A 72,089-nucleotide genomic window follows, 5' to 3' on the forward strand; every position below is an offset into this window, starting at 1 on the left:
GAAGCAGGCAGGTGAATAGCTGAATTCACCTTCCCAAAGGATAGGAATTTGGGTGCATATATACATAGACCTACAATGAAAGCAGGTATTCTTCCAATATCCTTATATCTTTAGACATGATACTTCTTTTCAACATTTTGCCTTAGACTATTTTCTTTTAGCTTTTACAACAGTATTTCCTCTGTGATATTGCAGAGATTTTACATGAAATGGGGTTCACAACCTTGTCTGGACATCAGCAGTATCCACTGTCTACATCAAATTGTGAGGGAGATAGTTATCCATTAGCAGTAGACAGTAGGAAGGTCATTCAGGGTGGGCCACTTTCTCGTACTAAGAAGCTTATAAAAACTATGAGTTTAAGTACTGATTACACGTGAAAAGAATGGGGCCTGAGTGATGCCTCTGACCCTGCATGGAGACATGACATTTTGAACTGCCCTAAAAATAATGATAGCTATATAGCTGCAGGCTTTCTGATAAAAAAAAAAAGGACACATTTTCCCTTCATTAAAATATAATTCAAATGAGTTTCACAGCAGTATTTGCTGAAGATGTTGCCCTTTCTCCATCGTATATTTTTATGCCTTTGTCAAAAATCAGATAGCTCAAGTTTTGTAGAATTATATCTGATTCCACTATTCTATTGTATTAATGTATGTGTCTGTCTTTCTGCTAGACCATGTTATTTTTATAACTATATCTCTGTAGAACAACTAGAAATCAGATGTGATATTCCCCACCATATTCTTTTTGTTCATATCTGTTTGGGTGAACTTTATCTTTTATACCAGACTTTTATATAATTTTTAATATTTTAAAAATATCTGTACAAAGCAGCTCTAAAATAATTAAATTAATTACATAAGTAATTGACATTAATAGGAAGGTCCATTTTACAATACTAGCTCTTTTGATTCATGCTTATGGGAGGGCTTTTTATCTTCTAATGGCTTCATCAACATTTTCTTCAACATCTTAAAGGTTTCATTGCAAAGATATTCTCTAAGCCCCCCTTGTTTCTAAATATATTAGCACAACCAGAAGCCCTTTGTATGCCCTGGCCACTGAGCTAGACTTGGGCTGGCCTTCTCTGGACATGATAATTTGTCCTCTATCATTAGGCACACGGGCAAGTGACTGGCTGATATAAAATGGCCTCAGCTAGGGAAATTTGGTGTTTCCAATGGCTTTTCGTTTGTTTGTTTGTTTGTTTGTTTGTTTGTTTTATCTCTAGTAGGCTAGCTTGAAGCAAGGTGCCCGATTTATGTGTGCAAGTGGTTTTCATAGACTCTACTTAAACTAATTTACTTTGTCTTCTTGCTTAAAGCAAACAGGCTGAAAAGATAGCTCCAGGTGCTTGCATCCAAGCCTAGGATCCTGAGGTCAATCCCTAGTACTAAGGTGCTGGAAGAAGAGATCTGACTTTTGAAACTTGTTCTTTGACTTTCACATATTTACCTTGACAGTTGAGTACACAGACATACACACACACACACACACACACACACACACACACATACATAATAGTTTTGTGTGTCTTCATCTGGTTTTAAAATCAGAACATTATTGTCTTCATAGTAATTTTTTTGCCATTGTTATATGACTTAAATATTTATTTTATTTCTTTTTTTAAAATTTTTTTATTAATTTATTCTTGTTACATCTCAATGGTTATCCCATCCCTTGTATCCTCCCATTCTTCCCTCCCTCCCATTTTCCCATTATTCCCCTCCCCTATGACTGTTCCTGAGGGGGACTTCCTCCCCCTGTATATGCTCATAGGGTTTCAAGTCTCTTCTTGGTAACCTGCTGTCCTTCTTCTGAGTGCCACCAGGTCTCCCCCTCCAGGGGACATGGTCAAATGTGAGGCACCAGAGTACGTGTGAAAGTCATACCCCACTCTCCACTCAACTGTAGAGAATGTTCTGTCCATTGACTAGATCTGGGTAGGGGTTTAAAGTTTACCGTCTGTATTGTCCTTGGCTGGTGCCTTAGTTTGAACGGGACCCCTGGGCCCAAATCTGCCATCATAATGTTCTACTTGTAGGTTTCTAGGACCCTCTGGATCCTTCTACTTTGCTATTCTCCCATGTTTCATAGTAATTTTAATCTTTTAATCTTATGGCAAAACAATGCTCCTCTAAGAAAACTACCTGTCCAGTAAAACTTATAGTGAAGAAAACATTCTCAAAAACCTAGGTCACCAATTTAATCCTATTCTTCGATACATACATAAAAACAACAAAAAACATGAGAATTCCAAAGTTTCTGCCCAGAATTGGGTCATGGAGACTCTTGAAGGAAACTGTCTATATCAGAAAAGCAAAGTTTAAATAATATGACACACATATAGATAACTTCAGAGAGCCAAGAATATCTATCAGTGGACTATGAGTCAGCTAATGATGGCTGACCTCAGATATGCTGGGAATCCAGAGTAAGAGGAAATGCAAACATCTGTAAAACTATGTCTTGCAGACTGCAACTATAGTGCACATTTTACATGACTATAGCCTTGAGGTCATACTTGAGAGCCATTGTCTTAGTCCCGATCAGCCGGCCTGTATCTTCCTACCTGTATGCCTACTTCCATTCAGCCGCTGAGTAAATCTGTGTGCCTGTGTGTTTACTGAAGCTATTGTTAGTCTGCATGATGTTAAATACATATGTCCCATATGCCTGTTATTCCTCACAATATCTTTGACCTCCCACTTTCCTGTGACCCTCCTTTTTCCCTCAATTTTTGGCTGTGTCTCTCACATTACTGTGTCAATAAAATTCACTGGCCCACTAGATCTTCACCTGGGGTTAAAAGATATCCCAGTCTGAGGAACATATCAAACCAGGGTTCACCTAAAAAAGGGGGTACAAATTGGAAGAGACAGAGACACTTGGGGTATGAGGTCTAAAAGGATTCCTATTAAGGCCAACTTTATTAAAAGTGAGTAAGGTTTATATAGCAAAGATGAGCCACAAGCTCTATTAAAATCTCACTTCGCCCTAGGCCCCAGACAAGAGTATAATCCTCTGAGTAATTCCCTGTAAGAACTTTCTTATTTCTTTCAAATGTAAACAATCCAAAGATAGCCTAAACACAAAAACTCCTTCAGCAAAGGTCAACTGGAAGGTCACAGCCTGCAGCTTAAGGATAGGATTTCTAGAATGGCTGATTTTCTAGCATGGCTTCCCAAAAACAGAGGTGGAACTTCTGAGTGCAGCTAATGGATCCTAGATATCATTGTCAGAGAAACCTTCCAGGACTGCTAGCTACCCACATTCACTGTTATATTGTCTTAACAAATATATAAATATATTTTTCTTGAGATATGCCATCCACATAAATTTCACTACTGTTATAATTAATAATACTAGGATTTAATTGAGTTACTAAGAAATCTAGTGTTCTCTTTCATATATTATTTCTTGATTTCTTATACTGTAAATAGGCTGATAATTTTTCAGATCCTTAACATCTAAATTCATTTTAATTGTAAATTAGTGTAACAGTTCTTTAGGTAGGTACTAATAGATCGACCTCAAGATCCAGATATATCATTCCTGGGCATATATCCATAGGACAAATCATCCTACCCTAGAGACATTTGGTCACCCATGTTCAGTGGGCTGTATTGATAATATCCAGAAAATGAAAGCAACCTAGATGTCTCTCTAGAGATAACTGGTAAGGAATATGGAAGCAATGTAATATTACCCAGCCAGTAAAAAATAATCGGCTCATGAAATACACAGGTAAATGGATTGAACTAGAAAAAAATCATCCCAAGTAGGGTAAACATGACAGAGAAATACAAATGTGGAACAAATTCTCTTATATGTGGATATTGGTCATTTAGTCAATGATGATCAAGCTACAATCAATAGAATCAATACAATCAATAGAATCACAGGGGTAGAGAGTAATGTACAGGGATGGGAGGGGGATAGATCTCCACAGGAGAGAGAAACAGAATAAATATTTATGGATGTATGGGAGTGAGAGACTGGGATGTGTATACTGAGTAGAAACTGTGAAGAAAGAGGAGACAAGGGAGCATAAGTTAAGGACCATTTGATAAGTATTATGAAAACCTAATACAGTAGGAGTATTCTGAAATATATACATATATGAAGGTGGTCTAAATGAGATCACCAAATAATGGGGGAGAAAAAGCCAGAAATGGACATGTCTTGTTAACAAAATAAGCTTTTAGTACCCACACTGAGTTACATAAAATTGAGACATTGACGAGAAAAAAAAAAAAAAAAAAAAAAAAAAAAAAAAAAAAAAAACATGGGGTTCCCTAACCAACCCAGACTCTTACAAAGGTTAAAGGATGCTCTTGACAAATTTATGCCAAAGCCCTATTGCTGTAGACAGCACTAATAAAACACACTGAGCATGGAGATGTAGAGCCTTCACCTCTACATACTAGCATCTTTAATAAAAGAAGGCAGTCTGCATGTTACCAAAAGAAAAACACAAACACCAGCCTAGCCACAAAACTCCTATTTACAATGATGTCTTGTTTGCAAGATATGTTAGTACAGTGGTGGTTCACAGTTAGTTGGGAATAACCAATGAATATATAATTTTGCCAAAGACTGGACATTTTTATGTGTTTTTGTCCTATTTTGTACATAATTTTGTTCCTTTGAGATGTGGAACACTTCAATGGTGTTGTGTACTAATTCTGGAGAATACTAAATGTTGCTTACTAAGGATAATACATACTAATAAAGCGTTTTTTAATCAGCAGTTTACCTTTCTTCCTTAGATGGGTCATTAACATATTTCCAGGTATTTAATCTCCAAAGGAGATTAAACAGAAAGAAGAGAAATAAGTAACTTGTACACAGACTGGTTAAAATGATTGATCCAGAAGCTAAGGATTGGCTGAAATTAACGGAACCTAGAACAAATTCTACCTTACCAACAGTGAAAGAAATTGTGGTACTCAATAACATTTTCACAATAATAACTTCGGATCTTTTAATCTCTAAAGCTCTGAGGTATTATACTACATTTATGCCCACTAGTTACAAAATGTGTGGTGGGCTTTAAGCAGCCATGGGGATCCAATGCACTTTAAACTAAATATTTCTCATTATCCAGAATAAAGCACAAGTTTAATGTCATATACTCTCTTCTACAAAAAATCAAAGGAGACAGAATATAGTCAACAGGATCAGATAAAGTTTGAGAGCACTTCATGGCACATTCTGTCTCCTGTCTGCTTCTCACTAGGGTAGCCAGGCTCGTTGTGCACCAGGCTGGGCTGTAGGGAGTGAAGCTTAGCTTGGGCCAGAGGATGCACTGTAGGATATTGGCCAGTCATTGGTGAGTGTAAGAGCAAAGAACACATGCTGGGAACAGCTTTAAACATCAGAGTCCTTCAGAATATGGCATTTAGAGATGTTTATATTATTTTAATGATTCTTTGACAACAAGACATGTTAATCCCCGGCAACACCCAGCCTACCTCAAAGATGATGATCAGCATCAGTGAACCTCCTCATGGAGATGGCTTCAAATATGGCAAACCAGCCGCTGGGCAAAATGTCCTCATTTCAGCCACTGGAGTAGGTATTCTAACAGGCCATATTCTGGGACTGACAAAGGGCTGGGCATGATCAAGCTTAAGTTTCCTGAAGAAATAGCTGCAGTAAGGATAAGTACAGACTACACATCATGAGTCCTGCGGAAGGACACAGGGTCTCTACTCCAAGGAATGCTAAGGGACTGAAGACATTAAATGCCGGATGTACCATTGAGATGGATCCCAGGCAAAACTAATGTGATAAATGGTTAAGTTCACATGGGTAAGTCCAGCCTTGTGATCACTATATTTTATATTCCACATTGTTCGAAGAGCTGGAATGAGACTAAACTGAAGCCCTAATCATTGCATCTCGCTAGCATACAGATGTCAACAGATAACTGTCATGGATAAAAAATGATCTGGAAGGGGGGGACTTATTTATTATCAAAGTTTTCACAGAATGACAGTACTGGAAAAGTCTTGTGATTAATAAAAATAAAAGAAGCATATTCTAGAAAAAATACTAAGCAACATTTCAAATGTAAAAAAAAAAAAAAAAAAAAAAAAGATAAGGTATGAGCCTAATAATGTTCCATTAAGCAAGACGGCTTAGAAATTCCAGGAAGTTTTTCAGCAAAATGGATCTATTAGTACTATGGAACTATCAGCTGATAATTGAGGTATATTTATATGACAATAAAGAATGGGTCGTAAGCATCATGAAAAGGGATGTCACAACCTTCAAGAATCCTATTGCTAGTCTAGCACTATCGGCAGGAAATTTTCATGTTGTACCACAGCACTGCTTCCCTTTACTGTTTCAGCAATCCATTTCATCCCACCTCATCTTTATCACGGAGTGCTTAAATTGTAGTGTGAAGTTGCATTAAAAATATGCAGCTATCCATTCCTCTGTGAGACCCAAAGAATACAGTATTCATTTACATTTTAAGATCTGTCTCTCCTGTACACCATTCTAGATGACACTGCATGCACTTGAGTGATATTTTATATTCTCAGCACAAGTATGAATTTGAATACATTTACATGGAAATAGCACAAAAATTTAGCAGCATCTCTTTTCATTAAAATCCAAGCGCAGACACTGATTTCTGATGAATTTTTACTAGGGATTTAAGCACATTGTAATTAGGTCCATTGAAAAACTTAGATGGACATCTAGCATACTAAATTGGTAAATTCTTATGAAATATTTTAAAAGTTACACCTTACATTAAAAATTAGAGTGAAAACACACAGCAAATCCTATTATTTACTTTTGAGACAAAATAGGAATAACATTATCTCTCAAAATGAAGACATTCTGTATCATGGTTTGAATGAAAATAACTCCACAGGCTCACAGACAGTGAAACTTTTAGGTGGTATGGTCTTTTTGGAATATGTGTAGCTTTGTTGGAGGAAGTGTGTCCATAGTTGTGGGCGTTGAGGTCTTAGATGCTCAAACTAGAAGCAGTGTGGCCTTCTGTTTTTGTTGCCTGCAGATCCAGGTGTAGAATTCTCAGCTCCTTCTCCATCATCACATCTGCTTTAATCCCACCATGCTTCCTGCCATGATGATAATGGACTATACCTCTGAACTGAAAACAAGAATGTGTTCCTTTACAAGAGTTTCCATGGTTTGATGTTTCTTCTTTATAGCAATAAAACTCAACTAAGATATTCTGATAAATATATTTTCTAAAGTTCTGAAATTATGTCCTAAGTGATTATTTATATAGAAATGAAAATGTGCCGTATGTTTATTGACATTGATGTTTTTATTGTTTGAGTAAAACTTCTTTCAATGTAATAAAACCATTCAAACAGAAAAGGACTCTTTCGAATTCCCATTCTTAAAAATTCTTAGCATAGTACCCGCATACCATCCTAATTGTAATTATACTTTTACATATATTTTCTATGTCAGTTTGTAGTTCTGGTCCACACTTTAAAACATATCCTTGTGAATTCTGTATCCCTACAGTCTTCATTATTCTATCTACTCATTAAATTTTGATATTTTAACTGACTGATAAATGTGGTATATATTAATTACTCTCATTGTTTTTAATTTAATTCTAATACTATCTTTCATACACTATCCATAACTTTATACTCTCATGAACAAGAGAAAGCACAAGCTGGTGGTGCCCTGTTCATTCTTATTTCCTTAGAATATAAAATATAAATGGGAAAACTGAGAAGAAAATATTTTTATTTAGTCACTAAATTATATCTTGCTTTTACCATGTTCCCATGTATGAAATATTTAAGAGGAATATAAACAAAAATGAAAGAAGTGAAAATTTATTTACTCAAGACTCTGAGTTCATGAATCTTTCCATCAGGAATGGTACATGAATTATTGAGTAATGCTGACTAGTTGTACATACCTGAATCTCACTTCAGAGGTAAATACTAATATTAATTTCATGTTTTTGGTTTAAATTATTATTGAGGATTATATGCATAGTTAAATTATAAGACTAATCCTAAGGGATGTGCGTTTTCTTGTGCTTAAAATAATCACAGTTATAATTACAAAGTAATATTCATTTTTGTTCCCTTTTCTCACTCTTTACAGATTATAGGCATTTTCATGTGTACCCACTTTTATAATTTCTGATTTCTCCCCTTGACTCCACTGAATTAATTATTCCTGAGGTAACTAGATTTATTCTAAATTTGAACTATGGTGAAGGAATGCTTAAGTCAGATTCCTTTGTGGAATGGGCATGTGTTTATATCTTAACCTCCATTAAGAAAGGGGCTATCTTCAGAATAACAATGAATTAGTCCTTTGATATCTCACTTTGAGAGTGACATAGATACAGCTAAATGTTTTGTTTCTTTAATCAGAAAAGGGGTAAAATGTTATCTTTGTAGCATGATTGCTACTTTGGAGGTTGAGGCAGGAGGCTAACTTGAGGCTAGGAATTAAAGATCACAGTGGGTAACCTAGTGAGAGCCCATTTCTCAAACAAAATTAGACTCAAGTAACCCATTATAGCACCCATCATGGCTGTACAGCATACCATGCTCATTTTAATGGTGGATACTACTACTGAGCATTCTTTACCTGAATATAGCTATGTTGAGACCTTCTTTTATACCCAGCAAAGTGAAGCAGCATAGATAGAGTAGACCATCTCTCACACTAGTTAAGCTTTTAATAGAAGCAGTAAGATAGGCTTTGCTCCTAACATGTTTCCTAAGCATAGGCTTTTAAAGTAAGCAACACATGACTTAATGTGTTTCAAAATGATTCTAATTTTTTTATTCATTTTATTGAAGTATGGGACTGCATTTCTCAAGAATTTGTTATGATAGATCAGTGAATCTCTTTAATGTAAAGCTTAGAAAAAGTGTACCTCCAGCCTAAGCAACTTTGCTACTGAGGATTTTACTTCTACCATAATGATCATGGACAAACCTGAAACTATACGCAAGCTCCCAAGTAAATGATTTCTTTAACAACAACAACAACGACTCTGATGACAATAACAACAACCAAAAAAAGAATTTGTCAAGTTAAATTCCAAAGACAAATACATAATTGATGGAGTCACTGGGCTATGAAGTACTTCCGCTTGCTCTATGCCATCCTGCTACGTCCAAGGTCTCTCTGTACAGGACTTTCTTTTACCTAGGAAATAATGACCTGCTAATAAGAAAAATAGACTAGCCACACGGAAATTCAGAAAACAGATGGAAGAGAACAACTCAGAATCAAAACCAGACTAGCAACTCTCACACTGGTGAATTAGTTAAACAAATAGGGAAGAGTATGAGAAAGGAAGGAACGGATAAAGCATGCATTCTGCAAGGCCAGTTGAGTAGTGTCATCAAGGGTATGAAGGTGTAAGAAAAAAAAGAAAACACAGAGACATTTTATAACACTAAGTACAAATGATTCCAACGGATTGGCAGATTATATGTGGCAGAAGAAAAATTCATAGTCTTGAAGGTATGTCTTTATAAGGGTTTCTATTGTTGTGATAAAATACCATGACCAAAAACTCTGCCAAGACAGAGTAAGCAAGTCTTCAGTAGTTCCTGCCTCATAAATAATCTGTCAGATACGTTGGGCCAGAGGCTGAAGATGAGGCTCCATCATTATAGTCATGGGTGACTGCTCAGGCAGCACATTCTCTCTGTCATGTTTTTTTTTTCAAATTGGAAGCTATTAACCTAAACTTTCTGTTTACTCAGGTATTTATTGTATTCCGTCTCAAGTCTGTGATGGGGTTGAAGACAAAATAGGTTAGTTTCACAATGAAGCTTAGTTGTTTAGGAGTTAAGATGTTTTTAGGACTAGATGGATGTTTTAAGTTGATAGAGATGAAATATGATATTAATTTACATTCAGAATTTAAGACCCATCAAGATAGAAAAGATGTTTTTTCAAGGCTGCCATGTACAAATAGCCAAAACACTATGAATGCAATGTTAATATAATTCCTGATTATTTTGTGGTTCTTCTTGCTCTATGTAGTTTATTTTATATATGTATAATAAATGCATATGTAAAAAATATAGAAAATATTAATATAAAATACCATGACCAAAAGCAAGTTAGGAGGTTTATTTGGCTTAAATTTGTAAAACATATTGCATCATTGAAGGAAGTCAGTACAGGAGCTCTAACGGGAAAAGAACCTGGATATAGGAGCAGACGCTGAGTCCATGAAGAAATCCTCCTCGTGGCTAGCTCAGCTTGTTCTGTTATTGCACCCACGACCACAAGCCCTGGAATGGCATTGTCCACAGGGAAGTGAGCCTTCCCACATCAAACCTTTTGCTTTGCCTTGTCCAAGTTTGATCTGATAGTTTTTGTTTTATCTGGTTATATTTTACTTTTTTATATTTTTTAAAAAATGAATGGACAAGTCAGTAAAAACTAAGACACTAGGTTAAAGGTTAACAACTCATTTATACCAGCCAAAGAAGCAAAGTAAGTTTTCTCCAGTGGAACAACAGGAGGTATATTAACGACTAGAGGGCAGTGTTGAGGGCCATGCAAGAAGAACAATAAATGGTTTTAGAACTCATAGAATGTGCTCCGACTGCTTAGCACAGCCACTACAGGGTGTGACTTGAAGAGTCAGAGGGCTGAGGACTACATTTCCTGAGAACTTTATGCTGCTGTGGAGCACTGCTTGTTACTCTGACGATTGCCACATCCCTCATAATATCTGAGCACTTCCAGTCCTTCACTGGACAGCATCATTGGCACTTACAGTAATAGTGCTTGATCTTTTGCAAACATTGCTGCTGGAGTTGGTTAATGATGTACACTGTTAGCAATTATCACCAACATTAGAAAGAATTTGAAAAATAGATTGCTTAGTAAGGTTAGGTTAAGATATTTTTGTCTGTGCTTCTGATGTAGGAAACCTTGGGCAACAGTTTGAAGTTCAGAAAGGGATCTTTTAATAGTTGAAAGGACTTTGTTTGGTTGGTTTTTGTTTAAGTGAATATGACATACTTCATCATGTATTGAAGGATCATTTAATAACCACAATCATTTAACTGGCGTTCTTTGTATTCTTTTTTTTTTTGTTTCTTTTTTTCTGTTTTCTTTCTGATCCAAGGCCCCTGCTTCCTCTCCTTCTAGCCTCGCTCTCATTCCTCTCCTTCTCAGAGAAGGAGAGAATCTTAGGGGGTACCAAACCACCCTGTACCGCAAGTCCCAGGAGGAATAAGCACACTTATATACTCCTCCATGTTTATTATTTCATTGTGTAGGATACAGCTCAGCATTGTCCACATTCTAAGCAAGTGCTTTTATAGCTGATCTGCTAAAGTTTCATCCCCTTATTGGAAAAGATAAATATTATTTTCTGATGCTTCCAGCTTTGTTTGTTTTGCTAAGATAGCTTTGGCTATTCGGGACCTTTTGTACTTCTGAATGTTAAATTGTTCTTTATTCATTATGGAAAAATTTGCCTGAATCTGTGGATTGCTTTGAGAGATGTGGTTTTTCACAATAAGAATTCTGGCAGCTTCAGCATTTTAGGAATTCTAACCTATGAACACGAGCAGGCAGTAGATGTGTGTGTGTGTGTTCTTCGTTAGTGTTTACAAATTGTATTATAGCGGTATTTACCAGTTTCAGTTGAGTTTTTATCTAGAGTTCTGTCAATAAGGATTTCTTTTTTGTTCAAATTTATTATTGCCGTATAGAAAGACTGGTGATTTTGAAGATTTACTTTGTGTTCTACATTACTCAGTAGTACCATTAATTTTTTGTAGCCTTTTAGTTGGGCCTTTGGGTATTTCTATGTAAAGAAAAATACCAAATATATACAGGAGTAACTTGACTTCCTAGTGTATCAGTTTTCCTGGGAAAGTATGACCAAGAATGTGTTGGCTTCTGGTAGAAGAGTGCTAGATGTGTAGAGTACTAAGTTTGCTGAACAGACAATGAATTTGCTGATGTCACTTGCTGAATCACCTTCCCATCCCAAGATAAATAATGATTCAAGAAAGCTGAACCTTGGTATCCTCAGTGTCAGTTTTTCTTCTATTTCTGAAGCAGTCTAGGATTTCCTAAGGTCATCTGGGAGGCAGGGGAACAGAATATATGAAATCTCAGGTGATATTCTGTGAACAATTTACACTTGTCCTTCCAAGTATCTTCTATTTATCACTATATTGTTTTGCTTCTTTGAAATGAACGTGGAGTCAAAGTATTCAGTATGTTACTATAACCATCCTTGATCTATAATGGTGCCAGTGAAGTTATGCCTATAGTAAATATCTAATTAATAATACTTTCTCTTTTCTTCTTTGTATGCTTGTTTTTTAATCTCTTTTTTGCCTGTTTTATTAGTGCCACAATCATGATAATAAATAAAAGTTTAAAGAGTGGAGACTTATTTATAATCTTAATTCTTTCAATTTGTCTTCTTATTTATGATGTTGGCTTTTGAAGGTATTGTCATATAACATATAAACAAGTCAATGGAATAGACTATAGATCTAAGAAATAAATGAAAGCATCATTAGCCAAGTGCTTATAAACAGTGTTATCAAAAACACCAGTTAAATATTGGTAGATACCAAAGCAAATGATACTGATAAAGTGTGAAAAGAAAAGGAAAAATAGCTAATAATTGTATAGGCTGAGCACATGGGATTAAAAATATTTCATTCAACTCTATTAATCTCCCTTTCTATTTCCTCTCACAATCACTCTACATTTATAGCCATTCAATTTTATATTCTCTATTTTTTAAACCCAGAAGTTCCATTCATGCTGCCTATATATTAGGGTGTGTTGCCACCCACTAGAGCATGTTAAGCATAACAAGGCCATACCCTTAAAGAATTAGCTGCTCTCTTAGCTGATATCAATTATTACTAACATCTCCTTATCTAGGAATGGAATCTATGCCCACTGCACTCTTTAATGCTGACATTTTGTATGACTTGGGCTTGTGCAGGTCTTGTGCATGTTTTTCTCACTAATGTAAGTTTTTCACATGTGCAACTACCCAATTTTGTTCAGGTAACAGTGCTTGCTAACATTTACCCATATATCTACTACCTGTGGTAGTGATCTTTATGCTTCATTTTCCCCAATAATGCCTGAGTCTTGGGAAGGGGTGTGGGTGACAAGATCCCTAATGGGATGCCCCATTAAGAGTTGAGAATTCTTCAGTTACTTATTCTATGCATCTTGACAAGATGCTGATCTGACACAGTCTCCTCTATAAGATGTCTAAATAATTGTCTTCTACGCAGCACAGCAAATGACTACAGTACTGCTATAGACACTCCTTGATACAATACTTAAAGAAAGCAATGAATGATAATCTACTTGGTCATTATTAGTACCTCTATGTTTGTTTTCCACCTTTGGTTTCGGAACAAGACTTTTATCTGCTTTTTTTTTTCATTTTGATTTTGTTTTTTGAGACAGGGTCTCTCTGTGTAGCCTTGGCCATCCTGGACTCACTCTGTAGACCAGGCTGGCCTCGAACTCACAGCGATACTCCTGCCTCTGCCTCCCGAGTGCTGGGATTAAAGGCGTGCGCCACCACCGCCCGGCTAAGACTTTTATCTGCGTGAAATCTAGAACATAATCAAATAAATTGTTATAATATAGCATCTGGAAGATTTTCATATAAAACTAGAATGCCTGTGCATATATCTTACCCAGGCCTTTTGTTATTAACAAATTTTCAATGCAGGGATAAATTCTGTTTCATTACATATGGGAATTTTTGGTGGCCTATATACTACTAAATTTTTGGAGAAACTTAAATACCACAGAATAAAGAGTCCTAGCTTTTATAAGATAATTATAGATAATTATATTCAAACTTGTCAAAATTAAAGTATATATTAAAATTTAGCTTACTGTTACAGGAAAATACTATATTGTTAGGAATGTATTTACAGATGTAGTTTACAAATACCATATTCACGATATTATTAGATGTCTTATTACTAGTAATATTGCAAGTTTCCACTGTGTAAACCTATGTGATGTTCAATGTATGCATTGCATCTATAAATTTAAGTAAATTTGTCTCATGATGATAAAAATTTGAGGATTTATTGAAATGATATTAAATAGCTACAGGAACATTTGAGAACTAACATAAGCACATGATTAAGTTACAATTAAATTGGTACAAATAAGTTGAAGATTTGCCTTGCTTTTTTAAGAAGCTCCTAGGCAACACAATGCCTTAGAGCTACAGGATCCACTTTCACTTCTGTCTACAGAACAGATTTTAAAGTAAGCTATCTTGTCGGTCAATAGCTTACTTCTAACATAAACCCAAGGACAAGTAAACTAAGTCTCCATCAATTTACTTGACTAAAAATATTTATAGAAGCATATCTTCTTTGTTTTCAAATATAGGTATATATTGCTGGTAATGAAATAAGACAACAGTTATGGTAAAAAGCAAACATACACTATTATAACACTAATGTGTCTTTATTTTGACATATGTAGAAAACCTTGAGATATGTGTATATCGGAGTAAGGTACACATAGGATTTTGATCAAAATTGTTTCCTTATAACAATAAAGAGTGTAAGCTTTATAATAATGAATAAATATCATATTGGCAAAAAAGTGACTTGTAAATTTTTATAATGATATAAATGAAGAAAGAAAATTTGAGCACAAACTGATGACATGTACACTTTAAGTATCTGAAGGGTCTAACCTTTCAATGTACTCTGAAGTGTGAAGAGACTTTGAGAGTGTTCCAAACTAGAGTTTGGAAAGCTAAACTTTATACTGCGTCATTTCCTAATAATTGCAACCCAGAGGCTTACTAAAAGATAGCAATCTTTTGCGCAAAGTCATTCCCAGCCTGGAGGGGTCATTTGCTGTGAGGGGCACAGCTGTGAATCTTCCTGGTTATTGGGCCAACCATAAAATGTCCTTTACATTTTTCTCTGTTACATTGTGTTCACAGAACATAATAGAAATTTTTCATCAAATATGAACAAAGGTTCGACTTCTGTTTTAAAGTACTTAAACCTTCTACGCTTAAAATACCATGCTGAGGGTTTTGTGACCACAAAATTTAGTTTTGGAATTCAAGCAACCATTGTCACATTTATGTTTCAAAATAATGTAGAATCAATATGCAGAACTTATAGGAATGCTTAGCATCCTTTATGTTTAGTGTGGACAACCCTAAAAAAGGAATGTTGAATCATGCTATAGTGGTCAGGCAGGCCAGCATATGTGAACTCCAGACCTCTTCACCAGAAGGGCACTTGGGTAGAGTGAAATGTGCTCTGCAGATGGGTGCTGCAGGTGCGGATAAATTTTATTGCTCTTCTCTGGGAAGCAAGGCACCTGGCATGCTTCCCATTAGTGGTTCATCTGAGGACAACAGCTCAACCCTACACCATTATGGCTGCTGTGCACGAAGCCCAGCATAGGATGAAAATGCTTCATCTGTCATCAGTTCTTTCCTGCAGCACGAAGAAAACTGAACACATAAAAATAGAACTGGAGTTTTCAAGTATTCTGTAGTTATAGCCTTACTGTATTCCTTTATTTCAACTCATAAAATGCTCTGTTACACATTTTAGATTCATTTTTTTTTAATTTCGCCAAACAAGATTTTGCTTATTCTTTAACAATTTTCACTCATACACACACATACACACACACACACACACACACACACACACACACACACACACACATATTGTTTCTCACAACAAACCTCCATCTCACCCCTCCCATTCTCTTTATAGACCACCTAACACCTCCTCCACTCTTGTCTTCTGATTTCAGTAACACCTGAGTCTGCTGCTGTCTCCTGGAATATTTTCCGCATGAACTTGTGTAAGTATTCTGTATGTAACCACAGCTGCAGCAATCATGCCATTGTCAAAAGAAGTTTCCCAGCATTCTTTCCCATCTTCCGTTTTATACATTGTTTCCAAGCCTTCTGAGTGAACTGAATCTTAAGCGGCATATAGGGAAAATGATAAAATGTCCCATTTAAGGTCAAACACTCAATTCTCAGCACTTTGAACAATTATAGATTTGCATATAAATTACTTACTGCTGCAGACTGAAGTTTCAGTGGCCAAAGCTGAGAGATTTTAACTTTAATTTAATTTTATTTTACTGTCTATTTTGAATTTTTCCTATTTTATATTTTAAATATTTTCACATTTTCAACTTGTTCATTTTACATCCCTACTGTAGCCCATTCGCTCGCTCGTCTCCTCTCAGTCCAACCCTCCATCCCTCGTCGTCCCCTCAACTCCTCCAAGTCTCATCTGGCCTACCTGCATCCTCTTCTTCTGATACCTGCCTCTCCTCCCAACCAGGGGGAAGTGATCAATGAGTGGGCACCAGAGTCCTTGTCAGAGGAAGGCCCTACTTGTCGTATTATGGGACCCACAAGGAGACTGTGCAGCCTATTTAGTACATCTGAGCAGGGGTCCAGGTCCTCACCATGCATGGTCCTTGGCCTCCCACCCTGCCCAGATTTATTGGCTCCATTGGTCTCCTTGTGGAATTAATGTCCCCTCCGGTCCTTCTATGCCCCAACTCTTCCATATAACCCCATGTACTCCACCACAAAGTTTGACCTTGAGTCTTCAGCATCTGCGTCTATCCCCTGCTGGGTGGAGACTTTCAGAGGACCTCTATGGTAGGCTCCCTTCCCATTCCCTCACTTCAAAACTTTTACTGTCTCTTCTTTTTGCCCTCCTGAATGAGAATTGAGCATTTTTCATATGGACCCCTGTAGGAACCAGGCCCGACTGGGCTGCCTGCCTGTCTTTCTGTATCATGTCCTATTTCTAGCAGCTTCCGTGTCTGTGTTTATGTTGGTTAGCTACTCATGTGTACTGCTCTGAGAATGCACCCCTTCCCTCCCGGGGACTTTTCTTCCTGTGTGCAATCACCTCTTGAGGGATTTCAGCTGCGAGTGGCATTCCTGTTTTGCTGCCTCTAAAGAAGGCTCTTTGAACACTGAATAAAGGTTGCCGCTGCCGCTGCCGCTGCTGCTGCTCTCTTAGCATGAAGGGCCCACTATGTTATTGTGTGCATATGTGTGTGTGAGCTAAATCCACAGTCCCTTGACTAGGTACCGCGGTGGCGCGGTTGCCACAGACCTCGTTATTTGGCTTCTTTAGGTCTGTGTATTATACGGTGGATATCCTATATTATGTATGTAATATCTGCTTATAAGTGCATATACACCGTAAGCGTCTTTCTGGGTCTGTGTCACGACACTGAGGATGAATATTTCTAGTTCCATCCATTTGCCTGTAATTTTCAAGATTTCCTCATTTTCATATCTAAGTATTATTCCATTGCATAAATGCACCACAGTTTCTTTATCCATTCTTTGATTGAGGGACATCTAGGTTCTTTCCAGATTCTGGTTATCATGAATAAAGCTGCTATGAACATAGATGAACAAATGTTCTTGTTGTGTGATGAAGCATCTATCTTTAATTTTAAGGGGAAAATTACTACTCAGTTAAACATTGGTTATAATTATAACTTTACAAAAAGAATTTCCTTTAAGACTAAAACATTTTTCTTTAGAAATTTTGGAGATTTTTGATCACTTTGTAGATATAAGTCCATGAAAATTTTTAGTGGTCTATAAAATCCTGACAATAATCTTACTAGATTATGTCATCATTAAGTTAAGTTTATCAATTATTATTTTACACATTTGTTTCTTAAACCTGAATAGATATCTGTGAGATAATTGGTATAGTATTTACAGAACTATTTGTTATAAAAGAAGCTTGGAATTGCTAAAGTGAAATGGAAATATATCTGAAAGGTTTTTAGCCCCAAACTACACCTTAATAAAGCACTCTGGGAGTAGTCACCTACTCACCTTTTCCACTTTTATTGCTGCCTAAAAATTTTACCAGGAAAGCATGCTTGAGACTAATGTTTATCTGGGTGAAAGGTGGCTTTTTTCAGATATTCAGGAAAGTATCTCCCTGATCTTAGAGATGAAGGTCATGTGATCGTGGCTCCAGTACCAGAGGCAATTCTAGATAAAGCATAGAGTTCAGAAAGCCTGAGCAGTCAAGCAAACATTTATAAAAGAAAATAATACCAAGTGCATAATAAACAAGACTAAATTCCTTTAGTATCTCCATATTGGTGATTGTTTAAGTCACAGAGTGATATTGTCAGTTAGGATTTTGAAAGGCAAATCTACTAGAAACGTTTTGTCACTCTTTATTGACTTAGTGTTTATTATTATAGCTTAGTCTACCATTATGTGATAATAAAAAGTGCACATTACTGTACTAAATATTATTTAAAATCTTGAGGAGCTACATGATTTGATATATTTATAACCTTTTTCAAGAAAGAACTCTCATATGGTTTTTTTCTAAAACCAACCTCACTGTAACTTAGAAGATGAATAAAATAATTCTTAAAATATAGTAGCTAATATGATGAATTATGCTAATGAACAAAGTAGAAATGTTAGCTTCCTTTTACCAAATAATATTAATTGCAGGGAACCATGGAGTTGGCCTGGCCTCGCTGCTGGAAATGGATGAGTTCTTGGGGTACAATGTGCTTTTTGGCTCCTGCAAGACATGTGTACTTCCTCAGGCAGTGAAATGTTCAGGCTACTTTATGTTTCTCTGTATTTTCCCTTAGTAGTAAAGGAAGCATGGAAGACTGATAGGACACTTGGTTTGATACATTAATCTTGTGTACCCTGTATAAATTGCAAACTTCTCAGTATCTTGGAACTACAACTGTATTGATACTGGCAATTTTCTTTATATTCTTTTTCTGATAAATATATAAAAGTAGGATTTCTATCAATAATATTAGCACAGTCTCAGTCTTGCGTGAGCTCCACTAGCAGACCTGATTTAATTCCTCCCAGCTATACCAAGTGACCTTGTTCTGGTAAGTGAAGGAGCTAACAACTAATAATGAAATAAAAGTCTATATATATAGCAAATAGAAAGTTATTTTCACTTTTTTAAATTAAAAAGTAAACATTGATGACTTATTCTGGAGAAACAAAGAATGATAGATACATATGTGTGTAGAGATATTAAGATAAATCTACATGTACTGGCACAAGTCTGAAAATATTTATATGTCCTTCTGTGGATTAATGATATCAAAAGAGTGTAGTTTGATAACTATGCTATCATAGAAAAGTACAAGAAGCTATTATTAAAGGCAGAAATCTGGATAAACTGTCATAGAATTACAGTACATTAAAAAAGTCAGTACCTTTAAGATTACATTTTAGATAATTCTACTACCAATGTTCTTTGGACAACAAGCTTACATTGTAGAAAGGCTTACTGGTTTCCCGAGAATAATCAGAAGGTTAGGAGGGAGCAAAGTGTGTGAGTGTGGGGCTCAAGGTGGCAGGGATGACCCCTTTTCCATGCCACTCTGCCACTTTCTTGTGTAATATTATGCTATAATTATTCACTATGTCGTTACAGAGCTCTTTCTCTCATTTCAAATGTTCATGTCTCTAAAATTGTAAAAAAAAAAAAATAGATTAATAAAAGAATCATATTATTCTGACCCTAGGCATATTACTCAATCAACAAAATGTTTGCCTTGTAATCATAAGATTACAAGATTTATGAGACTGTTCCTCAAAAAATACCAGGAATGGTCTAGGCTTGTAATCCAAATTCAGAGGAGTCACAAACAAGAGGACCCTAAGAGTCAGTGAGGTCAGTCTAGTTTAATTTGTGAGCTCCAGATGAATGAGATACCCTTCCTCAAAGAAAGATAGGTATTTTCCATTCCTGAGTATGACACTTGAGGTTACCCTTCAGTCATTAAATGCATGCATACACATGGTGTTTCCACACACACAAATACACCCATATATATGTAAACACATATAATTGATGATTAAAAATAAAAAAGAGAAGGTGGTTAAGATATATTATATGAGAGAGGAATCTATTTTTTAAAAAATTAAAGAAAAATAAGAGTAAATTTAAAAAGCCAATAAACAAAAATAAGAAAGAAATTAAACAATAAAATAAAAAGCAAACATTTAGTCTCCTCAAATGATATGTTCATTAAATTATATAATAAAGAATTTGAAGATATTGTGTTCTTTAACACCAAAATACATATATTTGCAAATAAGCATGACTAATTTCATATTTGTGAATTCTTTTTAGCATATCATTAGCATAGATGGCAAAGTATTCTGTTTTAGTTGTCTCATTTTACAAATTCCATAATTTCAACCATATGTTGAAGAACTTACTGTACTTAATAATATTTTATTTGACGAATATGGTCTTTGATCTAGAGGCAGTGGGACTTATGAGAATGGAGCAATGAGTGAGGCAGAATAAAGTCTTATACAATAGTCAACTTTATTCATAGCCTCAGATAATGTATTCTATGAGCATTAATAAAGGTCACATGAGTAAAAATCTCATAAGGTCAAACTGTATATAATAACAAGGAAAAACTCCAAGTGGCAAAACCATGTTTTTCCATAAAGCCATATAAAGAATAATTTAAACATTTAATTAAATAAGAACAGAAAGCAATAATGAGTAACCTGAAGTAAACTTGTTTTTTAAATTAATCTATTTGTTTATTTTACATCCCTGCCATAGTCTTTTTCCCTCCTTTCCTCCAAGTCTCACCCTCCCTTCCCCATTTCTCCTCCCCTATTCTTCAGAAAAAGGGAACTCCTCTTCCTTCTCAACCCAGTTCATCAAATTGCATCAAGACTGAGTTCCTCCTCTTAGCCTGTGTGCCTGGCACAGTCCCTTCAGAGGGAAGTGATTGAAAAACAGGCAACAGATTCCATGTCAGAGACAGCCCCAGTTCGCATTTCTAGGGGACCAACATGAAGCCTGAGCTGCCCGTCAGCTACATCTATGTAGAAGACCTAGGTGCAGTCCATCCATGGTCCTTGGTTGGTCTTTCGGACTCCACATGTCCCTTTGGGTCCTGGTTAGTTGGCTCTGCTGGTGGTCTTGCAATGCTCTGGTTACCTCTAGCTCCGTTCATTCTTCCCTCATTTTTACACTAGACTCCCTATGCTTTGCAGAATGTTTGCCTGTGAATCTTATCATCTGTCTCGAAATGCTGCTGTGTGGAGCCTCTCAGAGGACAACTCTCCTCAGAAGCTTTCAGTCTTATCTCCTACAACACTTAGAAGGACAATGACACATTCTCAAAATAATTCTGTGTTGAAAAAAAAAAAAAACTGAAGTTACAAGGTTCTTGTTTTCTTGGAGTGTTCTCAAGATTTCTCCTCACTGGATTCCATTCCTGGGCTGTATCTGGGCAGTTTATAACCATTTATATAGAAATAAGCTTGCATGGCTTCAAAGATGTCAAGGTAGTTAGATTCCCAGGAGTTGGAGTTACACAAAGCTATAAGCTACTATGTGTGTGCTTAGAACTGAAACTGGGTTTAATGCAAAAACAAGTGGCCTTTAACACCAAGTCTTTTCTCCAGCCCCACTGATGTCTTTTTAAGTGGCAGACAAACCAAAAAGAAAATATTTCTTAACATGTCTATATGTCATATATATTATTTTTTAGAAATAACACGTTAGTAAATTATAAATTTGAGAAATGATATAGGTCTTAATTACTGCCATAATAGGAAAAGTATAATGCTATCAACCTAAATTATGTGCTTGGGGGTATAATACTGCCAATAATTACAAATATGAAGCCAAATATCTAAGCTGAGATGTTGACTTAGTCACTGAAGTAAAATGAACTACCTTTGTTGACCTAGCACTCAGTATTAAATCATATTAATTTAATGATCTCTTACATTCAATATTTTAAAAGATATTTAAAACTAAATTTCTGTTATATTCATTGAATCTATTATCTGAAATATCTTGTTTTATTTGAGAAGTAATTTTTCCACATGGGATTACATGACAAGGCCAGAAATCAATGTCCTCCTCTATTTTATAACCTTTTTTTAAATTAGAAAGCTATACTCCTAGGGGTTCTCATGCTTTTATTCATTTCCTCAAATGTATTCACTTACTAATGCCGTATTTATGATAACCACCACTTAGTCCATTTAACATGTATTCACCATGACCTCAACAGGTCTAAGCCTCTAAATCAGATACATTATCTGTTTCTCATATTGCTTGTTAGGATGTACTCTTATCTGTCAAATGAGGAACTGGTGATATTAGTATCAAAGTAGAGCCCACGGCAATGGAGAGAATCAACTTAACCTGATGCTACATTTTAATCTGTTTTATTTTACCACAGTGTGTCCTTGAGAATGGAAGCTATATGATTTGTATCTGTCAAATATTATTTGTGATTTTTTTTATTAAGAATGGTTCTTAATATTGAATTTGAAAACAAGCAAAATCAAAGAGTATGAGGAAATAATATATCTCTACCATCCAATGTTGTATTTTACTATTTTTTTCTATCACTTCATTCATATTGGCAGGTACTACCTACCTGAGGAAATAAAGCATTTTTGGGAAAAGTCCACTAATCTAATAGTGAGGTCATTAAAATTAAGATCATGTTTTCTTTTTCCAATGTCTTGTCAACTGTAAAAGTAACTTTTATTCACCAGATATAAGTGTTGTCTCAGAGGCTTAATGCAAAATAAGCTCACCCTTCATACTTATTTCTGAACTCTAGCTGGCTGCTTTAACTCAGCTGTTCTTTTTAAAACTTTTCTCCAAGCTAACACAAACTGTCTTCTCTCTACTTCTGACTGAATTGCTCTATTTGGCCTCAAACTAACTCTAATAATTTAATTTAATAATCTTATTTTTTGGCTCCAATTACCTCCATGAGAACTCAAAAATGAACTCAACTCCACCACAATGCACTCACAAAATTGACATACCCTCAACTCATCTCTACTCAATTGAACTTCCTGACTTGACCTACACTGCTTGAAGTGAACTGCCACTACACTGCCTCTCTCAGCTGACTCACCAATCTTTGCCATCCAACTGACCTCATTCAACTCTACTGTAATCATCTGTTCTGAACTGCATTGTCTCCTCCCTCTCTCTCTCTCTCTCTCTCTCTCTCTCTCTCTCTCTCTCTCTCTCTCTCTCTCTCTCTCTCTCTCAGGAACCATGCCAAATTCTGCCATGTCAGAAATCCCATGCTTAGGCTGCATGCTGTGATCTTCCAGTTGCTGAGCTCTGCCAGAGGAGGTCTTTGTGTTCCAGGCCATCCTTGGACTATTTACCTTTGAAAGAAATTGGGAAGGCCCTACTGAGAAACACCTGGAGGGTTAAGGAAATCCTTTCAGAGACCTACTCAGTAATAGGAAGTTCTTTAAAGATTTATTTATTTATTTATTTATTTATTTATTTATTTATTTATTTATACAATGTCCTGTCTGCATGTACACCTGTACACCAGAAGAGGACACCAGATCTCATTATAGATGGTTATGAGCCACCATGTGGTTGCTGGGAATTGAACTCAGGACCTTTGGAAGAACAGATGGTGCTCTTAACCTCTGAGCCACCTCTCCAGGCCTAAAGATAGGAAATAGAGCATAAGAGAGAAGGGCCAAAGGACAAGAGGGGGCAGGATTGATTATTTGTGCTGGAGAGACAAAGGACTACATCTGGATAGAGAGAAAACAGATGTGGCCCATAGGCAAATGGTGGTTTAAAAAGGAAAGAAGGGAAACCCCATGTTAGGATGAGGTGTTTAATTTTAGTTGGGCATGTTAATTAGATGAGCCAAAGGAGGCTTTTGATTGGTGGACTTCAGCACTTTGATAGCTGGACCTGGTCCACCTCAGGAAGAAGAAGTGACCAAATTAGGGAATAGACCTTAGGGGCTAGCTTTAGGAATGTAATGTAACATTTTTTTAAATATCAAAGCAGAGGGGATGTGGAAGAAGGACAAGACCTACCAGAGCCATGTTTGCTATGCTCTGGCTGGCTAGAGTCCCGTCACGGTCCTGTGTGACTTCCTGCCTTCACTGTGTTTGACGGTGAATGGTTGTATGGAACTGTGAGGGAAATAAACCTTATCCCCCCCCCCCAAAATAGGAAGTTCTTACAGGGAGCTATTCAGGCTATTGTGTTCTTCTTGCCTTGGGAGCTAAGGAGAGAGGCATCAGAATAGATCCTATTGACCTTGCTATATAAAGTATTACTTGTCTCATTAGTATTTCTCACATCCCTATACCCTACTTTCAATCCCCACTCTCTCAGGTCAACCCTGATTCTATTTTTCTTGTGGGAGAGGACTTGTCACCCCCCCTCCCTCTCTGTCTCCTACATTGCTCTACTTTCCCAACTCTACTGTTCCACTCTTAGTTAACTTCTCTTTCCTGTTCTTCCTTGTGAGAGATGGATGATTCCTATCACAGACTCATTTTGTCAACTCTTTCCCTGATTCTCTACTTTGCTTGTTCCTCAATTAGATGTCATTTACAAACATGCATGCTTCCTTATACAAATTAATTTCTCCTTCATGGTTTGTAACTAAAGGTGTGTACTAAGGGAGTGTCTGTATTCCATCCATAGGGATTAAAAGACTGTCATTCCAGCCAGGTGGGAGACCAAGAAGGTCTTTGGATGTGATTCCCTGTAGGAGCAGCCCTGATGCTGGATTAAAATTCCTCTACACTCACCATTCTAACAGAATTTATTTATATTATTCTTGAATATATTCTCCTCTGAAGTTCTAAGTACATATAATAAATCTAGAGGTCTAAGTTTTCTCTCTGCTAATACAGATAAACTCAATTTATGATCCCAAAAAATGCCTGAGGAATCTCATTTGAGTACAGCCATATTCATGTAAGAAGTAGAATGGACAAAAAGCAGAGCTCCAAATGAGTTCTGTCTGGTCCTGGCCTAAGTTATGTTACAGGTTATGTCTACCTGTGGGTTGTTAATGTCATTAAAAAATCTTATTGGCACACATAATCGATCTTGTAAAGTAAAATTCATATGACTAAGCAACAAGTCGATGTGAACATACTGCTAAATGGCACTATGAAAACATGATTTCAACCATTCAGAATTCTTCTGATTATGTAGAGGGTAGGCTTATTCTACATATCTTCACAAATCTATTAGAATGTCAGGTATCTGAGGACTGAATAACTATCTCTATCTTATTGTGGATACTTATACTTCATTTTTATTTAATATTAATTTAATTTGGATGGGCAATACTACATGAAATCTGGGATACAGATATGTATATCAGAATACATGTGAAAAGTCAACAATATAATTGTGTAAACAAGACCTGAGCAAAAACCAATTGATATGCCAACATCAATGGGGATGGATCTGATTAGGGGTCCAAGCCGTGATGAAGAACTGCAGACAAATAATGACTGCTGAGGGAAGAAGAAACAGTCTTTCTCAGGGACGAGTCTCATAATTGGCTATCCGATAGTAGCTACATGTAATTAGTGAGCATTCTTTTGTTTCAGATACATTTTATTACCTATCTTTAGTGATTTTAATTTGTAAGAACTCAATGAATCAAAGGCTACAAGACAGAAGCATACAGTTGGACAAAGGCAGATTTATGGAATTGATAAGTCAAGAGAATGGATTCCATGGATAATATAAAATGCAACTCCATACAAATAATTGATAGAGGTTGAAAAAAAAGAAGTGGGAATATAGAATTATATAGGCAAGATAGAACAAAAAGTACATTAGTGAATCTACTCCTCCACTTAAAACCTCAATTGTCACTCACAAGGCTATTTTTAACTCACTGGTAGAGAATTATGTATATAGATACAAAATAAGTTTAATTTTAGAGGGAGCCATATCAAATTTAAGTGTAAGATTATTCTTCACACACATTATATATATATTTCTACTCTGATATGATGTATTGTATCCAAATAACTCAGTTATAATACATGGTTTACTTCCAATACTTTGAAAGTGTTATTGCAGGCTGTATAGGATGAATAACATATATGAGTTAATTGTTAGTTGATTGAATCATGATATCAATTAGTACTCTATTTTTATCACAAGAATATACACTTTGGTGCAACAGATAGATATGATTCTATAGAAAGATAAGGTAAAATAATAAGGTAAAGTCTTCAAAAACATCAGACATATACAGAATAGGGCATTTTAAAATGTTTTTATTATTTTAAAGATTCACTGAAATGAGACAGGTTAACTCCTGGCAACACCCAGCCTACTTCCAAGTGGATGATGAGCATCAAAGAACCTCTTTATGGAAATAGCTTCAAATGCGGCAAACAAGCCACCGAGCAAAATATCCTCATTTCTACCACAGAGAGAATTCTGCCTAAAAAAGGGCAAGTTTGGATGTAAGCACAGTCGAAGGCCAAACTATGCCAAGAAAGTGTAAGCAAGTCCACAGTAGTTCTTGCCTCTCAGATATGTCTGTCAGATATATAGGCCCAGAAGGCTGAAATTGATGCTCCAAAGGTATAGAAAGTTTTGGGTGACTCTTCAGGTAGCAAACTGTCTCTGTCATCTTCTCATTTGGAAAGCTGCTAATGTGCACCTCCTGTTTACTCAGGTAACCAATTTTATTCCTTCTCAAGTCTCTGATGGGGTTGAAGACCAGCAAGTATAGATGTACAATCAAGCTTAGTTGTTTAAGGATTAAGATGTTCTTATATCTAGATAGATGTTTTACATTGATAATGCTGAGATATGATAGATATTGATTTATATCCAGAATTTGAGACTCACCAAGATAGGAAAGATGTTTTTTTTTTCAACAATGCCAAATACAAATAGCAAAACACTATAATGTAACATTTGTATTATTCTTGATTGTCTCATGGTTCTTCTTGCTATAAATAATTCATTGTCTATATGTGTAATAATATAAGTGTATATGTAAAAGATAAAAATATGTTTAAAATATAAAGGATAAAATAAAGTTAAAAAAAAAAAAAAGGAAACATCTCCTATAAAGCTTAGCATCTAATGACATATTTCCAAGGTAAGGGACTTATGAGTCAATTCTGATTAGTCTTTGTCTCAAAAGTGGGTTTAGAAGAGAGATTAACCAGAAACTAGGCTCTGTCCCCAGGCAAAGTTAGCTTACTGATTAAGCATCACTAGTACTAGATGAATGCGCAAACTGTCTCTAGGGTGTCACTGACAAAAAAGCAATAATCATTAAAGAAAGGGACACTTCACGGCTGTTGTGTAGCATTGGGGCAAAGGGAATTAAATTTCAGCAGGCTTTGACTGAGTGTGCTTCCTCCTGATTAATAGTAGTGCCACCTTCTCTCTCCTACTCCATGTCGACTTTTAGTATTTTTGTTCTACAAAGAATATATTCTACCATCATATATCTTTCCATTCATTGCTTTAGGAAAATTTTCTCATGACATTTTAATAAGTAAAACAGTTTTAAATAAGGTTTTCAAAGTAAATATATAAATAAAGTTGTAATAAATAAAATTTTATAATAATCCGTAGTTATTATTTAATCAATGTATTCCCAGTTTTTATTTGAGATGTTGTGTGCTGTGTCCTCTTCAAAATGTGATGGCGCCTCATTGGTCAAACAGTAAGTTCCTTCGGCAAGGTTGTATAGCAGTATCAGGGCACAGAGACAGCAAGTAGCAATTAGCATCAAAATACATCAGACCAACCTCCAACACTATTTCCTCTTTAAAAATGCCTATATAAAGTCAATGACATGCTCTCTGCTAGCTCCCATTTTAACTTTCATGTTGTTTAAATTCATTTAGATCTGTCTTTTCATTACAAGATAAGGGAATACCTTAATAAGTTATATAGATAAATTGAACCAATATAATAATGTGCCTGTAAGAATTCATTTGAATAGCTTATAAAGAGGGAAAATGGATCTTCCCAAGATCGTATATGTGTACATGCAATGTTTGATATTTGAATATACTGAAAAAACATTTAAATGAACTTAAAAGTATATACCTCATCTAATATTAATAGTTTCTTTGTGGTTAAAAATTTTCCAATTCCTTTCTTCCATCATTTTGAAAAGTAAAGTGCCTTTAATCTATGATTTCTTTGTCATACAGTAGTATTCCAGAATTCATTTTATCTTACTACACTTTACAAAGACCCTTTACACAACCACTTTAGAAATCAATCTGGTGCTTTCTTAGAAAATTGGGAATAGGACTATCTCAAGACTCAGCTATTTCACTCCTTGGATATACCCTAAAAATGCTCTACCACACAACAAGGACATTTGCTCAACTCTGTTCATAGCAGCCTTATTCATAATAGCCAGAATTGAGAAACAACCTATACATCCCTCAGTCAAAGAATGGATAAAGAAACTGTGTACATTTACACTATGGAATACTATTCAGCTATTAAAAACAATGAAATCTTGAATTTGTAGGCAAATGGATGGACCTAGAAATGATCATTCTGAGTGACTTAACCCAGTTCTAGCAAGATACACATGGCATATATTCACTTATAATTGGATACAAGGCTAACATGAATATCATCTGAGAGTCTTCACTCAGATGGAGATTGAGACAGATGAAGAAGATATAGCTATTAAGTTGGATATTGGGATAAACTCAGAAAGAATGGTACCATTGTGTTTTGCATGTAAAAATATTTTTCACCTGGAAATACAGAGGTGCATGTGTATAGTATGGTGTGATGGCTACTTTTGAATGATAACATAATTGGACCTAGAATAAACAAAGATGTACATAACTGTGAACACTTATGAGGGGTGTCCTTGAACAGGTTATCTGAAATAGGAAGAGCCACCTTAAATGTGGTCTTCACCTTCCACTGCAATTCAAGAAAAAAGAATGTCTACGGACCCTCATAACTCTGATATTATGTCCTTCTGAGAAAACAGAACTTAATGTGGTAAGAGATATGCTATCATAAGTAAATATTATGTAAAGAGTGTCCAGAGCAATAAAATATCTTAAAATGCCTGAGATATGTAACATTGTAAGAAGAACAGATAGCAGAGACTAATTGTGGTTTAAAAAGCACTACAACTAAGTTCTGAGATATCATCTGGAGCAGCTCCAGAGAGTGATGAGATCAAATAACTAAAATCTCTGTGTCATAGAGTGAGAACAATGCGAGGCCATGATGCCAGGAATTTCCATCCAGAAATATTTGCTGTTAATAATGCATAGAGTAGATACACATTTTCACAAAAAAGAAAAACATATTGGGCTAGCAAGATGTCTATGTGCCAAACATTTCTGTCAACTGGCAAACCTGATGATCAGAGTTTGTTCCACAGGCTCTATATGCAGAATGAAAGAATCAAATGTCCTAAGTTGTTCATGGACTTCCAGACTCACATAATCCCTCACATCGCTATCTTTATACATTTTCACAAAGTAAAAATGTAATACAAATTTAAAAACATTATAATAAAAGACCCTTTACTTCTTCTCTTCCCTCCTCCCTTCCCCAGCCATCAGTATTCACAATTCATATGTGATCATTTATTTTCTACATAGAGACAATGTAGCATTTTTCTTTGTATACCTGGCCTTCTACTTATGAAATGATTATTTCCAGGTCATCTCAATATAACCACAATTAACAGAATTTATTTTTCAGATCCTTGAATAGAATTTACTTCATATATTTTTAAATTTTCTTTATGTACTCATCAATTGATAGGTATTTAAATTGTTCCTATTTCCTGGCAGTTGTAACCAATATTACAGAAAACATGGATGTTCTATATTTGATATGCTGATTTCATTCCTTGGGTCATTTATTCATGTGTAGAATTTCTATACCATAACATAATTATTTTCTAATTTTTAGTAGATTTTCATAATGGTTTTACTAATTTACATTATTGCCAACAATATGATCTAGAGCTTGATGTTTTAAAAATATTTTTTCAAGATAATTAAATTTCTGGTTGTGTTTTGTCACTTTGCTACTGTTGTTGTTTGTTTTGTTTTCATAAAATTGACAGAAACTAACTTATCTAAGGAGAGTGAATAACAATTAAATATATGCCTCAATATGATATGCCTATGTGCGTTTTCTTAATTAGTGGTTTATGTGGGATGGTCCAGCCCATTATCAATGGTGACAAACTAGAGTAATCGGTTATCTATATCTTGTAATAGATCAGGATACAAATACCATGGGTACCAATCCAATAAGCATCATTGTTCTTGGCTGCCCTCTGTTTCAACTTCTATATCCCAGTTCCTGCCTTGACTCCTTGCCTGGTCTTTCTTGATACGTGATGTGGAAATCTAATTGACACATATCTTTTCCTCACCAAGTTGCCTTTGGACATGGTGTTTTATCATAGCAATAGAAACCATAACTAAGATAGAAGCTGATTATGAAAGAGACAACTCTCAATGAGGAAAAATCTGAAAAATGTTTACCCAAGGTCAGATACAGAAACTGACACAGAGCAGTCCAAAGCTATGCCTTGTGGTGGCACTCTTACTTAGCAATGTGTAAAATTTCCCAGGTTATTCTGGTTTTGAGGACATAAACAGGCATAGAGAGTACATGAGGCTTCATGCTGTGTGAGGTCAAGAGAGGCTATTGAAGTTGAAGCCTCAGTTGAGCTGAAACCTTATGAATACTGATGTCATGGTGTGGGACTGAAGCATGAAACTATATGAGAGAGTTACAATCCTTTCAGAGAGCCCTTTGAGGATATGGTGAAGGAGCAGAGAACCCTGGTCAATGCACAGCAACAGAGAATTCAGCATTTTAGAGATGCTAGCACCATGGGATGCCTGGTAAGGCCAGCAGCAATAGCAGCAGCAGCAGTGGCAGAAAGAAGCTTGCTTGTGCCTAAATTACAAGCTGAGAGCACTGCCAAGGCAGAACTAAAGAAACGGATCTTCTCCTGTATTGTCCTTGGCTGGTGCCTTAGTTTGAGCGGGACCCCTGGGCCCAAATCTGCCTATCATATTGTTCTACTTGTAGATTTCTAGGACCTTCTGGATCCTTTTATTTTGCTGTTCTCCCATGCGTCTCTCATTTAGAGTCCCAATAGGATGCCTTCTCCTCTGTCCCAGTTTCCTGGTAAGTGAAGGCTTTTGTGGGACATGCCCCTTGGGCTAGTATGCAGATATAAGTGAGTATATACCATTTGATTCTTTCTGCTTCTGGGTTAACTCACTCATTATGATCATTTCTAGCTCAATCCATTTATCCACAAATTTCGGGAATTCCTTGTTTTTAATAGCTGAGTAGTATTCCAAACTTTAAACCCCTTCCCAAATCTAGCCAATGGTCAGAATATTCTCCACAGTTGAGGGGAGAGTGTGATATGACTTTCTCACGTACTCTGGTGCCTCACATTTGACCATGTCCCCTGGAGGGGGAGACCTGGTGGCACTCAGAGGAAGGACAGCAAGTAGCCAAGAAGAGACTTGATACCCTATGAGAATATATAGGGGGACGTAATCCCCCTCAGGAACAGTCATAGGGGAGGGGAATAATGGGAAAATGGGGGGGGGGAATGGGAGGATACAAGGGATGGGATAAACATTGAGATGTAACAAGAATAAATAAATTAAAAAAAAAAAAAAAAGAAACGGATCTTCTTGGATGAACTCAGAAGATTATGAGTAAATCTCAATGTCCTACACAGACTATTTTTACTTGCTTGGAGTTTGTTTTTGCTTTGACCTGCCTCTAACTGTGTCCTGGCTCTCTCTTTGTAAAATAAGATCTATGTAACTTAGGAAAAGAGGGATATGCATGTGTGTCAAATTAACAGGGAGTCAACTGTGTTTTGTTTTTAACTTGATGCAAACTAGAGTTGTCTGAGAAGAGAGAACCATAATTGAGAAACATTTCTCCATACTACTGATCTTGTGTGGCATTTTTAAAATTATTGTTTGATGAGGGACATCCCAGGTCATGGTGGCTGGTGCCACCGCTGGGTGGCTGAGCAGGCCAAGCTATCAGAATTAGTCCATGGATTTTGCCAAAGTTCCTGCCTCCAGACTCATCTTGAGTTTCTACCCTAATTTCTTTTCATGATGGACTGTGATGTGTTACTGTACTCTAAAGAAAACCCTTGCTTTTCCAAATTGCTTTTATCCATGGTCTTTTATCACAGCAATGGAAAACCAAACTACAAACAACATTTTTTGTTATTTCAATCAGGACAAAATCAAGGAAAGTTTTGTTCCATTCAATTTAGTTTTGTGTGTTTTTATGTGATTCTTCCACACATTCTATTCACTGCTGCCTGAGTTCTATACTCACAGCCCCACAGGCACGAAATATTTACTGAACAATGATACCTCAGTATTGGATGCAGCTTATACAGCTACAATTACTTAAAAACAACTTCAACAGCATCAGGAACACACTTGAATTATATATATTTAGAAATCATATTCGCTCCGGTACTTCTAAGTCTAATGTTTATGCAACAAAATTGGAACAGCTGTTTATTTTATACTAGCTTATATTCTTTACTTCAACCATGAAGTACAAAGAGAAAACTGGAAGTTTTTCCATGGGTTTTAATCTCATTGCACCACCCTCAGTGACCTTGTTTCTCACCCAACACTGCATCATCTAAACTCCCTAAAGAGCACCACCAACCACCAACTAGCAACCAAACACTTAAATGCCTTAGTTGAAGGAGGGCATTTTTCATTCAAACTACCACAAGGAGCCTTCTACTTCTACAGTTATAAGACACATAGTTTTAATTTTAAAATGCTATCCCATTAACTATTTGCAAACCAAATGTTTGAGAGTGATCATCTCCATGTCCTTATAAGAACATACATTGTCATAGTGATTTAAAGGTATTTGTTATACATTCTACTATTTTTCTCTTTTCATTATCAGAGCCTACATTCTTCCAGTTGTTCTGCACACTGGCATTTGCAAATGAAATAATTTATATACTGCCTTGTTTATTTTCTTAATCTTATAAAGAACACTCAAGATAATAAAAATATCATTTATTTTCTATAGTACATTATCAGAGAGAGAGAGAGAGCGAGAGAGAGAGAGGAAGAGAGAGAGGAGAGAGACTTCTACTATAATTCTATGCTATGTTGGCAGATTGGAGCCTAGCATAGCTGTCCTCTGAAAGGATTAAAACACTGGATGAGCACAGGGATTCTTTTGAAAGAATGAGGGGAAGGATAGAAGGACCAGAAGGGGACAATAACTCCACAAGAAAACCAACAAAATCAACCAATCAGAGGGGCTTCCCTTTTATTTGGTGTAGGGGAGAAGCATGGGAGGAAGAAGAAGGAGGGTGAGACTGGGAGCAGAGGAGGAAGGGGACTATGATCAGGATTAAAGTGAATAAATAAAATTTTAAATTTAAGATAAATAGAATATCCATGTATTGGTTAATATTGATTGTCACCATTATGTAAATAGAGTCAGCTCAGAAATAAATTTGGACATTCCTGTGAAGATGTTTTAAAGATGTTTTACATTCCTACTGTCATGTCTTTTCCACCATAGTGAACCATATTGTCAAACCATGAACAATATTAACATTCATTTTTTCCTTTATGTTGCTTTTGTCTGCTAGTTTGTTAGTACAATGAAATTTCAGTATTTTATACAATAGTCATACTTCATCTGCTCACTTATGATATAAGTATGTAGTTAAAATAAAATCCAAGATGAACTATTAGAGCAAGTCTGTATTTTAAATGATGGCACTGTGCTGTATGACAGGCATCCAGAACTTGATCAGATTGCATGGTTAAATCATTGTATTCTTTGAAAACCAGCTCTCTGTTTTAATGAATTTGATGTCACTCATATTTCAAATAAATGGTAAATTTTTGCAATATTTATCTTTTTATGTCTGGCTTGTTACATTCATAGTCTGGCTTCATTATTGTCTTCAAACATCAAGATCCAAGATCTTCCCTCATTTCTTCCCCATGTATGTAAACATTTTTTTTAATCCACTAGTATGTACCACAGCTCTTCCCTTCTCTCCACTGAATCAGAATCAGTATTACTGTCTGACCATGCTTTCTCTGGAAATAACTAATTCATATTCCCCATAACTCCAATTACTGATTATATACATTATATTATATATACTAATTATATTACCATATACATTAATTATACACATTATATATTGTGTTTGTACAGTAATATACATTAAGAGGGTAAAGAGTTTTGAATATGTTGCTCCTGTATTGAGAATTAATTGGTAAAAATGTGCAATTATTATTATCTTTATGTTGATATTTACTCACTTTACATATAAAACAGAAATTTTAGACAAATATACTCCAATTGTTACTGCTTCTCTGACAAATTCAATAAGCTAATCAATTAATGAACTAAAACTAAGTTAATCATATTTAAATGTACATCTCTGATATTTTAAGAAAATTTATTATTTTCTGTGTAGTGTACATATGCTGTCTAATAAATTTCAAGACCTATTTTATTAGAGAATATTTTCATGAAGTTAATAAGGTGATTTTAAACGTGAGAAAAATATAAATTGGATATCACTGCAATGTTTAAAAATTATTGTAAAATGCACTTTAAAGTTGTTTCTGTACTCATAAAAAGTGAAACATCAACAAGGTAGTTATTTCACATAGGACATCTTGGTAGGCTTTGTGCTGGTCTAACTCAAAGGTGTTAGAAGGGTGCCAACACTCCTGCTGTTGCTCTTCAGCCAATGGCAATTATTTTCACTCTAGGTTAATAGGGCACAATCGCACTGTATATTTTGACAACTGTAACTTTGCCATTTAAAGGTTAGAATTTGTTCTGGGAGGAAAACCGAGAGGCCATTCCATCTTATGAGACATTTTGTCACTTTCAAAAGTATGTGAGAATACTGTAAATTGCACAACCACTAAATTTAAAGTAATATACCTTAATATTTATAAACCAGTAATATACATCTGTTATTTAAATTTAATGAGAGAACTCATCAAAAATAAAGTAAAAACCAAATAAACACACAAAACTTTAATAAATAAGTCTTGAAATACTGAAAATCATTACTGCTCATAGAGAAAAATAAAAATCAATTCAACAACTAATTAGTATTTTATTCTTGTTGGTTTGGCAATAATTCAAAAGCTGAAGAGCACTAAATACATCTATAAGTATTTATGCAAAGATGTATTCATGCAAATATATTAATTGGTAGCATTAATAAATCAATAACATGATATATTTCAAAGACTATGACATTTAATTATTACTATTTGATATTCTAGAAAACATATGAAGGAATATAAGAAAGAGTATTTAATGCATTATCAGGTATATATGTTCATAGTTTTAGGAAATTTAAAGACAAAGATATGAATCTCACAATAATATATACATATATATGGTTTCTATATCTTTATATAACCATATGTGTATTATTTTTAATCCATTTTTATTATATTTTTATAACTTCTCATATGTGCTAGTAATACATACACAATCATCTTGGACAATGTTCTTCCTTATTGAGATAGGCTTAGTAAAATTATCTTTTTTTATTAATCACATACTCTACTCTGTTACTATATAGGGAAATATAATATTCAGTTGGGGGAAGTACGATAGTCAGTCAACGTACTTATTGAGAGCCTTTAAGCAAACCTTTGCTATTGCTTCGACAAAGATGAACCACTGAGAAATCTTTAAGTCAACCTTTATCATCTTTCTCACCGCAATATTGTCTCAGTACATCATACTCCTGATAAATATTCACATCAGACTCCTCAGTACCGAATTTGTTCTGTTTCTTTGAAATTAGAAGCCTTAATATGAGCCGAACAAGGATGGCAACAAGGGTATGCCAAACTGGATGGGAAATCGTCCATGAAGTCTCAACCATACACGAAGAACCGTATGCAACTGAAGCAGCGATTTGGAAACAAGACAGGTCGCTTTCCCAAGGAAGGAATTCATCAAATTGATCACCCAGTGCCAAAAGGTCAGCCTTTAAATCATGCATATTTGTAGCATTATATGACCTGAACAAATCATATTAGAAACATATATATATATATATATATATATATATATATATATATATATATATATGTGCATGAAATAACAATTAGCAGAAAAAAATGTTTTTAAATTTGAAATATAGTGGTGAGGTATATATGAGAAGATTTGAAGGGAGGAAAAGGAAGGAAGAATAGTGTATTTAAACTACAATCTCAAAAATAAAATAAATGAAAAGAATTAGAGGGATTCTTAAGGACTTCCTTCCTGGTGAGATTTGGAAGATATACCATTAGTGAATACCTTATTCAATAAGAAAAAACATTGTTATTTTGGTGGCTGGATATATGGTTCAGTGACTAAGGACAATTGTTTGTCTTGGAGAAGACTAAGGTTTGGGCCCTAGTATCAATGTGGTGTCTTATAACCATGTGTAGCTTTAGTGCCACAGTGTCCAAGTGATTCTTCTGGCCTCTTTGAGCAGCTGGGTTCACATACATGCATATAGACATACATACATACAGGAAAACAGTCATAAACATCAAAGAAATTAAATATAATACCCATTTTAAAAAAGCGATCACTATTATTGTAGCCATATTGTCATGGCAAAATGGTTTTCCTTCCAGAATTTAGGTGGGATTTTGAAACTGTATATAACATACCCTGAGAGATGAAGATGCTAGTTACAAAAAGTTTGTCACCTACCCAGTGGACCTTTTTAGGAAAAAAAAAATCTAGTCTCCCAAGCTCATCCAAAATTTTTTTGAGCCATGTATTAGTTAACATTCTAATTCCTTTTAGAAAATACCTGTACAGAACGGTTTTGGGGAAAGATGTTTTGAGACTCATATGGTGTAAGAGGATATACTCCGACATGGCAAGACAGACTTGAAAGCTAATTGCTTACATCACATTGGACAGAAAGCTGATAAGGCTGGAGCAAGATTAGGTAAAAAAAAAAAAAATAGTGTATATATCATATCTCATCTCTATTAAATTAGCATTTATATAATTCCCGATTGCCCTGTGGTTCTTCCGATGTATGTAGTTTATTTTACTCAGGTATAATAATATAAGTGTATGTTAAAAAGAAACATAATAAAAAATAAATAAAAATAAGATGTAATTTTGGCTTTTCTATTCACCTGTTCTAGCTCCCAAATAAGTGATGCAGAGACTTATTAAATTTATTAACAAGTTTAAGCTTTATAACTAGTCAGATGTGATCTATTCTAACTTGCTTTTCTAGTCTGGCTACTTTCCAGCCACATGCCCTGAATTACTTGTCTTATTGGTCTTGTCTGGCTTGCTTCTGCCCCATTCATTCATAAATATGTCCTTTCTTTATCTCTTCCTCTTTATTATTCCCTCTTTCTTCCACCTTGTGATGCCTACCTGAGACCCCAAGATCAGAACAGAAGGTCTGCCTACTGCCCTCTCTTTCTCAGCTATAGGCTGTCAGCAACAACAATGGTATTAACTAATCGGAGATAATTGGGAAGCAATGTTTACACAACATTGATCAATGACCATCACAATGCCCACATGTGCACTGCAACCAGAACTCTGACTGAGAATTCAGTATCTGAATACACAGAGCACCAGAAAACTTCAACAATTGGGCTATAAATGAAATTCCTGACTCATACTGGGCCATTACATCTACGTAGATTTCCACTAACTAAAATTCTACAGCCTTCGGGCTAACATCTGAGGATGAAGTGTTCTAATATATTAGCCTGTGGGAGACATTTTACATCTAATTTGTAGCAAGAAATAGGAGAATGGCTTGCATTTTTATTGATGTTGGAATAAAATGTTTGAGTGCAGGATCCTGGCTGTGGATAAGACTATATATTGTATGAATGTCTCACTCTGCCAGTTATTAGTTCCCCAATAAGAAGGAGAAGGAAAGACAGTGTTCAAAAGCTGCCATCAGTCAAACATCAGCAAGAAAAGTAAATACGTAACTAACAAGCAATGACTGTTTGTTTTTTTCATACTGCTCTAATTTTGAAGTGAGTTTATAAGTTTCAGGCACTGTGATGGAAGTATTCCAGTAATTTCTATCTTGACATGACAATAGACTACTGTTTTCAAAGAGAATGCTTACTGTTTTGCCTTGGAGAATATATGCTTAGGAAGCGTATAAAAAGTCATAGTCTTTTCCAACTCAGTACATGAGATATGGAAGACACGCCTGGCTGCTGGTAGAAGTCTGAATGCCAGACCTAATTTTTTTTCTAATCTATTGAAGGATCAGAAGAGAAACAAAAAACTGTGCAAAACCTAAGAGCAATACAAAAAAAAAAATCACGAACAATACAACAGATTTTATAATAACTGGTAACTGGTTTGAAATGTTTTCTTTCTTTCTAGCTAGGCAAGAAATCTGAGCTGCAGAACTTTATGGGCATCTGGAATGCTAGTTTGTGTGAAACGTCTCTTTAAAGCAACCTTTCATTAAATAGCTTGAGTACTGAAGAAAAGTATAGTTCATGTGTAATAATACCATACTTTTAGAAGTTGAAGAATTTAATAAGTGCTTTATGTTGATAGTAATAAAAGGAAAAACAACATCTTTAAAAATACAAAATCTTCATATAGACTATGTACCTGACATTACAGTCTATGGTGTGTATTGTTGAGTTTTAGGCAAGTTATCTCCATATTTTGTCTCATTCTTTTCCTGTTTGTAGAAACATTTTATAAAGCATACTGAAATTTTCTTTTTTCACTCTGTCCTTTCTTACATTGCTGTGTGACTGATGTTCACTCTGAACTTCTCACAACCAATTTTATCTATCAAAGTCCAAGGCTTTCTTGACTCTTCAACACACCTCTCGTGTTTATTTAACTCTACCACTGGAGTTGCTAGACCTCAATTGCCCCAGTGAATTCAACTAAGTTCAGCCCCTCAAACTTGAAAATGAAGCAATACAATGACTCAAGGTGTGTGGAACTAAAATGCGAGCCTTTAAAACAGATTCATGACACAAAACTCTGGGTATGTATTTCCCTTATCCCATTCTACCAATAAGCCTTCACAAAAATAAATAATTTCCCCCCAGAATCTATAAAAACTGGAGAAAAAGGTAAGAGAGTCCAGAGTTCAATCCTCTAACATTTAGACTGTGTCACATTGTCATTTATTGATATGCTGCTCTGACCTGATCTAAATATCTTCCCCAGTGATTTTTCAGATAACCTTTAATGAATTGAGCAGTGTATATAGGAAAATAAAATGAGGAAAGTTACTGTTTCCCTTTCTCTATTCTAGGTCCAATGAAATATTAATTATTATTCAGGGAGAAATACTTGAATTATGGAATTGACAAACTCTGACACAAGAATTCTAAACTACCATGGTGGTTATTCTGAATGGCATTCTGAGTCTATAGTAACTGGGTATAATCAGAGAAATATTAGAAAGCTAAGAATTTACAGTGTCTCAAAGTAAATAAAACTGAAACTTTTTTTCCCTGAATTGATAGTTGCTTGTTAGTTTTTATGAAAATACACTCTATTAATTGTGATGATTTAAAAATAAATTTATAAGAAAATCTTATTTAATACTCCTAAAATAATACACATATTTTTAAAAATGCACAAAAAATTTCCATAGTCCTTCTTTGTGTTGTTCACTAAAAAAAATTTTTAAAAAATGCACGAGGACTTTCCTTAGTCCTTCTTTGTTTTGTTGGTTGAAAAAAAAAAGTATATTTTTGAAAATGATTTCTTCAGGGTGGAGAGATCGCTCAGTAATTAAGAGCTTGAATTAGTCTTTGCAGTCATCCCACGTTTAGTTTGCAGAACACACATAGGAAATCTCACAATTTTATGTCATTCTGTCTCCAGGGAATTCAATGCCTTCTTCTGGCCTTTGTGGGCACCGATAGTCACATGTACAAATATGCATACAAATGCACATATACACATAACTAAAAATAAAAATAAATACTTTACAATAGTAATCACTTTAAAATCCTTTTCACAGGGACTAGGGAATGCTCTTGTAATCTGAATTTTCAAATTATTATACACTCTCCTTTATTAAGAAACCCATATGTATTCATAGAGAACTGCATTATGCTAGCGAGTTCATGCTTCCTTTCTGTTCTAATGGAAGGAGTCTCACACATATTAAGTTTTTCAAATTTAGATACATTTAGCAAACAAAATTGAGAAGTACATTCATAATTTAAAGGAGCTTTGATATAATAAGAATTGGTTACTTGAAATAATGACAAAGTCACAAACACGCATGGATGAAGAAGTTGAAAGATGGCTCAATATATAAGAGCACTGGCTGCCTTACGGGGTCTCAGTTCAGTTTTGAGTAGAACCACACTATGGCTCACAATCATTTGTAACTCATGTTCCAGGGAACCCATTTACTTTTCTGGCCTTTATGGGCACCAGACACATTAAGGTAGACAGAAACACATGCAGACAAATTATCATATCCATAATATAAGTGTAAATAGTTTCAAATTCAATGATGTAACTGTCTTAGGAGACACTTCTAAAACTAAGTCCACACCTTCAACAGATCATTAAGCATGTCTATAAGTATGTAAGAACACCGAATCATATTCTCTCTCTCTCTCTCTCTCTCTCTCTCTCTCTCTCTCTCTCTCCTCTCTCGCCCTCTCTCTCTCTCCTCATCTCACGCTCTCCTCCTCTCTCTCTCTCTCTCTCTCTCTCTCTCTCTCTCTCTCTCTCTCTCTCTTTCTCTCGTTCTTTCTCTCTGTATGCATATATAAATATTCTAGGGAGAGTATGTGTGTATATGTGTATGTCTTTCTGTGTGTATTGTGTACCTAAACTATTCTTTAAACAATAGTAACATAAAAACAAAAAACCAAGGAATCTTATTTGTATCTCACACAGCCTAAGAGCGTATTTTATAGTGTCCAGGCTGCCTTCACATTTCTAAACAGGTTCCATGACCTTCCAAGTGTGGATTTACTGGCAGGCACCATTCTTTACTTCTTGCATGTTATAACAAATAACACGATGACTTTGTCTGTTAGTTCACCTGTCCTATTGATTCTTTTGACTTCTGCTTCATTTTTAGTAGAAACTCTGAAATAAAAGACATGAATGTTGAATATAATCAAATTTTAAAAGATTTATGACAATAAATGACTTGAACAAAAGCAAAAGAATAAATAATTTGAGATAATAATTTCAGCCATCATATAATTTATGATGCCCTCCAAGTTTAATAAACAAATGAGAACTAAAAATTAGAAATGTGCATTAGGATCTGCTTTAGGAATGTATGTGAGTGCATGCACATGTATGTGCACAAACACGTTTGTTTATGTGTGTCTGTGTGTCTGTCTGTCTGCCTAGCCAAAATTGACAGAGGTCCACCAACTTTCCCAGTGATGTGCAGTACTGGTTTAAATTTAAATAATTCCTTCTAGTCTTAAAAAATTCCCTAAATATAGGTTAAGAGCTGCCAGGCATCTATATTTATTATTTATCTATCACACATGGAACCACAATCTACTTTTTTAAGAGTATCAAAAGGATATGTTAAAACTTAAGAATTTAAATGTAATTCATTTTACAAACAGGTTCAGAAAGATTTCCATTCATAGAGTACATTACTTATGCATATTTTGACACATATTTCTTTATGGGCAGCTCGGTCTTCCTGAAGGTGCCCTAGCAATTAGAGTGAGGTCAGTCTTTAACGTGAACTATGTTGCCTGATTTTTGATCACTTTTTCCTAGCTGAGCTGCCTTGTAGGGTGTCAGTGGAGGAGGATACACTTAGTCCTGATGTGACTTGTTGTGCTGGGAAAAGTTGCTGGGGTAAAGAAACCACTTTTCTGGATAAAAACAGGGGGGGGGGGTCTATGGAAAAGAAGGTGGGAGGATGGGACCTGGAGGGGAAGAGGGAGAGGGCTGCAAGATGGACGTAAAGTAAATAAATAAATATAGTTTAAAAAATGCATGATAATCCATCAGTATTTTCTAAATAATCAGTATTTACCGATGGCCTATGTTTTTAAATATATTTTATTAATTTATTCTTTACATCTCAATGGTTATCCCATCCTTTGTATCCTCCCATTCCTCTCTTCCTCCCATTTTCCTCTTACTCCCCTCCCCTATGACTGTGACTGAGGGGGACCTCCTCGCCTTGTATATGCTCATAGGGTATCAAGTCTCTTCTTGGTAGCCTGCTATCCTTCGTCTGAGTGCCACCAGGCCTCTCCATCCAGGAGACATGGTCAAATATGGGGCACCAGAGTTCGTGTGAAAGTATATTTTTATCAATGCTGAGTAAGCAATTACAGATTCATAGTTAACACTGATCACCTGAACAACTCTAATCTAAATATATGCATCTCTGTGGAAACATCACAACTGAAGGATATTCAAGACACAGATTATTTTGATCTATATGAAGCATATTAATTCAATTGAAAAGATGTGAGAGTTCTGTTTTTTCACACTTTATTTACAAGGAAAAAGTGTGTGAGATTATTGGAGATACAAGTAGGTCTTACTTCTCATTGTTGAAATCTGAATTGCAATAACAAGTGTTTTAGGGGTCACAGGTTTTGCATTTCATCCTATGAACTGACTAATTGGAAAACATTGAATCTACAACACAGCCTTTCTGCAATTTTATACAGTTGGAAAAAATTTACATGAAATTTTATGGGTTCACTTGGTGCTTAAAACAGATTTGAGTACTCGGTAGGAAACGTATTATTTTATTTCTCATCTCTTATATCCTCCAGGAGTTTTATATTACATCTAAATTGTCATGCCAGTATGGAACCCAATTGCTTTTTTTGTGTGTATGTGTGTGGTAAAGTTCGTGAACTGGGTATTAGTAAATTGTTTTTTCCCTTAGCATAAACTCAAGATGTCTCTGAAATGAATCCTAAAAGTCTGCTTGACAATAATATTTTATTGTGATTTTTACTGTCAAGCTATGAACATTTTTACTACATTGCTAAACTGCATATTCCAGTTTAGTCACAGGCTTAAACATTATATATTCCAGATTGTGATCCATACAGTTCTGCAAGTGACATTACACCACATGCAGATTTCATAATGGAAGTATTATAAAGTGCTGCACAGATATAAAATGCAAATTTAAACTGTGCAAAATTCATGGAAATTAAGGATAAGCAAGGAGAAAATTACCATTAGCACTCTTGCTATAAGAAACACTCTCTATTTACATATTATATATGCTATGGTAACGTGTATTTATAGAAGTCCCTTCTGCAATCATCAGTCTATTGTAAGTTCCCTAAGTGACTGAGGAATGTCATCAATTGATGAGATTATATTTGTTTGACATTACAGAGTGGTGGATGAACAGTCATCCTACTTCCATGTTTTTTATTATATAGTAGAAGCAGATATATTAAAGTAAATAAACATACAAGTGTATATCATGTCTAATTCTCACAAATTCTATTAAATAGAGTAAAACTAACAAGAAAGATGGGTAAGTCTAACGTGCATGGCAGAGAATATTTATTTCATTTGTAACCATTGGAAAAATTTTCTCTTAAGGAAAACATGTTGGTTTTGGCAAAGATTTGCAAAACTAATAATATGAGCCAATCAGATATATGTGAAAGATATTGTTTAGAAGGCCCTATTGGTTGAGCAGGTATAGGGTATATAACTAACACTGTGGAGAAAAACTGGTTAAGGTAGACTGACAAAAGGATGGGGAGTAAAATATAAAGACAGCACTGTATCTGTACCATGAAGAATATTGCATACAATTCCAAAGACTTTTGTTTAGAAAACTTTGAAACTCAAACAGTATAAAGGACATAAGAAAACATCTACATAACTATATATATGTACATGTAAATGACGTATATGTATATGTATTTCACTTACAAAGTGCATAATCAGCACAGCCCTTTGATGACAATAATTAACCTGGTACCTTAGTACTTTTAATTAAAATGTGTAATTAATTCATAGTTCCTTAATCTCATTCTGCAACCTAATGTTAGTTTTGTTTCAGAATCCCTCCCAGAATAACACAGCACATTCAGTCACTGTGTCTCTTAGTTTCTTGCAAATCTATTTAAGTTATTCAGACTTTTTATTATACTGCATGTCCGGGTCCATACACTAGTCTTATAAAAGATTTAACTATTTTTTTTCTTGATTAAGTTGAGATTCTGTGTTTCAGGGAGGGAGATTTCAATGCTCTGTAGAAAGGAAAGATGTCATCAACACGTTGATAAGCAATCATGTTGCTCTGAAAGCTAGAGCTAAGGAGCTGAGTGTTAGTCTTCTCGAGCATAGGTACTATTTATTTCTTGTCTTCCTATCCTGAATGAAGCCCTTAAGTGTATCTCACACTCAGTGGGGCCTGATGCTTTCCTTGAATTATGGAGAGAAAACCACACACATCACATAGAATTCTTCACCAGAGGTCTTTTTATCTTTCTTTCTTTTTATTTGTTTATAAAATTGTTTGGGACACTGGGATAGACAGCTTCCTGTCACTATCACAAAATAAATGAAATAACCAGTTATTGGAATGATAGGATTATTTTGACTTGTGCTTCAGAGACATCAGTTCACAGATGCTAAACACATGGTCACTGAGTTTACAGAACGATGGAAACTGATTGGAGCAGTGCATAACAGAGGGAGCTGACTAGCTTGTGGTGTCTCAGAAGCAGAGACAAAGGGTTTTACAGTGCCCCAACATAAATTTCAAAGCTGACCTCAATATGACTGGAAAGCTTGAAGCAAGTCCCAATATTTTTAAGGTTTTACTACTTCCCAGTAGTGTCATTGCCTTCAGATTGGGCCTTTAACATATGAATTTTTAAAGAGACACTTACCCAACCTATAGCAGACAGTACACTCAAGACTATGTCTCTGTCAAATGCTTTTTCTGCATCTAAGGAGATGATCATGTGTTTTTTTTTCTCTCAGTTTGTTTATATGGTGGATTACATTGATGGATTTCCATACATTAAACCATCCGTGCATGCGTGGAATAAAGCCTATCTGGTCATGGTGAATGATATCTTTGATATGTTCTTGTATTCACTTTGCAAGTATTTTATTGAGTATTTTTAGGCCAATGCTCATAAGAGAAATTGGTCTGAAATTCTCGTTTTTTTTGTTGTTGGTTCTTTGTGGAGCTTAGGTACCAATGTGACTGTGGCCTCATAGAATGAATCTGATAATGTTCCATCTGTTTCTTTCTTTTGGAGTAGCTTGAAGAGTATCGGTATTAGCTCTTCTTTGAAGATGTGGTAGAATTCTGTACTGAAACCATCTGGTCTTGTCCATTTTTGGTTGGGAGACTATCAATGATTTCTTCTATTTCTTTAGGAGAAATAGGACTATTTAATTTGTTTATCTGATCTTGATTCAATTTTGGAAAATATAATCAGTCAAGAAAATTGTCCATTTCCCTTAGATTTTTCAAATTTTGTGGAATATATCCCTTGAAGTAAAATCATATGTTTCTTTGTATTTCTTCAGTGTCTGTTGTTATGTCTCCATTTTTGTTTCTGATTTTCTTGATTTGGATAGTGTCTCTCTGCCTCTTCACTAGTTTGGCTAATGGTTTGTCTATCTTGTTCATTTTCTCAAATACTTAACTCCTGGTTTTGTTGATTCTTTGAATTGTTCTCTTTGTTTCTAACTTATTGATATCAGCCCTGAGTTTGATTATTTCCAGACATCTACTCCTCTTGGGTGTTTCTGCTTCTTTTTTTTCTAGGGCTTCCAGATGTGTCATTAGGTTGCTTATGTGGGATGCCAACACCCATTCTTGTTTAAAGTTTTGGAGAGATCGGGTATACAAGACACATACTTCAACATAATAAAGGCTATACACAGCAAGCCAATAGCCAACATCAAATTAGATGGAGAGATACTCAAGGAAATTCCACTAAAATCAGGGACCAGACAAGGCTGCCCACTTTCTCCATATCTCGTTAATATAGTTCCTGAAAGTCTAGCCAGAGCAATAAGACATCAAAAGGAGATCAGAGGATCCAAATGGGAAAGAAGGAAGTCAAATTATCCCGACTTGCCGATGAAATGATAGTGTATATAATTGACTCTCAAAATTCCACCAGAGAACTCCTACAGCTGATAAACATCTTCAGCAAATTGGCTGTATACAAAATTTACTCTAAAAAGTCAATAGCTTTCCTATATACAAATGACAAACATGCAGAGGAAGAAATTAGCAAAAGTACACCCTTTACAATAGCCATAAGCAACATAAAATATCTAGGAGTAACTCTAAGCAACCAAGTGAAGGGCTTGTTTGAAAAAAACATTAAATCTCTGAACATAACATGAGACGATGGAGGGATCTCCCATGTGTGTGGATCGGGAGAATTAACATGGTAAAAATTGCCATCTTACCAAAAGCAATTTACAGATTCAATGTAATCCCTATCAAAATACCTATACGATATTTTAAAGACATTGAAAGATCAATTCTCCACTTCATGTGAAGAAACAAAAAACTCAGAATAGCAAAAACAATCCTATACAATAAAAGATCCTCCAGTGGAATTTCCATACCCAATATCAAGCTGTACTATAGAGCAATAGTAAATAAAACAGCATGGTACTGGCACACCTATAGGCTGGTTGATCAATGGAATCTAATGGAAGACCCAGAAATGAATCCACACACATAATGGTCACTTGATTTTTGACAAAGAAACAAAATCTATTCAATGGAAAAAGGATAGCATCTTCAACAAATGGTGCTGGTCTAACTGGAGGTCTATGTGTAAAAAAAATGCAACTGGACCCATATTTGTCACTTTGCACAAAACTCAAATCCAAGTGGATTAAAGACCTCAACATAAAACCAAAGACACTAAGTCACTTAGAAGAAAAAGTGGGGAAGAGCCTGGAACATATTGGCACAGGAGACAACTTCCTGAACAGAACACCAACAGCCCAGGCCTTAATGTCAACAGTTAATAAATGGGACCTCATGAGGCTGAGAAGCTTCTGTAAAGCAGGAGACACTGTCAACAGAACAATGCGACAGCCTACAGACTGGGAAAAGATCTTCACCAACCGTATATCTGACAAAGGTCTAATATCCAAAATATATAAAGAACTCAAGAAATTAAACACCACTAAGCCAAATAACCCAATTGAGAAATGGGGCTTGTAACTAAACAGAGAATTCTCAACAGAGGAATATTGAATGCTCTACCACACAACAAGGACATATGCTCAACCACATTCATAGCAGCCTTATTCATAATACGCAGAACCTGGAAACAGCTTAAATGCCCCTCAGTTGAAGAATGGATAAAGAAACTGTGGTACATGTACACTATGAAATACTGCTCAGCTATTAAAAACAAGGGAATCCTGAAATTTTTGGACAAATGGATGGGATTAGAGATGATCATAATGAGTGAGTTAACCCAGAAACAGAATGACTCACATGATATATACTCACTTATAATTGGGTACTAGCCCCAAAGGCATGTCCCATGAAAGTCTTCTCTTACTCCTACTGAGACTCTAGGTAAGAGAAATATAGGAGATGAGGAAATAGAAGGACCCAGAGGGTCCTAGAAATCTACCAGAAGAACATCATGATGGGTGGATCAGGGCCCAGGGGGTTCTGCTCAAACTATTGCACTGACCAAAGACAATAAACATTGAACCCCTCCTCTGATCTACCCAATGGACAGGACATTCTACACCGTTATGTGGAGAGCGGAGACTGACTTTGACATGAACTCTGGTGCTCCATATTTCACCATCTCTCCTTGGTGGGGAGGCCTGGTGGTACTCAAAGAAATAATAAGCAGGCTACCAAGATGAGACTTGATAGCCTATGACTGTATAGTAGGGGAGGAGGTTCCCCTTGGTCACAGACCTAGGAAAGGGGAATAGGGTGAAAGCGGGAGGGAGGGAAGAATGGGAGGATACAAATGATGGGATAACAATTTAGTTGTAATCTGAATAAATCAATAAAATTAAAATAAACAACCAAAACAACAACAACAAGCAAAACAAAACAAAGACTATGTCTTTTAAATTTTGCGTTACCATCTAATACTACCTTTCTCAAATAGTATTTCTTCATTCTAATTGATCTAATAAGTATCAAAAATGTTTTGTTTCCCTTTTAAAATCTTGTTTATTTTTAAATATCTATTATTCTTGTATGTACTTGTTTTCTTTTTCTTGAGAAAAGATTTTGCTACACAATCCAGGATGGCCTCATATTTACTGTGTAGCCCAGACAGACCTAAAACTCATGTTGATTCTGGTCATTCTCCCAAGTAGTGGCAACAGTTTTGGATAATACTCACAGCTTATGTATAACTATTTAAATCTCTGTAAGAAGCTAATAATATATTAACTAACAATACCTCACTATATATTAATACTTCTTGCTGAAGTTTCAAAGCCTACTTCATTCAAATATAGATTACTTTAGCTTTTTCTGGCTTTGATATAAATTCTAATTCTACAAAAGATAGAAATCTGGTTCTCATTGCTTACATTCCTCTTATTTCAGAGCTCAATTGCACAGTCTGTGAACACATACACAAACTAATATAGAAGTTTCCTCTTTAAAAACTAATTTAACATTAATTCCCATAGGGAGATCATGTTAACACAGAGGGCTTTTCAGTGTTTCGTTTACTTTCTACTTCTCATCCAACTTTTATTAGTCTTGTAGCTTAGCTCAACACATTTCCATACCCTTCCACAGTCCACACCCTTCTCCTCAACACAAGTCAACTATTTATAGACCCTATTGCCGTTTCTTGTGAAACTTTTCATTGCTTCCTGATATTAATTTTCTAAAATAATTGCCCTTATTTATATTAAAATTTCCTCTGTGCCATTACACAAGATCCATAAACTTATAAAAGGAAGTAAAGTTCTCTGCAGAAAGCACATCTATAAGAAAGATCCTTACTACTACTTGAATTTGCCTGAGTGGAATCCCATGTGTGAAAGGAGATGAGATATTTTAGGTCAAGAGAAACCGTGTCATTGGCAATCCTTAGGTGCTTTGAATTAAATCAGTTCTCAGAATGTTTGGCTAAGACTGACATCCTTGATTATGTCAACCCTAAAGCTGAAAGTATAATAAAGTCAGTGTCTAAAATTGTTCAAATTTCCCTTGCTGTAGCCTCCCTACCTCAGACCTCACCTCAGTACTTTGTATACACATTGACCCTTTGACTTTCTTTTCTGTGACTATAAAAGGTCATGTAATTTGTTTTATGCAGTGGGTCATGACATTCCAGGTAACTTGAATCCATCTGCTTTCAGGCATAATAACTCATTTGTTATGCAACGAATTATTATTATTAATATTTTATTTATTAAAGCAGAATTGCTCTTTTTTAAAAAGACTTTTAAAAAGCTGCATCCATTTTCCATCAGTGAAACATTATGCCAAATGCTATTAACTACTCTAAATTTTGCCTGCTCATGCCTTTTTCCTCCATACATTTCAAGCAATCCCAATATAAGTTCTTTTTCTTTAGTCTTTTCTTTTAATAACATATCATTCAACACAACTGCTACTGTTAGAGCCACTGCAGAAAGGATTTGCTCAATCCCGATATAGCTTCTATCTCATCATACTCCCAGGCTAATCAAATTCCAGTCCTCTATCCTATCTATTACCTGTACTATGCTGTTCAAGTACTAATAACACATGGTAGGTGGAGGACAGGATTTTCTGCTGCCCCAGGCTCAAGGCAGCATGAATTATCATCAAATGACCCCTGTTGTATCTTCACTAGGTCATTAAATTCAGACAATCTTCCTTTTTAAGTCTACAAAAGTGAGGACTTGCTTTGTTTTGTGGGTTGATGTTGACTCTTCCATTCCAGGCTATCTGGCCCATGCAAGTGTTGATGATACAAAAGAATGTCTCAATTGAAATTCATTTCAGAGTTCTCTAAAGGGAGTGGGGGAGGGGAGAGTCTAGGAGGAAAGGGGAAAGGAAAAACTGTAGTCATGAAGTAATATATAAAGAAGCATGAATTTAAATTAATTTAAAAATAATTTTGCTTAGTCTCCTTTTACTGATATTGATATGAATTTTAAGTTAATTTTTAGCTTGGTTACATATTTTTGTTATTGTTGCATAACTTAGTGTATTTTTATTACAGGTTTTAAATTTGTTAATTTTCAGCAATATTTGAGTTACATTAAACTAAAACACTGAAAATGAGGGATTTAAAGTGTACATGAAAACTTTCATTTTGTGAACAATATGTGAGAATAAAAACAGAAAATTTTTTATTGAACCTCTAAATAAAATACTATAAAAAGTTTTATTCTGTGAAAAAAAAAAAAAGTTCCTACAACTTTCAGAAGCAGGCTCAGACCATAGTTGGAAAATGACTGCCCGCCCAGAGGTAAAATCTTTTAAAATAAACTAGGAAATGCAAAGTCCATAACCTACATTGATTATAGATAAGAGGAATGTACATTATAAAAATAGATAATTTTGAAGACGTTTGTCTATAGGAAAAGTATTTATTATTTTTGAGCCACTTACAGTTGAATCTGGAGTGCTCCCAGATAAGCAAGCCTGATATTCCTGCTGCGTGATGATCCTGGGCAGGTGGTCCTAATTTGTATGGACATTCAGGCAGAGCATGTAATGGAAAGCAAGCCAGTAAGTCCATGAACTCAGAACCTGTCTCTAAGTTTCTGCCTTAAGGCCCTGATCTAACTTTCTTTCATGATGAGCATCCTTAAACAGAAAATTTCAGCCCATACAAATACTTTCATGGGTGATGAGATGATTTGGGGTAGAGAAGGTACTTGCCAGAAAACATGGCAACCTTAGTCTATGCCTTGGACTCACATGGTGAAAGAAGGGAATGAAGTCCTTGAAGAACAACCTTCAACCACATGCAATGGGACAAACTTCTCCCTACCTTGCCACATACACACATAAAAATTAAGAATAAACTTTCTTGAATGACAGAACTCTGAAGATTGTGCACCTCAGAAACCATTTGTAATTGAAGGAAGAAGTTTGAGAAGGACTCAAAACTTTAAAAACACTCGACTGGTGTCTTCATTTTTGCTTTCCTTATTTCTATCTTCCACCATTGTGTTATATTCTCTCACATGCAAGAGACTCCATGTCTTCACTGGGCAGGACATTTAATTGTACCTCTGTATTGATTTGGGTTCCTTAGTGAATAGAACTGACACGATATATGTGTGTGTGTGTGTGTGTGTGTGTGTGTGTTTGTTGCAAATATATGATAGATATAAATAAGTATATATATATAATCATCAATTCATATATGGTATTTATCTGCAAGTCTGAATGTCTCAGCTGGATTCCAGTGATGGAATCACAAACATTTGGGTTCTAATACCATGGAAGTGGTGTCTCAACATCAGGATAAAAGAACATGCTGGTGACAGTGACAGCAAGTAAGGAAAAGCAGATGCTTTCTTATTATTTGTTTTTGTATGGGCTGCCACTAGACATTTGGGGCAGATTGGATGTAGGCCTTCTAAGATCAAAAACCATACAATTAGGATGGATCTTAACAGCTCAAATGATCCAATAGAGACCCCTTTGCAGGTGTGTCAAGCTATTTGGGTTTTATTTGATTCAAGTTGTAGACAAATTGACAAACAAAATTAGTTATCATGGCTTCCAAGCCTTGATATGAGTAAAATCACATACTTTGTTGTGCTTTATTATATCAAATACAATGTAGACCAAAGTAATATAATTATAAAATGTCATTATCAGAATTAATTCTTAATTCTATCAAATGAGTATTTTCTGTTAATTGGTTATATCAGGATATGTTTAAATATGTATATATCATTATATAGATAGAGCTTAAATTACATCTATATCTATAAACTATAGATATTTAAATTATATATATGCATATTGAAATGATGCTGATTTGGTATAGTTAAATCTGAAGATAATTATTTTTTTCTGAAAATTTTTCAGAAATCTGAAATACTAGTTTATATACTTTTCTAGTAAGTAGGAGTCTTTAATGAACTTTGCTGAAATGTTCTAACAGTTTGATGAATTTATTTTTTAAAAATCCAAGACTCAATATGAATATGCAATATGACTTCAAAAATATGAGTAAACAAATGTAAAGAATAATTAAATACTGATATAGAAAATTCAGTGGAAGGATTTGGTCACATAGGGATCAGGAATTTTCTCAGATATAATTGAAACATTTCAGTAAAATAAATATATGCAAAAGTATTTAAATTAAGAGTCTTAATTTGAGAGTCAAGTTTTGCCCATACAAATACTAATAAAATTTTAAAAAACAAAATTTCCAATTTATTCCCCATATATGTGTATATGTGTGTGTGTGTGTGTGTGTGTGTGTGTGTGTGTAGCTAAGTGAATGGTAGATGATAGATAAACAGATAGATAGATGATAGAGATATTGATATCATAGCAAAATATAAAAACCATTGAAAAGAATTGCCATCATCATCCGTTGTGAAACTGAAAGAATTTCTGTAGGAATACCATGAATTTACTTGAAATGTTAGACCTGTCATAATCAGGCAAACTTCTGAGCTATGCCAGTAGAATAGAACCAGTAAGTCTAAGTTATTAAGGGACACTTCTGTTCTTTACATCCTTAGTCACAAATATAACATCTAAACAAACCATGTGTCAATCAACAAATTGATGAAGGATTTGTGACCTTCTCAAATGGTAGCATATTATTCAGTCCTACACTTTGTGATAAAAGAGAACTAGTATAGAAAAGTGTTTGATTGCATTATATTTTCTTTTTTTATTAATTTTTTATTAATTTATTCTTGTTATTTTCAACAGAATCTGAATGAAACCAAATAAAAATCAAACACCATACTAAAATGTAAGAAAATTGTATTTGTTGTACCAAATATAATTGTATTCTTAAATTATAATGTATTGATATAATGTATGAATGATTGGAGATTAGTATTAAAATTCTGTATGCCAATACTCCCCACCATTATAACAGAAAACCATGTTGTCGTTGAACAAAGACAAGTTGGCATAATGAAGATAATCTCAACATAAGCTTCTCAGTCTGTCAAACCTTACTTGTCCATATGTTTCCAGGACTGACCACTTGGTAATTTATGGCCGGCTGATGTGCTTATCTTCAGGGATGACGTGTTCATCCTGCTCTGTGAATTCCTTGTAGTTGCTCATAGTTCCTTGTGTAGGCTTTAGACTTGTGGTCTTTTCATTGTCACTTTTGCATGTCTAGTATCTTTGTTTAGCTCATGTGTATGAATTATGTTTGTGAAATTTTACGCATGTTGATTTTGACATTCCTTGAAAGCACAGTATCACAGCAAAGTCCTTAAAATTCTTCTATCCCAACTTCTCTAATGTTCTCTGAGCTTTATGTACCAGACTTCTTTTACAGCTTTATCCACTGGCACTGGGTTCCACAGCTCTGCATTGCGATTGGCTGTGATTTTCTATAATTTATTTTTTTATGGCAAAAAGAAGTTTCTGTGCTAAAGGTAAGGACTACGCAAATGTGTGGGTATGAGGTCAAATATTTATAATGTAATTAGATATTAAGCAGATTTAGATAGTAAATTGGCAGTTATAGGTCTACTTCCAAGATCTATAAATTTACTAGGTCTGGGTCCACAGGTTAGGTTTGCAGTAGGGATAATTTCCCTCTTATTAAACAAGTCTACCTAGAGAACTGTTATTAGTTGTCACTAAAGTATGTGTGCCACTGCTGTATCCTTTGGGTTATTATAGTGTGATGGTCACTATATGGTTCTAAGCAGAATAGCTGGTTATGGACTTTTTGTTGCTTTCTTCCTTTGGAAGCTTGAATGGCTTCTTCAAATACCTTGAAATCTTATCCTCAAGGAAGAAGCTATAAAGTTCATTCTAGCTCAGGGTCCTGTGGGCTCTTTGTCCAAAGTACATGGGCATGTAACACTCAATAGAAAAAGAAGGTATTAATTTGAAAGAAGACAAAGAGGGATATAGAGGAGTGCTTGAGTAGAATAAGGAAAGAGGGGAAAAGTGTAATTATACTATAATGTCAAAAACAAATGAAATAATATTACCCTCAGATTAATAAAGGAGGGTTTATATTGTCAAACCAGGAAGTTTTCTTAATGATCCATGACTTCATTGTTTGTTTCTGCTTAATATTTCACAATTGAGCTATTACATAATACTTGATTAGGAAGCCTCTTAGAGTGGGTATTTGTACCTATTAATTTTGATCACCAAAACCTAAAGACTTTAATTCTATCCTTTGAGCAATGTATGGCTACAAAATAATGAAATAAATTTAGAGTAATAAGAAACAACATGCCAAATGTGGAGAAAATGTGGTACCAATTTGATTTAAGCTGTAGATGATATTGAACGTATATACGATTGTTTGATCAACGCTAGAAGGACTGAGGTACTTTAAATATCCAGAAGTCCAGAATTACTACTCACTATTGAATTCTGAACTATGAAGTATCACAACTATTTCACTGAAGTAATGACTTAAGTTATAAGTCTGGCTACCATTCAGCAACGCTACGGAAAGATACACACAAGATGCAGTGCAGAATTAGAACTATAATTTAGTCAAAATTCTGTGACCTGCAAACTCATGGAGGCTCTGTGCAGGTTAACCTCTCTTGAATATTTCATCAAAACAATGACGTTATAAGAGTATTTTCTCTTAGACTTATTGTAAAGGATTCATTTATCTAAGATTTTCCACAATCTTTATAGGAAAATTTTAAATTTTAGAGATATCCTTAGGGATAGGGGGAATCACTGAATATATTTTATGTTTCTGTTATAATTTTATTGCATTTTTGAAGAAAATATTTTATTTTATGCTTTGTTTGTGCCTTTGAACATGCTTCAGTGACTGCCACATTCATGAGTATATAGCCAGCACTAGTTGGACTCAGTGGGTTTAATGAAATGAGGATGCAGAGATGGATGGAGAATAGAGAATTAAGTGGAACAGTTGGGGCTAGACAATAAATATAATACAAATTAAAATATGAAATTCTCATTAGATAGTCCTATTATACTTTAACAAGTTGTAGTTGATCCTTATTCAAAACAGCATTGGCAACTTTTATTATATAACATTTGAGTGTATTGTGCTGTTTTCAAAGTGAAAAACTAATGAATATTTATTGACAACATGATTATCTGTTTGCTATTCATAGCACTCATTTAAACTTCTGTTAATTGCTGATTCATAAAGATTGCCAAAACAATACTTGACAAAAATGAGATTATTGCTCACCACAAAGAGCCATCACCATTTTGACTATCTTACTATTATAGGAGAAAAGCAATCAAATACTGCATATCTCTCTCTCTCTCTCTCTCTCTCTCTCTCTCTCTCTCTCTCTCTCTCTCTCTCTCTCTCACACACACACACACACACACACACACACACACACACACACGTAAATCATAGTATGCAAATCAAACTGTCATTACCCTTCTTATTGTTTTTTTATATTACAGGAGGTTTATTATATGGGCATGGAGAGAGAAGGAAAGGAGTAGGGGTACCCCAGAGAGAAAGAGAAAGACAAAGACAGAAAGAGAGGAAGAGAGAGGGGTGTGTGTGTGAGAGAGAGAGAGAGAAAGAGAGAGAGAGAGAGAGAGAGAGAGAGAGAGGGGAAGAATAGAGGTAAGTGGGGTGGGTAAGAGGTGTCATGACCATTTTTTCTATTGCTCTCATCCTGGATATAAATGTGCTTGAAAATCTGATGTGGGAAATTCAATAACTGTAAACATATTCATAATGAAATAGTATTGTCATTAATCTTGACATAGAATGTTGACAACTATATTATGTTTACTTTTACATTATTAATATATTCATTGAATAATATTTTGATCATAATATTAAATAAAAATACAACAGTGCATTATTTGTTCTTTCACATTAATGTAATATATTTTAGCTATTATGAATTAAGCTGCTATGAACGTAGTTGGCAATTGTGTGTTGTAGGGTAGAGCATCTTTCAGATAAATGCTCAGGTTGGTAAGAGTCTTGAGGTAGAACTATTCCAAATTTTCTCAGAAAGTACCAGATTGGTTTCCAAAGTGATTGTACAACTTTACACTCCCAGCAACAATGGAAGTGTTCTCCACAACCTCACCAAAATGTGCTTTCACTTGATTTTTTGATCACAGTCATTGTGATAGAGGTAAGATGGACTCTCAAAGTCATTTTGATTTGCATTTCCCTAATGACTAGGGACACTGAGCATTTCTTTAAGTGTTTCTCGGCCACTCAATATTCCTCTGTTGAGAACTTTCGGTTTAGTTCTGTACTGAATTTCTTAATTGGATTATTTGGTATGATAGTGTTTAATTTCTTGAGTTCTTTATATATTTTGGGAATTAGCACTAGGTCAGATGTAGGGTTGGTCAACTTTAATCAAATAACGGAGAAAGAAACTGTGATACATTTACACAATGGAATAATCAGCTATTAAGAACAAGGAAATTTTTAACTTTTCTGGCAAAGGAATGGAACTAGAAACAATCATCGTGAGTGAGGTAACACAGATCCAGAAAGACACACAAGGTATAGATTCACTTATGTGCAGATATTAACCACATTATAAGGGATAACCACACTACAATACATAGACTTAAAGAAACTAAATAACAGGAAAGACCCTAGGAAGGATGTTTAATTCTCATTCAGAAGGGAAAATAGAATAGCCACCTGAAGCAGTTGAAGAGAAGGAATGGGAAGGAACCTACCATAGAGATGATTAGAAAGACTCCGCCCAGGAGGGAATCCAAGAAGATGCTGATACACATAGCCAAACTCTTGGTGGAGCACAGGTAGTCTTATGGAAGAGTTGGGTAATAGAAGGTCCTGCAGGGGATAGAAGCTCCACAAGGAGACCAGCAGAGCCAACATATCTGGGCAGAGGATGGGGGTGCTGCAGAGAAAGATGCATCAACCAAAGACCATACATGATAAGAACCTCGCCCCTGTGCTCAGATCAAGTAGACAGGCAGCACAGTCTTCTTGTGGACCCCACAATATGGGGAGTAGGGACTACTTCTGACATTGACTCTGGCCCCCACAAGTGGATCACTTTCCCTGGTGTGGCAGCCTTGCCAGGCCACAGAGGATGAGGATACAGGCAGTCCAATGAGGCTTGATAGGTTCAGAGAAGACATTAGGGGAGGAGGGCTCCCATTTCTGAGGACTGGGAGAGAAAGGGAGGAGGTGTGAGGGAGGGAGAGTGCAACCAGGAGCTGACTAGGGAGGGGGCTAAAATCAGGATGTAAAGTGAACAAATTAAAATTCAAAAAATAAATAGAAAGAAAGAAAATACTGTCAGAAAACTTGGAAAAATACTATATTTTGGATATTATTTAAAACACCAAAAAGCAAACATTAAGGCAAAATAAAATATTCCGAATTTTTATCATAAATCTAGTATGGAGCTCTGAATAATGTGATCTTTACACACCAATTTGCCAAAGGGGAAAAATCTCTAAGTGCAGTAAATTCTGCTGCTAACCAACAGAAAACTGAGTTTTGCAGCATCATAAGGTGTGTATACCATGCGACCTCCTATTTGCAGAGACGCAGATTTTTAGCTACTTTAGTCTGTGCACTTCAGGGTCTAATGATTTTCACACTCTATACCTAGTTTCTCAAGGATAGTGTTTATAACCACCTCATCAATCATCCCCTACAACATGTTTTCTTTACTCTCATACGTCCTATTTACTTTGTGAGTTCATTGCTAAAAGGCCTTTATCAAACCTATTTCAGAAAAATGTTCTAGAAGAGCTATCAAGACTTTTAATGAATTTGTTAGTTTCCATTAAGTCACTTCATAGCTGGGAGAATGATGTTGACATGACTGACTGCTTCTGTTACTACTGAAAACGGAAGTGCCAAGGTCAACGTAAGATTTCAGGCCATGTTGCATTATTGTCACCTGTGGTCACTGTCCTGACTGTGACTCCCCAGGAGGCTCGTGAGATGCTTCTAAAGAATTTTTAAATATAGATTGACAGAACTGAACTATATCATTAGCTGAGATGAATGGATATTCAAAACTAACAGTGAGGCTAAGAAGTTTCATTGATTGTGACTACTATATACTTCGGTTTTCATATACAAATATCCAGATTTTAAAGTTACTTCATCATTTTAGAAAAAAATATTATCAATATTTACTTTAGGCAAAGCAAAAGCAAACTATGATAGAAATTGTAGTACCTTATAAGGAATTTAAATGAATGTTTTAGAATTGAAAATAAATTATTTTACCTGGTTTTCTTTGTGTTGTTGTTGTTGTTTCATTTTGTTTTTCAAGACAGGGTTTCTCTTGGTTGTCCTGGACTTGCTTTACACACCAGACTAGCCTTGAACTCACAAAGATACACCTGCCTCTGATTCCCTGAGTGCTTGAATTAAAGGCATGAGCCACCTGGATCTCACCTTACCTTTTAAAGACAAGCTATTTAAGCTACTTCCAATAGTTAAAATACATTTGGCTTAATCTTTTGACAAAATAAATTATACAGTAACACTCAAAACTGATATGACTAAAATGAAGTCTATTGATTATTGGACTTCAGTGGGTTCAATCAATGGAAAATAAAATACTCCTTGATTATGACCTTTCAATTTCTTTTGGTTTGCATATAATATGGTTTCATCACATCAGCACCCCACAACCTCCACCAATACATTACCTCTGCCCTCTACTACCATTCATTTCCAAAATATTGTAGTTTTTTTATTTTTAAAAGAATCTCTTCTACTGAGGGACACTTAGGCTGTTTTCATGTTCTGGCTATTATGAATAAGGCTGCTCCCTCAGTAGAAGAGTGGATAAAGAAACTGTGGTACATATACACTATGGAATACTACTCAGCTATTAAAAACAAGGAATTCCTGAAATTTGTGGATAAATGGATTGAGCTAGAAATGATCATAATGAGTGAGTTAACCCAGAAACAGAAAGACTCAAATGGTATATACTCACTTATATCTGCATACTAGCCCAAGGGGTATGTCCCACGAAAGCCTTCACTTACCAGGAAACTGGGACAGAGGGGAAGGCATCCTATTGGGACTCTAAATGAGAGACGCATGGGTGAATAGCAAAATAAAAGGATACAGAGGGTCCTAGAAATCTACAAGTAGAACAATATGATAGGCAGATTTGGGCCCAGGGGTCCCGCTCAAACTAAGGCACCAGCCAAGGACAATACAGGAGGTAAACTTTAAACCCCTTCCCAGATCTAGCCAATGGTCAGAATATTCTCCACAGTTGAGTGGAGAGTGTGATATGACTTTCTCACGTACTCTGGTGCCTCACATTTGACCATGTCCCCTGGAGGGGGAGACCTGGTGGCACTCAGAGGAAGGACAGCAGGTAGCCAAGAAGAGACTTCATACCCTATGAGAATATATAGGGGGAGGTGATCCCCCTCAGGAACAGTCATAGGGGAGGGGAATAGTGGGAAAATGGAGAGGGGGGAGGAATGGGAGGATACAAGGGATGGGATAAATATTGAGATGTAACAAGAATAAATTAATAAAAAAAAATGTTGACAGAAAAAAAAAAAAAAAGAATCTCTCCAAGTCCATGTAATCCTCTGAATATGCCCTTGGGTGTAGGGTGTAACCATCTTAATATCTAATAAAATAGCTTTCAACCAAAATTAATTCAAAAAGATGGAGAAACACACTTCGTTCTCATCACATGGAACATATGAAAGCTGACATGAAAATTTAATATGTGGAAAATTATTTTTTAAATTTATTTTCTACATTTCTGGCAGTTCTAATAAACCTGAGATTTGAAGATGAACTAGAAAATATTTAGAGAATACAATAAATTAAAAAGTCATTAAGTTCCAGTATTAGCAAAAATTTAGGTTTATATTAGCTTATCCATGTGACAATGCATTGAGTGTGAAATTAAGGTAGCATTGTTTGTTTCAAGGCAGAAAACCACCGATAAAGTATAAAATTTTAAATATTTACTTATCATAGTCACAAGGCCAAATCAAAATAAAACAATTAGCCTGGCAGAGTGGTGAAAGTCTGTAACCAGAGCCCTCATGGAGCCAGAGGAAGGCTTATTTTTGTGAGTTCATTGACAGCCTGGTCTACAAAATGAGTCCAGGACAGCCAAAGTTACATTGAGAATCTCTATCTCAAAAAAAAACAAAAAACAAAAAACAAAAAACAAAACAAAACAAAACAAAAAACAACTAGATTCCCCTCCACAAAAATAAACCAAAAATATTTTACAGGCTTTTCGGAAGAAAATAAAAAATAATATTAACAATAACAAAAATCAATGCCTCCTCCCAAAACACAACTGTGTAAATAGGCCAGTCACTCAGAGAAAAATTAAAACGATGAGACAAGAGTTCGGCTCTATAATTATCTTTGAAAGAAAATTGTCTTTGAATAGAAAAATGAAGCTATTATGAGAACTAAGAGAATGTGGAGAATTTATTTATAAATTCTTGTGTACTCCCTTTATACATTGTATACACATAAAAAGAGAACAAAAAAGTTGTTTTGAAACAAATGCATAGGAAAGCAGAATGAATGTGCTAAGTCCTATGTGTGTTTATGTCTCATATATTGCATAATAGATTAGAGTAAGTATTCTCTATGCTGGGTGCAAAACAGAGTTTTAAATCATTTTTGTCACAATACCTTCAAGAGGATTGCCTTTAGATTCTATAAAAAAAACACTTTTTTTTAAACTTCCAGAACATATACTTTAGCCCATAGTATCTCATATGTATATACATATATATATATGTATATGTGTATATGTATATATATACATATATATGCACACACATGTACACACACACACTCAGTCACCATTTCTACTTTTAAGATGTTTTATTGTTACCTAATAGTTAGATGAAGGATAAAACATGTTATAGTGTAAGAAAAATCTCATGATAGAATTCTCAAAGCATAATTTTTTCTAATGCTAATGATATTTAATGCTATACATAAAGAAAAGGAATAAACAAGGCCATTTGCAGCCATCTGATTCCAAGGCATCTTTGGGGATATATAAATATCTGTATGCCTTTGATCTGGTAAAAGCAGAATGGTGGGTGGTTGGTTACATCAATGGGTGCCTGCTGTGTCATTGAATCAGTTTGAGAGACGAATGGCCACATACTGATAACCTCTAACAAAAATTGTTTAAGGTTTTTAACCATTTTGCATATTTTATGGCTGTTTTATATTTTTATTAATTCATTTATTTATGGTCAGTAGTTTATGTTACTCTTGTCACAGAGGGAAGGTACCTTCCTAGCACAGAGAAGGCCAAAGACATGTTTTGATGAGGAGGAAATTCTAACTTATAATCTAAAGGAAACCAAGTTAATTGTATGAATATCAAGAACAAGTATCTATTCACTCCAGTAAGAGACTAGAGCCAGATCAAAGAAAGAGTTTCTCTGAACTCTACCTTGGTGAATCACTGACTTGTTGGAATTGTTTATAGAGCCTTTGGTGTGGGGAAGGTTATAGGCATAAGCCTGACCTAGAGGCACCTAAGGTCTACCTTAGTGTTGGCTCATGAAACCTTTTATTTAGAGCTCTCTGAGCAACTTTACTGAGCAGCTTATTTTAAGAATATATATTATTTAAATACACACATACTCATTTAGAAATAAAATAAAACAACCTAAAGCACTGGTGTAAACTGGCTTTTGGAAAAGTTTCAGAAAAGTGATACAACAAAAGAAAGCATGATGTTCAGGCCACAAAATATGTTAGAGCAATCGTGTCACAGAATTGTGGGAGTAGCCAACCAATATCTGATTTGATGTAAGGCCCACTCCAGAGGAAGGAACTCCTACCCAACACTAGCTGGGTAACCAAGAACCAGATATTAAATAGCCCAGAGATCTAGGGTAAAGCCCATTATTATTCATCTTAAAATATCAATAAAATGATTTCTAATGCTATTCTACTATTCTCATCGATCAGTGCCATCTCCAGTCATCATCAGTGAGGCTTCCTCCTGTAGCAAATGGGAACAGATGCAGAGAACCACAGCCAGACAATATGCGGAGAGCAATACTAAATGGGAGGTCTCTATTAGTCACCCCCATGACCCCCCTCACTGTTAGAGCTCAAAGAATCCCACTAAAAATGAGGAAAAAAGATGGTGAGAGACAGAGGAGATGGAGGACACCAGGAAAGCAAGGCTCTCTGAATATACAAAGCAAAGTGCATATAAATGCATGGAACCAAAGCAGCCAGCACATTGTCTATATGTGTCTGATCCAGGGACTCCAATTATACGTTATAGCTATTGAGTAAGAACAACTAGGTCTCTGACTCTCGTGCCTGTTCTTGGAACAATTTTGAAGTGATAGTTACTGATTCATCTTTTTATATATTTTTTTTTCATGTCTGTTTATCTTTTAGAAGCCTATTCTTTTCCAATGAGATACAGAGAGGAGATAGATCTGGAGGGGAGAGGAGAGGAGAAAGCAGAAACTATAATTACAATATAGTGTTTGAGAAATGAATCTATTTCCAATAAAAAGAATTTTTACAAAGAAATTAGGGTGTTATTGCTGGGAGACACTAATTCTCACTCGCTCAATAATCATCAGTTGCTATAGTATTTTGTCTAGGGACATGATCCATGAAATTCTCCCTCGTTGTGGTAGTATATCCACTGATATTGACCATGTTCACATCTCTTTCATGAAACATTTTCTAAGGGGGCTTTCCTATTGTTTCTCACCAGATTCCCTGATATTCTGGCTTTTAAAGTCTCTCCACTACTCTTTCATGTTGTTTCCTGAATCATAGACACAGGGGTTTTAATGTACGTGTATCAGTTAGGGTTGATCTACCCATAATTCATTCATCTCTGCATTATGTCCTCTTATGGTTTTCCATATTGTTCCCCACTTTCCCTAAACAGATGCTTGTCTCATGTCGTGTGAAAGCTACACCTATATGATTAGTTTTAATTTGAAGTCTATTTTGTAAAATATTGTGATACCTTTGCCTGCTTGCTCTTGATTTTGTTTTCCTGGAATATATTTGTCCTTCCTTTTACTCTGTAGTGTTTCTTTGTCCTTGAATGGGAGGTGTGTTTCTTAGAAGCAGTAGAAAGATGAGTCCTCTTTTCTTTCTTTCTTTTTTTTTTCTTTATTCTTTTTCTTTCTTTCTTTCTTTCTTTTATTAAGACAAGATTTCTCTGTGTAGCCTTAGCTTCCCTGGAACTCACTCTGATCTCAAATTTACATATATTTCCTTGCCTCTGCCCCCAAGAGTTGTGACTTAAGGCATGTGTCGATACCACTTGTCTTGAATCCTTTTTTCTAAAACAATTTGTTAGTCTGTGTCTTTTGATTGAGTCTTTATATCACTAATATCATTGATGACAAGAGTTATTACTGAGTATTGTTTAGTACTTCCTGTTATTTTGTGTTTCTGATGATTTTTGTTTTTCTCTTTTGATTAGCTGTTCTAGGATTATTAATTCCTTGTGCCTTCTTGTATGTAGTTAAACATGTTTTTAGACTAAATTTTTCCTTTAGTATCTTCTGTAGAATTGGATTAAAGGGCAGAAATTGCCTAAATGTTAAAGTTTCTTTATTGTGAAACATTCTTTGATTGTATGATAGTTTTGCTGGGTATAATAATCTGGGATGACATACATCTGTCACATTGCAGAGCTTCTAGAACAACCATCCATGCCTTTCTGGATTTCAGAGTTTTTATTGATAGGTCAGGTGTTAATTCTAAGGGCATAGCTTTATTTGTGACTTGGTAGTTTTGCAGTGCATCTTTCTTTGCTTTTTTATTTTGTACTTTAATTACTACTATGTGTCACAGGGAACATCCAAGTATCCTTTCTGTTTCATTTGTAAAATATATTTATATTTTTACTGACATATAGTAATTATATGATTTTTATGAAACACAGTGTGAGTTTTAAATAATGGTGTTTAATATATGTTGATTTTTGACTGTTTATGCAGATCTTAACATCCTTCCAGTAATCTGGTATGAAAATCACTCGTGTAAAAGTTTAATGGAAATTCAAAATCATTAATTTGAACTGCTTTCTAAGAAAAATTAAAATATTAAACATCATGCTAGTGTACTACAAAAGAAGCTTTTGGAATGAAAAGAAACAATATTACAGGGTGGGTTAGTGAAACCTCAACTGCCACGAGAAAGGTACAATTTGATGTATGCTATCCGCATTTTAGAGAAACATTTGACCAGTTACAGGTTGATATAATGTTCTTGTGGACTGTGTACAGTTTATCCTTGTTCATTCAAAAGCTATTTCTCCACCCTACTTTCTGGATCTATCTGGACATGGCATTGTGATGTTCATTCTAAAATTCTCCAGTTTCAAGTTTAAGTAAACATATCACCATTTGTTTCTGTGTTGCCAATAAAAACAAAGTAGCCAATGCTGAGTATTACAGAGAATAGAGTGGGACATCCTGATCCAGTGAGAGGAGAAAAAGGAGGAAAGAGAGTATGGAGCCATGAGGAGAAGAATTGGAAACATTAGGAGAAATGAATTGGAGCTAAGAGATTACTTAAAAATAAGCATAAAGAGGGAACTCAGAATGGGAGGAAAATATACTAGGATGGATAATTAGGAGTAATTATTGCACAGTATTGTGCTATTGGCTAATTAAATAGGAAAAACAACCACAAATAACAAAACAAAACATATCTATTCCTGATCTGTACAGCTTCTTGATAAACACAAAGGAAAAATTGAAAGCTACCTCACAATTTATCCTTTTAATATTTTAAAATATATCTGAATAAAGATATATTTTCCAATGTGAAAGATGCAAGAAACCTAGAGAAAAATATGCTGTTCTTTATTTATTATCCTATTTAAAAAAGAAGTTAAAACCTACATTACATTTTAGAAAACACTGAATAAGACAACATGTATCACATTAAGATAATGTTGGAGGGCCGGGCAGTGGTCACATATGTCATTAATTCCAGCACTTGGGAGGCAGAGGCAGGTGGATCTCTGTGAATTCAAGGTTAGCCTGGTTTACAAAGCTAGTCCAGGACAGCCAAGGCTAAAATAGAGAGACCCTGCCTTGAAAAAAAAATGACAAGAAAAAGATAATCTTGGAAATCAAGTTTGTAGTTTTTCCAGTATATTGAGTGAATGAATGAATAGGTGTGTGTGTGCATGTCTGTGTGTGTGTGTGTTGTGTGTGTGTGTGTGTGTGAGAGAGAGAGAGAGAGAGAGATGGAGAGAGAGAGAGAGAGAGAGAGAGAGAGAGAGAGAGAGAGAGAGAGAGAGGGACTTAGCTGAGATATCTAATTTTCGAACAAAGACCATTGCAACTTTTATCAAGGAAAACACTTAATTGGGCGCTGGCTTCTGAGGTTTCATCATTGTCATCATGGTGAGAAGCATGCTGGGATCCAGCAGATGTAGTGCTGGAGGAGTATCTGAGCGTTATACATCCATATCTAAAGGCAACAGATAGAGAGTGAGACACTAGACCTATATAAGCACTGGAGACCTCAAAGCCTGCTTGCAGTGAGACACTTCCTCCAACCAGGCCACACCTCCTAATGAGCCTATAGTGCCACCTTTATTCACATCACTGCAGAAAGTAAGTGTATGTATAGTCAGGGCCTTATATGTGTGTCAAAGTACCAAAGTACACGTGTAGGCATACATATGGACAGAGAACAACTTCTACTGTCTTTCTTTGGTTATCAACTTCCTCACAACTAGGATCACAGCACAAACTTCCACACCTTTCTTTTAACATTTTTTTTGCTGGGATATGAGACTTAAGACCTCATCTTTGTAAGGCAAGCAGTGTACAAGCTTACCTCCATTAAGAAATTTATTAATTTTAGTAATGCTGCTTTTAAAGATATTTTATGCCCCACCAAACTTATATTTTCTTATTTACAGTGCTTGAAATCAGTCTACTCTGGCTGCTGTAACTTCCTTTCTTTTTTCTTAAAGTCTATCCAGTTTATATAAGCGTGTTTCAAATTCAATGTAGTCACAAGATATTTGCATTAAATTCTATATTAAATAGAATTAAATTCCATAAAATGTTAATTCATGTATATTTATTATATACTGGTGGTCATACTAGACCTTTATTTTGATATATTGGTTATTTAGGGTTCATTAAACATAAATGATGAAACTAGATAAAATGGATCATTTAAACACAAATCTTTTCCAGAGTTAGTGTTAAAGTTTTTGTGTGGTTTACACTATGCTTTGGATAATCGCTGCTCAGTTCCTCACATTGGATTCCAGTATTCAAAAAATGACTTCTTATTTAAAACTCCAAACCCATCACCTATCACTAACGTGTTTTCTGAATGAGAAAAAGGCTAGTGGAATAAAAGTTGTTCTTCTGTTCTAACACTTTTTAAGTTACTCCTCCCTTTATTTTATTTTATTTTTTTGAAAGCCTTTTAACACTTGAAACACACAGGCAATTCCAATTTTACAAGCCAGTGGTTAGAACACACACAGCTGGACATCTCTGGTTCCAAAGAAAGCTGGGAAAGTTATCAAAATGACAAAAGTAATGAGAGTGTCATGATTAGCTTGAAAACCAGTTTAGCCCTAGGGCTGTGAACTGATCAAGCTCAAGGTTGTAAGTGGCAAAGAAAGAATATATAGAAATAACAAGGAATTTCTGCTATACATATACTCTGAAAAAAAAAAACCCAAAAGAATATTCTAAGTCCATTTAAAAAAGATTAGTAATAAAATAAATATCTAAAGATCAATGTCTGGGCGTAGTTGTCATTTTTCTTTGTAAAGCTGATTGGCAAATTTCATTCAGAATATTACAGTTGACTTGGGGAGATGGCCCCATGGGTTGCATGCTCCCTGGGTAAATGTGAAGCTATAATGTATCTCTTCAGCAGGCAAATACAAAACTAGACATGGGCATGCCTCAATAATCCAAGCACTGCACAGGACTCCAGCACATCAGAGGGCTTCCTGGCCAGTTACTCAGGGTGCAATGAGAGCCCTGGTCTCATAATGTTAAGTAGAGTGAGGAAATTAAGCTTCATGGAGTTAGTAACTGTGGAGATATTTTGGCACACATGTGCATGTGTACAGACATGGACACAAACATCTTAAAGCCATAAGAACACATACAAACAATGAAGTAAAAGCTTTCAACATTATCTTGATTCCTGTTTAATTTGTTGTAGATATTATACTCCTAATTATAATTCAGATTAAATTGTGTTGGAAAATTGGACAATTAAAAATAATTTTGTTTTGTGAGTGTAGACCCATAATATCTAACACTGGCTTTACTAAATATTTACATTTGAGAAGCATTATGTATACTGCCTGTAATGTTAAATGAATAAACCCTTTAATATTCATCCAATAAATTCCAAACATATATAAGGCTTATACTGATATGTACTTTAGTTCAATTCAGTGACAGTTGTGTTCATTTTTACACTGCATAAGACACAGAAAGTTAACTACTGTCCACTTACTTGCAAATACATACCAGATTTATCTTTCTGGGTCTTGGTTAGCCTACTCTGTATTATTTTTTCTACTTTCACAGTTGGAAAATATTTTAAGTGAAAACAGCAATTTTTAAATTACAATACAAAACCTGAAAAAGTCCTTTATGAACTTTTAGAGAAATAGTTTTAGGTGTACTGCTGCACATTGGAAAAATATATATATGCACATCATAAGTCTATACAATGTGTTTCTAACTAATAATGTAAAGATATTATCTCAAGAACACTGTAGATTCCATATAGTTTGTAGATTACAAGGGTAATAAATGGATTGCTTCCACAGGGAAAGTTGACAATTTAGCAAATGAAGGCCTGGATCCTGCATAGTGTGGCATTTCTCCCTCAGTTAAGATCAAAGTGACACATGTTTGCTTTCATCTGGCTTGGCGGGCTGTGCGCAGGTGATGATCCTTAGCACTTGATTGTAACATCTGTCCATTATTAACCACAAAGGAAGTGCCCGCAAATACGTTAGCTAGCCCGTTGCTAAATATTGCCTAAAATTAGCCATGGCTCTTCTTACAAAAGTGTTTGGTAACAAAATACGCTGCACAGCATGGCAACACATTGTTCTACTACTGAAGCATCGCCAGCAATTATATCACATGTTACTTTTTACAAAATAAGGTAAATAGCTGCCACATAGATCTTACAGGAACCTACTAATTACAACTAGAGAAACTACTGAGCCTATGCTCTGGGATTTTTGTATTCTATGGCTTATTTCTACACACTCAGAAACACACGTAAAAGCATTCTTTGAGAATTTAATTTATGTATAAAATGTATCTCAACCTTACTCTCCCTTGAGACTTAGTTTCCTATTCTGTAGAGAAACTCTCATCATACCTCCTCCCAAATCCATATCCTCCTTTCATAACTAATATTAAAATAGAGAAAGAATGAAATGTTTATTTACTTAGTTAATTAAATGGACCTGCTGTGTCCAATGAGTGACAAGCATTTTGCATGAGCATGGCTTCATCCACATTGTCAGGCCACCTTATCAGCACTCCATACCCATAAAGTGACGTTCCTATCTTCAGCAGTCATCAGTGACCAAAAGCTTCTCATCTACTGATATGGCATCAGGAGCCCCTCCCCATTCCATAATGAAATTCTTAACAGAATTAATCTTTTGCATGTAACTCCAGATGCTGCGAGCTCTGAGTACACTAAATCATGTCCAGAGAACAGCATCTCACAGAATTCCTCCCCATCTTGTGTCTCTTTCTTTCTTTCCATCTTGTCTTCCTTGATGTCCCTTGAGCCTTGGCTCAGGGTGGTTGATATAGATGTTCCATCTGTGGCTGAGCAGTCACAGGTACTTATTCTTAGCACTTTGTACAGAAATGCTTCTCTGAATAAAGGTTACCATAAATGTAAATGTATCATAAAATTTACCTACAGTTAAGTGATAATGAGTTCCTTTATACTGTCTTACAAATACTGTTTATTATTTCTAGAACAATTTTGGCCCTTTTTTGAGATTTGCTTTTATCATTTTATTGATGTGTGAGTGAAATTGTGTGTGTGTGTGTGTGTGTTTTGTGTGTGTATGTGAGAGACAGAGAGAGACAGAGAGAGAGAGAGAGAGAGACAGGGAGAAAGAGAGAGAGAGAGAGAGAGAGAGAGAGAGAGAGAGAGAGAGAGAGAGAGAGAGAGAGAGAGAGAGAGAGAGATCTTGAGTGTAGATGTCTTTAGCATCCGCAATAGGGTATCAGAGTCCCTGTAGTTACAAGCAGTTGCCTCCATGTGGATGCTGAGAACTGAACTTGGGTCATGTGGAAAAGCAGAATGCGTTCTCACACTTGAACTTTCTCTCCAGTCCCACGATCTTGAAACACTAAGTCAATTGTGTCAATTCATTACACCTTCTAGTACCTGGCACCCATTTTTTTGTTTGTGGTGGAGTCCCCCGCCTTTTTTTTTTTTTTTTTTTTTTTTTTTTTTTTGCTGGGGATATATGTATTTGACTTAGGTAGAACACGTAAACAGAATAAAATTATCATTTTGTGAAAGTCTTCTATCGGTTACCACAATGTTCTCAAAATTCATCAGTGTTGTAGTGTGTGTCAGAATATCCCTTTTTCAAAGACTGTACTTAACTACTTAACTTTCTCTTATATATGCATCATGTTTTGATTGGCCATTCATATATAAATATGTTGTTTCTACTCCCCATCACTTACTAGAAATGCAGCTATGAACATATATATGTGTATATATATATATATATATCCCTGTTTTCAATAATTTGAGATATAAACACAGAGAATTTCTGAATTATGGTTGTTTTGTTTTATTATTAATGTTTATGTACATCTGTGTGTGTGTCATCATACCCATGTGGAAGTAAGAGAGAAACACTCAGGTTAGGTTTTATTCTGTTACCACAGGATAGGGAACTGAGATCAGTTTGCCAGGTTCATGAGACAACTATGGTTGCTGGCTGAACCATCTTAACAGCCTAGCCATAGGTAATTTCTATGTTTGATACACCATAAGGCTACTGTACTATTTTCCATAGAGGTTTCACCATTTAACATTTTCACTAACAGTACACAAAGGTTTCTGTTTCTCTCAAGCGTTACCAGTCCTTATCATTTTTTCTACTATACCCTAATGATAGGCTAGTGAGAAAACATAGTTTAAAAACACAGTGATTAGGGATGGGAAAATGGCTTACTGTGTAAAAGCACTTGCTTTGAATACATGAGGACCTGAATTCAGTTCTCCATTCCAACACATAATGTTAGGAATTATTCAGGCACACTTGTAATCCCAGATCCGTGGGTCACAGAGATGGGAGGATACCTGAACCTATTGTCTGATATTCTAGTATGTTCTAGTACTAGTGTAGTAAATTACACCAGACAGACATTACTAAATTTTAAGGTTTGTTAAAATAATAACTCGTATTAATAATAAATTCTTCAAATTTGTATATTAAGCATACTTTTGATGCTCACTTTCATGTAAATAAACTAATAGGTTGAAAATAGGCAATTAGAGTCTTTTATTATTTGCTCTTGGACTCTCCTCTGCTGACTGACCTGCCTTAAGCAAAAGAATCATCAATCAAAGCACCTACACTTCCTTTATGCCAACACTATCCCACATGAACACAACATAGATACCTTAAGTCAGCCACACTAAGATTGCAGCCAGTTTCCTGGCTCAAGTAGGTACAGGCTCAGCATAGGCTGCCTGGAAACGTTTGTAGCAAATTTTCTTCTACCAATCTCAGATGAACTCCAAATAGTTCTGAAACAATTACCATTCTGGCCAGAGGGAAAACACCTCCTCTGGAGGTCTAGGAAAGGGACCACTGCTCCTGTTGTGAAGAGGCAAGGCTATGACTGGTCCAAATGAATAACACTGAATATTCAAACTTCAGACTTCTAAGGAGATGCCCAGGTACATATAGTGATTTAGCTAGGAATGACCTGCCCTTGCATACTGCAATAGTATCAGCTGATCAAAAAAACATGAAAAAAAAAAAAAACCCAACCTATAAAGAAAAAATTGGTTACAGCAGAAACTGCTGAATGGCATAGCTAGGGTGGCTGTAATGACTTAGCAGTCAGCAAGCTAAGCTGTACCAAAAGCAAGGCAGTAATCTTGTTGCCTCTCTAGGAAGTTACAGCAACTTTGGAGTTCATAGGAGCAGGACTCTATTATACATTGTGGCCTCCTGAGCTTCCCTGATGAGTGTCCAAACAGTCTTGAGTAGGTGATCACCCAAAGTGGTGTCAGAAACTATTCTTTGTGAAACAGTCAAGTAGCCCTGCATTCTGTAAAGGGCAGAATTCAGTCATGACATTATCCACACAGAGTGTTAAAGCAATTATGAAGTAAAATTGTACATTTCAAAAGTACACCTTGCTGTGTGAAATTGTGGTAGATGTTAGAGAATTTTAGATGACTACTGATAACAAACACATGCATGTATGTGCACACACAACACACACAAATACACACATAGACACACAGATGTTGATGGGGAACAGAGACAAAGACAAAGAGACAGCGATTGGGAATTATGGATCCAGAAAGATACATTTGTATTGAAAAATAAATAAAATAGTTTTACAAACTCTATTTACTCTATTTTTACTCTTGCTTTTGAGATTCGGGCAAATCTGAACTTAAGGTATGTCATGTGCAAGATATAAAGTTGGAACCCCTCTTTTGATTGAAAAAAAGGATTTCACATTCTGTGAATTGGGCACCATCAAATCAAAAGACAATTTATCTCACCAAAGGAAAGCAAAAATTACAATATATAACTCATGGCAAAATCCATACGTCTAACAATAATGTGTACAGCATGAAATTAAATAGGAATGGGGTCACTGATGTGAAGGCATTCACAGAATTACAATAACATTATTCTTTAATATAATAGAACATATGTTACTAATAATGATCAGTGAACACTGAATTTTGAGACAATACTAATATCTAAGCAATAGTTATGTAG

This window comes from Acomys russatus, chromosome 6, assembly GCF_903995435.1.
Source record: "Acomys russatus chromosome 6, mAcoRus1.1, whole genome shotgun sequence".
In the NCBI taxonomy this organism is placed as follows: domain Eukaryota; kingdom Metazoa; phylum Chordata; class Mammalia; order Rodentia; family Muridae; genus Acomys; species Acomys russatus.